The 72089-nt window shown below is 46.1% G+C and overlaps 1 long non-coding RNA gene across 1 annotated transcript; it reads left to right on the top strand.

The window, feature by feature from the left end:
- The first annotated feature begins 16910 nt into the window (after positions 1 to 16910).
- LOC138473822 (uncharacterized) lies at positions 16911 to 64660 on the top strand. Its single transcript, XR_011268938.1, has 3 exons — positions 16911 to 16990; positions 34437 to 34603; positions 64517 to 64660. It is a non-coding gene; the product is annotated as an uncharacterized lncRNA (long non-coding RNA).
- Positions 64661 to 72089: the final 7429 nt, after the last annotated feature.

Here is a 72089-nt window from a genome sequence, read left to right as displayed (position 1 = left end):
CTCACCTCTCACAAATCGCTTATGTAAGAGGTGTTCTCTGGCTATTTTGATATCTACCAAGGTCGTCATTCTGGAACTTGATTTCCTTCCTGACTTACAGAAGTTTGTATTTTATTTTGCAAAACAGACCATTTCCTTAGAGCGTTCATTTGAGGGGTGTTTTTACAGTGTAACATGGCGTGGTGATCCAACAGAATTTATATATCCTGTTAGTTAGCACACTGTATTAATCTGCACAAGTGATAGGTCTAATCCAAAATCCCCGGCTATGAGTCCCCACTCTGTTAATGACTCCAATAAAGCATTCCCACTAAGTCAGTGCCTTGTCTAGGATTGCTCAAGGGAAGCCCTTATTTATATATTTTTATGACAAGTTATAATCTGGATGATGAACCCTTGTATAACGCCCCTCTCTTAGAATCCCCCTGACCCCATTGAGCCAAGAAGTAGGTTTGTTTTGCAAATTAGAAAGGTTTATTTGAAAAATTAAACAATAGATATATATCACACTTTTATAATAAATTAATATTTGATATAACACTTAGACATATGACAGTGATCAACAATGGATGATGTTATACTAGCACACTGGTTTAATTACTTAGGAGTAGTATAGAGGATAAGGTAGCTGAGAATGCTTTATATGGTACAAGGAAATGCAGGGTGGAAAAGAAGCAACACAGGAATAAACTGATATGGGTTCAACAAAAGCTAATATGTTCACTTTTCCCCTTGTGGCAATTCACTCCCCCCCCTTTATGCAATATAAGGAGATGGAAGTAAAGCACACAGTTTTCAGGAATACAATCACAGTACAATACGAATTCAGTTCCCCCCTAGCAAGCTTATAGCACCAGGGATGGTTTTGAAACACAGGCGAGATACTTTAAATGTGGTTTGCAAAGAAGGGAAAAATCTGCTAAAATGATTTTTAATTCCCTATAAGAGATTCAGGGTGGGTGATAGCTACTTTAAATTAGTTCAGGATCACTTTAGCAATGCTCTATGAATGATTGTGAGGTTGCAAACGAATTTCAGCAAAGGAAAGCAAGAAGCTGCTATTTTGACAAATGAAGAAATTTGAGCCAAATCGCAAATCGCAGCACTTTTTCCGAGTGCGTCGAGCGCGATTACGGGAAAAGTATAATGAATAGAAAGTCTGGGTTCGTTGGAAAGCCTAGAATCTTAGCTTTAAAATGAAAGTTAAATCTTGCTTCTAGCACAAACGGTTCAAGAGATACGGACGATTTCGTGAAGGTAGATTTTCAGAAATGAAATAATGATTCAAAATGGCAAAATTACACTTTTACAGGTTTAATTCGGAGAAGGGACACACGATTCCTATGATGCAGTTCTGGACAGGTTCAAATGTTTTGAATCAGATTATTTTAAGCTAAGAGATTGGTTTTGCACAGTTCTGGCTGAGTACTCACACTATGAATTTGAAATAGGCCGTCAGGGTCTGGTCAGGTTGGGACTGGACTCCAGGCGGTTGGTTCTGAAGTCACAGCTATCTGGGTCAGCTCTGCTCTGCTGGTCTGGATCTCTGGTTCTGCTCACAGCGATCTGGTCTGGTCTATCTGGATACAGCACTGCTTTCTGGGTCTGCTAACGGTTCTGGCAAAAGTTCTTGGCAAGAATCCAACAGCTCTCCCGGCTGTAGAATAGTCTGGTTGGATTGCTGGATTCTGAAGTTCTGGATTCTGGAGTTCTCCGTCAGCGTGCTGCGCAGGAATTCAGTTGAAGGTTGGAAAATGAATGTCCCTGTCTGGCTTCCAGTGGCTCTTTTTATGTCTTTTGAAAATGGGTGTGGATGCTAACTTTCTGTGCCCACCCCACTCATGATTTGATAGGTCAAGGATTTCTCTTTGACCTGATTTGAGAAGGGAGCAGTGAGTCATCCTATGTCATCAGGGCTCATGTTTATGGCATGCAGAAAGAACACTCCCCTTGGCTTTTAGCTTAGAAAATCATTTTCATAACTAAACACATTTCCCAGATACACAAGTGGTTGACATTACATATACACATCATATATCACATAAGGTAGTTTCTGTTCCAACTCTGATGTTTCTAAGAGCTTGGATTAAGAAATGACAACATTTTGCACTTTTTGGTTGGTTTTCCAATATTGGATTTTTACCAAAAATTACACAAATGTACACCATCTCTCTACACATATTCCAGTAAATTTTCATTTTTCTAGCGTGAACCCCGTGTCTGCAATCTCCATAATTCATGGGGTTTTGCCTCAGAACATGGTACAGAGTTCTAACGCCTCTTAAAATGTGCACAGAAAAATCACAAGAATAATGATATTAATTATATAATTTTGACAAGTCTGTACTATGAATTATCCATCTTTTTAAAATTATGCTCTGGCCCAGAGGGGTGTGGTTTCCCAAAGCACATGGTGGAATTTTTGGTTTGTCCACTTCCTCCAACTCAAGTTGCTCACAGAGGCACTGCCCCTCCCCGTTTCTCTCAAGAGGAAGCCATTTACGACCCCCCTAATTTAACATTTGCCTGAGCCCAGGAAGGCTCATTGTTCAGTTTCCTGCAGTCCCCAGCTACTCCTCCCCTAATCCAATCAGAGAGGTGTCATCTCCCTTTGGTGAGGGCAGCAGAATGCAGCCAGGCCTGGGAAGAGTGGCTGAGCAAGTTTCAACTCCTGTCGGGGGTAGTTGCCGGGCAGAATTCACTCTCTTCAAGCCAGGCTTTAGCCAAATGTCACTTTTGTTCCCAGTTTTTCTTAATTCAAAACAAACTTACAATTTTTACACATGCAGCTAGAATGCTGATTCTAAGTTCAAAACTATGACATTTAACAGTTGGAAACTATGTGACACTCAACAGTAGGTCACCCCTTTATTTTAAACATTTAGATTTTAGTGTCTTTCAGTCCAATTTAACTTAGGCTGCTGACATCCACAGCTCAGCCAGTTTTGTTATAAACATTGTTTAGGGCTCTTCATCTTTCCAGATTTTGTATGCACACAAGATTACATTCTGCCAAATGTCTGCCGGTGTTCATTGAGATTTTTAAATGTCTTGCAATGTTTAAAATAGGCATTTTTAGCTTGCATTTCAGAGAAACAAAGGTGATTTCAAAGCGCTTTTTGAGCCAACAGGCACTGCTGTTTTTCCTTTTGCACACATTTCACCCATGGCACTGTCACGCACGGCGGTCGCTGGCAGCTGTGGAGACGCTGGCGTTGGAGCGGCCATTGACTGTAACCGTCACGCCGCCTGCGCTTTCCTCAGCAGCGGTCTAGTCCTCCAGCCTTCCGACCAGCAGCGTCCTTTTTACGAGCGCCAACCCGGAAGCCCACGTGTTGCAACCTTTTTGCGTTAGGCTTCCGGGTTGGTACACTTCCGTCCTTTCCTCCGCGGCTGTCGCCGCTCCCTTTCCTTTTCTCCTGTTTGCTTTCTGGCTTTCATTCTGCTCTCGGCCCGCCTCGCTCTGTTGGAGCTTTCTCTCCGCTCCACTTTGGCTCTCTCTCTTTTTTTTCCCCAGTTCCCCTGGTTCTTTCCCTCTCAGCTCATTCAATAGTCACCCCATCTTTGTAGTGTTGTTTTCCCCTGGAACGGTCACCAAACACCACTTTCTGTGGATTTGCTTGTCAGCTGGATCCTTCAAGTTACACAGTCCCGCCTTGTATCCTGCTGCCATCTTCAACAAGGAAGGGTTTTTTTGCGCCTATCGGCTTTTTCCCCTTAACCGGTCTTCCCCGGTACGGGGGTCCCCTTGGCCCCGTGTTAGAGGAGCAGGGTGGCTTCCTCTCGAGGCAGACCTCATCCACACTCCAGAGAGGAGGCATTGAGGATAAAGAGATTCGGACTCAAATCGGACGAGGAGACCACAGGTGAGCAGGAGGGTGTGAGGGGCACTCGGGGAAGTGGGGTGAAATTGACGGAATCCAGGAGTGAGCCTGACAGGCACTCCTGGCCCATCACGCTCGCACTGGTGGGTGGTAGGTCAGGCAACCATTTTGGTGTGTGCAAAAACTGCACGGTTCTCCTGGATTCTGGCGCAAATGTGGGCTTTTCCGCCCTCTTGGATTTCCTAAGCCCACAGCACCAAATGTTGCAGCATAATAGTCCAAACGTGGGTCAGGACACCCAACAGGTGGCCCCAGGCATCTCCAGTCACCAGTGCATTGATGACCCACAACTCTATCTTAAACATGAAGCAAAGATGTCCACCGCCTGAACGGTCGTCTCGCCGACATTCAGATTTGGATGTCATTTGTGCCGCCGAATCTCAGTCCAAGAACACTGATTGTGCTTTTGTTTCTACCCTTGTAAGACTAAAAGGTGTCCTGGGATGCAGAAAGAGAGAAGACAAAAATGAAGGGGAAAATGCAAGTGAAAGGAAGAGTGTGGGGTATATACAAGAAAGGTATGCAGGATTAGAGAGGGACTAAAGCAGCGGTATTCAAAATGTGTGGCGCGACCCCCCTGGGGACATGGCCTCCTGTCCAGGGGGCACGCACCCACAGTCTGAAAAGAAGTCTAGATTCCAGACTAAAGAAACAAATTCCTGTTATCAGGGGTGTAAAATGGGAAAGAATGTTATGGGGCATGGGGTCAACAATACCATGAGGGTTTTGGTTTTACGTGGTATAAGAGAAGGTAAATGTGTGTTTTTCAGTGGACATTTTCATGTCAACATCCTCTTGTGCCCTATGTTTTGGATTTAAACCCCTGAACAGTGACGGCAATGTGTGTGCATGCGTGTGTGAGTGTGTGTGTGGTCATACCATGAATATGAGTAACAACTTTGGCTCAGAATAATAATTGTATATAAATAGGTACTATATATAAATCATTATCATATTTCTTTTTTTATTGTGATTGGTTTACGGAAAACCTTACACAAACAAACTTTAACAGAAAAATATTAAAGAACGATAATGTTTTAAAGAGAAAAAGGGTAAAAGAAATGTACATTACCTAAATCGTTACAATTGTTTTCAAATATCATTTAAAAAGTGACACAATGCAATAATAAAACAAATTACGATTTTAGTTTGGTTCTAAAAGCCAAACTGCACCCAAGGTGGCAAAAGAACCATGATAAACCATTTGCCAAAACCCAAACCTGTACCTGCCGTTCTGCCTCCCTAGCCCCACAATAAAAACCTAACCTTGCATCCTGCCTCTCTGACCCCACAACACAAGGCCCATATATGACATCCTGTCTGTCCATCCTCCAAAACACAAAACTCATTACTGCCATCCTGCCTTCCCACCACAACTCTCAGACCCTCAACGCAAAACTGTAACCCCAACTTTGACAGACACTGCGCATTGAAGTCAAATCATCTTCCCAGAATCACACATTCTAGAAAAACTGTGACGCCTGGATATGAACCCAATCTCCACTTTAGAAACTTGAAAACATAGCTCCTATGCTCTTGCAATACAATTATGTGTTAATGTTTGAATTTAAAGAGATAACATAATACTCTGTTTTCATCGGACTCCTGGTATTCCTACTAAATAGCTGTGGCTATTTAGAAAGTATATTTAATACTGTTCTCTTTGGGTAAAAGGGTCATCATACCCTTCACACTTGTGACATACTGAAACATTCCATTCAGCCTCTTTAAGTTCTGGTAATCTTGGGAATTGTTTCTTAGCAAACTGCGTGTTAGTGGCATTCTCAGTTTTTAGGACATAAATGGACCATAGGGAAATACAGCAGCTGTCACCAATGTCCAGTAAAAAATACCATGCTTTTCCCCCTGTCCCCCCACTTCAAATTCTTTTAAAATGTGTGCTCTAAAATGCTGCATTTTAACCCATTATTTATTTTCTATTCTGCGGGAGAAGCCCCCATACCCAGCTTGATATGTTCTGTTTCCCTCTCTACAATCGGTCGCTGTGGCATATGGGGGGGGGGGGAATATTTATGCCCCTCCACTTAGAAAAGTTCACCAGCCACCACTGGCCCTGGGACTGTGCTAGGAGCCGGGTGGGGGGAGCCCCGGGAGCGTGGTGGGGGCAGGATGGGGTGGGAGGATCCCTCGGAAAGTGGTGGGAGCAGGGTGGGGAGAGCCCAGGGACTTTCATGGGAGCAGGGTGGGGAGAGCCCAGGGTCTGTGGTGGAGAGAGCCCAGGGGATGGCCTAGGGGTGGGATGAGGGAGTTCAGATACTCTGATAGGAGCAGGTGGGGAGCCCAGGGAGCGTGGTGGGGGCAGGATGGGGTGGGGGGATCCCTCGGATAGTGGTGGGAGCAGGGTGGGGAGAGCCCAGGGACTTTCATGGGAGCAGGGTGGGGAGAGCCCAGGGTCTGTGGTGGAGAGAGCCCAGGGGATGGCCTAGGGGTGGGATGAGGGAGTTCAGATACTCTGATAGGAGCAGGTGGGGGAGCCCAGGACCTATAATGGGTGCAGGGTGCGGCGGCAGTGCACTTTAGTTCATACCCTTTGGACTTACTCTCAATTTGGCATTTTTGGGGGAGCCCGGTCTGCCTACATTTTTGCTCAAGGGGGCCCAGGCCAAAAAAGTTTGAAGACCACTGGACTAAACGAAAGAGTGAGAGATAGTGGAGAACGAGGATTGAAGAAAGGAAATATATAACGAGAGTAGGCTGCGCAAATAGTTCCCTGGCCTATGTGTGTATGTGGGCGAATCAGCATCTTCCGGCATAAAGAGGCCATGGACAAGTCTAGCAAACATTTAAATGGGGGAAATCCAACAAAAGGACCCCAGCATATATAAAGTGATATTTTAAAAGTGCTAACTTTCTGATTTCTGTTTTCCCAGGTGAGTCCTTACGCTGCATATCTGCACGATGCCGTTATACTTTACGCCTTGTCTGTAAAACAGCTGTTGGCGGTTGGGAAATATCTTCACGACGGGCGCGGCATTCTTAGCCTGCTGAGGGGCTATAACAAGACCCGATTCTATGGTGAGCAGCTGCCAGCGATAGGACATTGTGAAGATGGTAACAGAAGTGCTGTCATGTGTTTTGTATACGGCCAGACCTGGTGGCAGGTAAGGCATTCATGCAGGCAGAACAATGCAGATCTGCAGAAACTGGGGGATTTTATGAATGTCTATTTACTTTGTTTCAGAGGCCACAAAACAGGAATGAGCTCATCCAAACACTGATCTGTGTAACGCGCCGTGCTCCCACGGCTGCAAGAGACGCACACTGGGTTTTGTGTCTCAATAGCTCAAAAGTGCCTTTCAATACTACTAGTGCAGCATAATACAAAGGTCCTCATTCTGAGTACAGCTATGGGCTAAATAAAAAAGTGGCACTGAGGTAGCAGTAATTCCATTACCACCACATTACCACAAAGCTGTACTACGAGTTTAGGCATTAAGGTGGGAGATTGACCTCCTGCAAAGCACTGGAGGTCCGTCTTCCACCATTCTTCTGAAGTGCAGGAAATTTACTGCACGTATTACTTCTCTCTCCAAATTCGCTAAAAAAAACATGGCGTTCTATGGACTCTAAAGATGGGAACTAACACCACAGAGTCGCCACTCGTTATACCGTGATAAGTGTACAGAACCGAGCGGTGATAATGGTAAACAAATGTGGTGGTGAATCTGCAGATTTACTCCCGATTTACTGTATAACTCCTAATTATTTTTAATGGTTTTAATAGCACCCTGTGCTCCATCAGAAGTGGCTGTGGTTGGATCCCTGGTGGTAATGGCGCTGGATCTCACTGTTGCCATGGCAATCTTCCTCAAAATATCGCTGTGAGCAGAGAATACACACCAAGGCCCTGCCGGGCACTTAAGCTATCCAGCTATTCATACATGGGCCATTCTATCTATCCCCTTCACCTCCGTCTTGATAAAGGGCCCCTGGTCGAAACACGTGTTGGCTTTTTTCATCATGCAAATGTACCAATACTCGCTTCCAAGACTCAGGCAAACAATTGCCCATTAACAACCTATGAAAACCAACAACATGCAAAAACAATTGTTTCCAGCAGTGATTCCGTGCATATACACCTTGGCATCACTACAATATGTGACAACAGTCAGATCCAGCGCCATTACCACCAGGGTCCATCCACAGCCATTTCTCCGACACAAACCGTGGGACTTCAGGAACTCTGTCCCGCCAGGAACCCTGGAACGGCTGCAGGAAGTTGAACAGATACTTGACTCACAACTCAGATCAGTGCAGGGATCCTACTTTTTCCTACAAGCTCCCACCTTCCCTTGACTGTTCCATCAGAAGCTTTCATTTTATCCTGTGCTCTGTTGGGAGTCGGTAGAGTCATTTTAAGATGAGCTTGCTATGTTCAAGATTCCTCATATGAAAGCCGTTTGGGTTTCTGCCTGTGATATGTTTCGGCGTGGTAAACTACCGAGTCTTGCCATAGCACAGATTTCATGATTTGCAAAGCCTCTTCGTCGCTTGGCACTACGGGTCCCACTCGGGCAACAAACTTGGTAACGGATGTGCGTTTTTGTGACATGTCCAAGTAAATGTAATTCGTTAACATTACATGAAAGCAACTAAAAAAACAGACAGCAACAGGGCAAGTTGTGGGTGAGTGTAGGTATAGAACGATGGCTCTTGGAATAAATGCTTGTAGAAAGAGGAGGTCTAGTTGCACACACCCTTTAAACAAGCATTGGCAATGCCAGTAGTTTTGGCAGTGTGTAGGCATGGGACATTTTCCAGGCACTGCTGTAATGGTACCCACTCGCCATTAATGGTAGCAGCTACAAAATGGCACTACTATCTGGGCATATAATAGCAGTGCCTGACAAATGCTTGCACACAAGCCAAAATGGTTGGCTTCGCCAATGTGGCATGAACACCCTGATCCAAGGGCTGGAACGAGGGGTAACGGGCCGCCAGCCCAAGTTAATGGCCCAAGCGAAGCAAGGGTGGTTAACGAGTGCTCTGGGGCTGTTACCACCCCTTCGAGCCCTTGGAATGGGGTGTTAACCAAACGGTAACTCAGGGTGCTAAAAAAAATAGTATTTTCATTCATTAAATGGGACGCCGGGTGTGTCCCATTCAATGAATGAAAATACTGATCCAAAATGGCTGCCGTGATTATAGAATGTGGGGCTCCGTACAGCAAACTTTCGCCCAGTGTCTCTCCTTCTGCACTACTCTAAAGTGCTTGAAAACGTTGTGTTAAACTTTCTTACCAATTTCTTTAGACATTCACAACCTTGGAGACCCCCTACAAGCAGGTTTCGCTCCCGTCACTCCATGGAAATGGCTCTCAGGAATGTGTCCAACTTCATTGCCTCTGCTACGCACTCAACCCTATCCTCTATCCTAATTCTCCTTGACTTGTCTGCTGCCTTTGACAGTGGTGATCACTCTGATCTCCTTAATAATAATAATAATAATAATAATAATAATAAATACTCTCTTTCTTCTTGGAATTCACAATCAAGCTCTTTCCTGGATTGAATCCTTCCTTGCTCCTCACCAATTCTCTATCTCATAGAGCAACAACACCTCTCAACTCACTCCTCTGTTGGTGTTCCACAAGGCTCTGTCTTGGAACCGCTCCTCTTTACACTCCACACTTCTGCTCTTGGGGCACTAGTCTCCTCCTTTGGGTTCTCGTACTGGGAGGATAGCTCAGGGGCAGTGCGCTCGCCTTGTAATCAAGACGACGCGGAACATCACAGGTTCGATCCCCGGGTCCGCGCTTAGAAACCTCTGGGTATTAAACGCGTTATACATAACATATCATATCATATCCCTTCATGGACGACACCCAAATCATCTAACCTTTTCCTGAACTCTCCTCTGATATCTCTATCAACATTTCCAAATGTCTCTCTACCATTAAATATTGAATGGCTGTGCACTCTCTGATGTTAAACTCTACCAAAACAGAGTTACTCTTCTTCCCTGTCCAAAGCTCTCCCTCATCTTTTTCTCTGCCTATCCAGTTCCCACCTGACACTCTCCCTTACTCTTATTTAGCTAGAAACCTCAGCGTCATCTATGACCCTTCTCACACATTCTCTACTTTCATCTTCAAAATTCAGCTCGCCTCAACCTCCTAAATATTAGGCACATCAGGCACTGCCTTCCTTTCAACACCGCCAAGCACCTCTTAACCACTCTTGTCTTCTCTAAACTTCACTGCTGTAACAGCATCCTTTTGGGTCTCCCCAACTATGCTTTTTGCCCTCTCGACAAGATCATTAACTTTGCCACTAGGACTCTTTTTGAACTCCCTCACTTCACACCTACTTCTTCGTACCATCGCCAGGCATATTGGCTGATGATGCAAAACACAGCCTGATTTAAATTTCTTCTCCTGGTTCACAAGTCGATCTACAGCAAGGCACCACTGTATCTATCCTCCTCTATCCAACTCTATAAGCCTTCTCGTAATCTCTGCTCTTCCTGCTCAACTAGCCTTGTGGCTCCTCCCACTCACTGTGCTTCCTCTTGCTCCCGCTCTTTCACTCTTCTTGCTCCACTTCCATGGAATTTTCTTCCCCCGGACATCCGAGAAACAGTTCACACGGATTTGTTAAAAACTAAATTAAAAACCTACCTCCTCACCTCTGAGTTACCCTCTTAACCTGCCTCTCATCTGTCTGCTAGGTAACATTTTCTCCTGGTCTCTAACCTGCCTCTGTCCCTCACTTCCTCTGTATCCACCCTTCATGTAGAACTACACCCTTCATGGCCACATCCCGAGCACAGCTGGCCGTACCACCTACCTGCACTAGAAAATGTCTAATGTTGATTGTCCTCAATCTATGTATTCATTTAGTTGCATTTATAAGGTGCACAAGCAGCCCAGAGGCATTGTGGTGCTGTTACATGGAATTGGTTTAGTTACAGGACATACATTGACGTAATTGGTTTAGTTACGCCAATGTATGTCCACTTGTGCATTGTCCCCGGTGTTCCATGTACTCCCCTCCACAACCTTGTCAGAATGCCCCTCAAACTCACCCCACTGTAAGAAGCTCACTGCTTCCCATCAAATCTGATTTCTGATCTAGTGTATGGTCTTTTGTGATAAAAAAGAGCATTGTTTCTCCTGTATTTAAATAAATAAAATAAATAAAAATAAATGAATAAATATGACCATGGCGGGCGGAATCAGGTAAGTGAGGATGGGGAGGGGATTTGGGTTTTTTTTTAAAAAAGGATTCGGGAGGGTGGGGGTAGGGGGCGTTTGGGAACAGGAAGGGGTGCAAAGATGGTGGCCTGTGGTGGGGGAGACAGCCTGCGGGTTCTCTGGAACGTGGGAAGAGATTACAGGTATCAGCCTGCGATCCACAGAACCAGATTGGTTGCACCTCCCAGCCCGGGTGCTAATACTTGTTTTAAACTGGCTATCAGTGAAGAACGTTCATATCTGTAATAAATCAAGAGGCAGAAGGCAGACCTTGTTAAGATATTTTCATTACACCAGTAGTGCATTTACAGCTGTAATTATGCCATTAACTCTCAGAAGACTGCTTTGAAATAAGACTGGCAGGGCTCTTAGAGCTCGACGTTTGATTTTAAGGCTTGATAAAGCTAGCTGAAAGAAGTCCCAGGAAGAGTGTTTTTGGGCGCTGAGGGCCCGGGAGTCAATGGGAGTGGCCATAGGGATGATCATTGGCTTTGTGCCCCGCCTCTAATACCAACACCCTCCTAGCTGTAGGCTGTAAGCCAATGCAATGGTTTTGACATGCAAGTGGCACAATATCCAAAACTGAGAAAGAAACAAAATGCACATCAGGCATAGTACATTTTGAAATTATCAAATTCGATGAATAGGCAAGGATCCTTAATGAGTACATTAATGAAAGTCGAAGTGATAGTATATGGGCCAAGAGTCAGACCTATTTGTATTTTAATTCAGCAGACAGCATTGGTTTAAAAGGCCCAGCACTTGTGTAAGACGCCACTTTCCCGTCTACTCACGCCATCTTTAAATGGTGTGTTTACGCATGGTTATTAATTGCTGCTGTAATAGACGAGGCTTCGGTACGGTGCTGTGACGTCATAACTGTCCTGGTCAAGGCTCACCCATGATTATACATGCGAAAGAAAGCGACATGCGTTGTGGCCATCCTGTCAGTGGACTGCCTGCTCTCTCTCTTTCCAGGAATCACGGGGCTGGTGAGCATCGACGAGCTCGGCGAGCGCTACATGGATTACTCGGTGTACGACCTGCAGCCCTCCGGCAACACGTCGGAGTTTATTCCTGTCCTGCAATATGACAGCTTCCGAAGGATCCTCAGGTACCACGCGGCGGGGGGTCCCTGGGAACGGCAAGCGCAGCGTGCCTCAGGTGGCTGCCAGGAGCACGACGCTCGGCGCGCTAATGCGTGGCTGCTGCGGCGCGCGGTCGGCGGTCATTGGCCCTGCGTTAACAACCGCTCCTGCGCTGAGTGGCGCGCGGTGTGGGCTATGCAATATGGTGAGAGGTGGACACAAATGGGCTTAAAGTGGGCCGGGGCTAGGCGGGGCGTGGCGGGTTCCAACACTTCCCCTCAAAACAGGGTTCCCAATCTGATTTCCTCGAGCTAAATGATACTGAAAAGAGGGTGATTGATAACACCACACCTGCCCGGTAGATGTCAGACTTTCCCCGTGTTTAGACTAACACCAGTTTCCTCCAGAAGAACTCGAGGATTAGAATCCACATTCGCCTATTGGGATCTGATTTACATTTTAAATTTGAAAAACTTTTTTTTCGTCCATGTTTTGATTACTGATTAATTGTACATAACACACCTTTGAAAACAGAGTCCTCCCCTTTGCTGCCATGTAGGAACTATTCAACCACGCCTGTTAATTGACCACCTCCACCCCCCCACACCCTCGCCCACATTTAGAAATTTGGTCAAGCGGTAAAAACGTGACGGCAATGGGATTACGCCACTTTTACAGCACCGCCAAATGTAGAGTTTCAGATTGGAACTCTTTATTAAACCATCTTTTGATTTTGCGAGGAGGAGTCTTTCTTCACGCAAAACCGTTGCGGAATGCGGGGATTACCACAGGCGGTAATATGCAATCCTCTTGAAGTCTGATGGGACCCCACAATGGTGAATAACTGAAGCCTCCTCGTCGCTCTAAATCACGCAATTCCCTCATCCTGTTAATTAATGCAAGACTACCGCATTCAGTAACAGTACTCTCATTCCAAAGGAAATACCGCCACATTCTAAACGAGGCCATTAATGGCATCACCGAGTGCGGCATAAAATAGTTTTCAAACCTGTTGAACTCACAGTAAGTGTATACAAATGTCCCACGATGAGTGTGCAACGCAAATACATACTTCAATATCTTTATTTGGGGGGGGCACTTAAATCTGCACACTGAGATAAGTCTGCCTGCTGCGTGTTTATATGGCGCCACTAAAATACAATTCTGATGAAAACATTCACTGGGTGATGTTATATGTTCCATCATTGTTCAGTAAAGGTTCTACTAACAACTTATTTTTTTAATTATTGTTTTTGATTGTTCTTTACTGCACAAAATTAGTAATTTCACAAAGGCTGCAATGAAGCAATAGATTTTCAGATTAGTATTAGAACAGTGTGTTCAACCAAGGTCTTCTTCCTGCCTTCTGTTTGGGTTTATGGAGCGCAAATGTATCTTAGAATCAAGGGTGTTGAGGCAGAGATCATTGGAAATACACCAGGCCTGGATGACAGATAGGCCATCAGGGATGATGGAAGAAGTAAGGAAGTTTTAAGAAAAGTTGTTTGTCATCTGCATAACACTGGAAGGTGGGGGACAAGGCAGAGATGAAATGCGCAAGTGGAGAAAGGCAGGTGTTAAAGAGCCAGGGAGAAAGGTTGTAGTCCTGGGGGACGCCGCAGGTGGAGATAGAGGTGGGGGAGGAGAAAGAGCCCAGGATAACCTAGGAAGGACGGTCATTGAGGAAGGAGGTCAGCCAGTCCAAGTGCCCGCTACGAAATACCTACGGTATCGTGGAGTCGTTTTATGAGGATGGAGTGGTTGACCGTATAAAATTCAGAGGAGAGATCAAGTAGAATGAGAATGGTTGGAGAGTAGGAGTCAATAGATTTATTTATTTATATTCATTTATTTATTTTAATTTTTGTAAAGCGACGCTCACCCGTAGGCCACAGTGCGCACATGCGAGCAGTTCCTCACGGGTGTTAAGAAGAGCAGTTTCTGTGTCTCTGGATGCTCGTAATCTAGATTGATAGTTGTGTAGGCAAATGACAAGTTCAGTGTGCTAGGTCTGTTGGGGGAGTGCCAGCTCCTCCAAGAGTTTCCCAAGGAAGGGGGTGATAGATATGGGGCGGTAGTTGGCTGGACAAGACGGGTATGCGGAAGGTTTTTATCGCACAAGGAAGTGCTTGAGGGAGGAGAGAAAGATCCAGTTTCAAAATATTGGTTGCAAAAATCAGCAAGTGCAGGGGAAAGTGAGCCAATATTGTCCTTAATGGTCCTGAAGGAACAGGGGCAAACCTGTTTGGAGGAGACCTTCATGTAGCTGACAACTCTTGTGACCTCATCAGGTGTGATAGGAGAGAAGGAGGAGAGAAAGGCAGAGGGGGGACAGAAGGCCATATGAGGCAGTAGGGTGGAGGAAGGGCAGGGCGAGAGGGGCAAAAGAGTGCTCAGGATGTCCTGAGTTTTAGCAGTGAAGCGTGTGGCCAGTGCGTTGCGGAGGGCCTGGGAGGGAAACGGTGCGGAGGAGACTGCATAAGGGTTGGCTAGTCCCTTGCAGATTTCAAAGAGCTCAGCCATGTTGTTGGATGCACCAGAGACTCGAGCCTGGATGTGGACCCTTTTCTTGGAGTGAATGGAGAGTCGATATTGCCTATGGAGCAGGCGACAGGCCAGTTTGTCAGAGGGTGAGCCTGAGGTCTGCAACTTACATTTAGCAGCTCTGCACTTGCGTTTCAGGGCTGCAATTTCAGAGTCGTACCAGGTGTTACAGTTGGAGGCATGTCTCAATTGGATCCTCATGACTGGGGCACGAATGTCAAGGGTATTAGTGATGGCAAGATGGAGTTTGCAGAGAGGTTGCTGAGAGCAGAGTCAGAGGGAAGAAGGGACCCACTCTGGGAACATCAGAACAACCCCACCACCAGCACGGTTAGGGCGAGGCTTGGAGATGATCATTTACCCATTAGGGAGAAGGGAGTCAAATGCAGTGACTGAGCTGGCATTGCACCACGTTTCGGTAAGAGCAAGGCTATCGAGGTCAGGATCTTCAAGGAGGAGTCAGATGTCGGACAGTGTTTGATGGCAGAACAAGCATTAAGCGTGACTAGGTGCAATAGGTCAACACCTTTGAAGATTTCTGAGGAGGGGTACAGGAGCGTGGTACACCAGTCGGGGGGGCAGAGAGAGAGTGGAAGAAGGAGTAGCAGGTGTGGGGAGGAAGTTGATGAGGGACGGCAGGCACCAGTCAAAGAGCAGGAGGTTGGGTTGAGGACCCTGAACCAAGATAGTGCCAGTGTGATAGACAATAATGATACACCTGGATGATTCAAAGCCCGCCAAGAGTACTACCCATCTAGTGTAATGGGTGAAGATGCGAGAGCAGAGAGAGTAGAGATGAGATGAAGAGTCCATCGATCTGGAGAGGGGACAAAAAAGAGGATATCAGTGAAGATCTGTTTGGAAGTTGCACTGACATAGGTGTCTGCGATAGGTAGGCCAGGGTTACTGTTCAGGTTGTCTGTTTTAAGCTTTTTTCTTCCAGACTTCATGAGAGAAGGAGAATAGGTGACAGTATAGCAATTAGAAAAGTTAGGGGAGATGGTGAGTGCCATAGGGGCGGCTGAAGATAGGAGAAGAAATAGGAGGGGCTGCACAGCACAGCCTGTACACAACTCACCAGGCGGCCTAGCAGCCAAGGGAAGCAAGAAAACAGATACACTGGGAATGTAGTACTGCAGATGGGTGCAGAGATGTTAGAAAACACACCAGGATTCTAAATTTGCACAGGCGACACAAAATGCAATGCAAAAAGGGTGCAGGGATGTTGAAAAAGACACAGGAATACAGCAAGAGGAATATTTAAGTAAGGCTCAGGTAGAATGGAAAAGGCATACCTTGGTTCAACAGTTGGTTTAGGTTAGTGGGGAACAAAAGAAAAGTGTAAAGTGAAAGCAATGTACAGCCATGGCTCACAGGTGTTCTTGAGGGGTGCATAAGGCTCAAAAGGCCCAAGTTTGTGGGGTAACAGGTTGCATGCCTGGTGGCTGATCCATGTGGTGCTGCAAGGAAGCACAGACAGGACAGATGCATACAGGGGGGGCTTTCAGAACGGGGTCCGGTGTTTGCCTGCCGGCTTCTGATTGGCAAGTTGTAGAGAGTTTTGGGCCAATCAGCGTGAAGGCGACATGGTTGCTGTGGAAACCCTTGGAGGCACTCAATGCCGATGAAGAGGAGGGCAGGCATGTTGTTTATGAGGCAGTCACCGCTTTGCGCTGCCAATGTGCGTGTTCGTTTTCAAGGCTACAGAGCCTTGCTGGCAGCCTATAGCCGCGTGGAAGCGGTCAACGTATACAATCAGATAATAGACACGATCAAACGATGCGCAAATGTGTGCCCAGGAAGGATCACATTAATGCTTGGCTCCCCTGCCGAAGCGAGTTGAAATATATAACTGCTAGAGATTCAGTCAATGGCTCATTTGAAAGCTGAGAGGTTCAGGAGTATAGACTTTCAAGAGAGGTCATGGCTGGGGTCACATATTTGACCTCTCCAGCCCATTCCCATAGATGGGTGTGAAAATTGACAAGCAGGCCTAAAGGGTGTCAGCCTTTCCAGGTGTGAAAGTACCAGATCACAATGCCAGGCGCTGCACAAGCGAGTAGTCAGCCGACACTCCAAGTGTAAACACCCTTCTACTTTCCATGTGTTCAGGTATTGAAGGTGCACAGAGCAACCGCTGTTCTTTTTCCACAGCCCCACCAGAGAGTTCTCCTACATCAGATGGCCAGATGGACTCCCTGCAAAGGATAAACCAGACTGTGGATTCCACAACGAGCTGTGCATATCTTCCTCCAGCAGTAAGCATATGTTCCCATACACCTGTGTTAACAAAATATATTCCTCACTTTTCACCAATTCAACTTTGCCGAATTGTTTTGGACTGAATTATTTCTTTTATCATAAACCTACAGATGGAAAGTTGGCGTTTCGTATTTAGAAGGGGAGAGTGGGGCTATAGAGGCGTGGTGCAGGGGTGTGGGGATCCCCCTGTGTTCTTTGTGGTAAAATAAGTGGTAAAATAATCCCAAAAATGTTGGCAAAGTGGTATTCTGCGAGAAAAAAAACGAGGAAAACAAGTAGATCCTGGCAGAAGCCTTCACTACTGCATTGTACCACCTGTCAGAAAACCTGCATTTGCAGAGTGGTTAGCAACCTGTGGCTTTGCAGATGTTTCGGACACTGGCTCCCATGATTCTTCACCATTGACAACGCCTCCTAGGGCTGATAGGAGCTGTAGTCACACACATCTGGAGGGCCAAACGTTGGAAATCCCTGAATGAAGTATCTCTTGTTTCTCCATAGAAAGATTTATCATAACAGTGCATGCCAGATGATGAGGAGACCATGTGATGGGAAACACTGCAGCCTCATGCAACCTGGGAGGCCACACCGCAGCCAGCAAGCCAGGAATCTGCACCCCAAAACACCATACCCACAGAGTGTTGCCAGATAAGAGGTCAATAGGCAGTGAGGGGCTTCATGAAGCAATGGCAGAGGTGGAGAAGGAGCTGTGACACTTGGTCAAGGAGGAGACACGACATGTGTGAGCGGGGAGTAAGTGGCGATTGATCATATGGGCACGGGTTTGACTCGTGGGAGACTGGACACATGGGTATCCTACACGTAAAGAGAGAAGAAGGGGTCCATCAGGCACATGGGCCTGGAGAGAGTTCCTATAAGAACGGGTTGGCTAAATGAAGGATATCGTTGATGGCTAGGTGCAGCTTGTAGGGGAAGAAGGAAATGAGGCATACATATTGGCAGAGTGTTGAGATAAGCAAGGGATGGGGCAAACAAAATATATTGGACATGCCTATGTGCAGCTTGAATGTGCAAGGGGGAAATAAGACTCTTTGAAGGGGAGGGGGGAAATTAGACAGTCTCAAGGGGCATGGGGGACATGCAACACTCTAGCGGGAGAGTGTTCAGATATGCATGGGATGGGGAAAATGAAGGATATCAGTCAGGCCTAGGTGTAGCTTGAATGGGGAAGGGGGGAATAAGACACTTTGAAGGGAAAGGAGGAAATGAGACACATGTAGTTGGAGAGTGTTCAGATAAATAAGGGATGCGGCCAAAAGGAGGGTATTGGACATGCCTATGTCAGCTTGAAGTAGAAGGGGGAAATGAGACACACGCAGTGGGTGAGTGTTCGGATAAGAAAGGGATGACGAAATGAAGGATATCTGACACACCTGGATGAGGAAAAGGTGGAGATCAATCAAGTCAGGGTGTAGGGATTAGGAGATTGGGTAACTGAATGAATTGAGACGATGCACCCTCAAAACGTAGTCTGTCCAATCTCTGCCAATGCCACTCACCCCCTTTTCATGATATCAGCAAAGGAAAGACTCCCTGTTGCAAACCTATGAAATGTAGCAGCCTCATTCTGAGGGTGAGATTCCGTCCACACATTAAGGGCCTGATTCATGAAAAAGTGCGCATATATCCCGAGAATGACACTGCACAAGCCTGCGTGCAGGATAAAAAATGTGCTCTCTGTGTATTCATGGAATTATCTGCGCAAAGTAACTGTATCCGCAAGTCTCACCCGGAAAGCCCCCGACTCGGCCCCATGCAAAGCAAAAATCATCCAGAACAGATACCTCTGCGTGCCCCCCCAGGCGTGAATACACGCACCCTTTAATTAGTGCGTGGGGTCCCGCGGAGACAGGACTGCATCTCGGGGACCTCGTGCAGGGCTCCCCGTAACTGTTACCGGCACCACAACAACATGCACATGATTTATCGTAACTCGGGTAGAACTCAGAAAACCTGCGTATGAACCACTGTAAATGATTCCTGCATCCTGCTACGCTGTGTATGCGCACCCCTGAGTTAAATTGGAATCACGGCTTTGTAACGCACCCTTAAATCCGACACCCGATCGTACTCCTGCACGGTGAATCCTATGCGCAAGTGTCTGTACGCCTGCTATCGGGTGGCAGATAGTATGAGGGCTTTGCACGGCCATTTCCCCGCTGAGAAGTTGCACGCACGAATCCATGAATACCCATCGTTCTACGCAATAGTGGGCATGCGATGGACTGCCTGCGGGCCGTGCCTCGTAATGCCCACTTTTTGCCTTTTTTTCCCTCATTTTCGATGTACTGCCCCCTTCCCGGATTTCGCACACAGTTTGGAATGCTAAGTCCCGAATTTCTATGCACATAATTCCATGAATCAGGCTCTAAGTGTAAATTGAGAAATTGAAAGGCAATATTATTCCATACATGTGCTTTTTAAGGTACACATGAACTCTCAGCCTACCCTATTGCTTTTATATACACTGTTTGGGATAAAGGGATAGATTGGGTGTTAAACGGGAAATTACTTTTCTGGTTGATAAACAACCAAGGGTAGCTATATTTTTGAATGCAGACTAGCGTCTTCACGCCACGCCTTCCTCATCTGCCTCCTTAGGTGGATAGACATGTCTTATTTGGTGAGACATGCCCTTTAATTATCAGAAAAACCTCATGAAGAAAAAGACCATGCTTTGAATTCAATCGGGAACAGAACCTTCTGTAATAAGTGAGTTCAAGGAATCTTCCTAGGACGCCACTGGCAGAGGCACACTAGAGGTCTGTTATTTGGCCCTCCAAGCATCAAATCTGGACACTTTCTAAGGGGGTTAAGGGTGCCAGCATTTCTCTTTGCCTGAGCTGGTATAAATACTTGCATGGGAGCAGCACAGAACCTTTGAATAACACATAACCTGCAGCCTCACCCTCCGCCCTCAGAAACCCTGCACCCCAGCAGGGGCAGGTGAGCCCCCTGCAGACGTCATCATTAATCTCCCCAAGGGTGCCACTCCAATATAACTAAGGCTCACCCGCTGCAACTTGATTCTAGTCCCCGCCCGCCCCGATAACTCACTAGTCAACCTACTTAATCTTGCCACTCATTCCCAAGGTAACTCTCTTGCCCTCATGTTCCTTCTCCCACCATAGTGTCTTCTGCTCTCACAGTTGATTCCTCCCCTCCAATCACTCACTCAATTACTTCACTATCTCTGTTCCCCTTCCTCGCTTGCACTCCCTGCCTAACCTATCAACAAAAGTAAATTCAAGCCCAGGTCCATGGTCCATGACGCGGCCAATAACACTTTAAAGATCTTTCTTCGGTTCTATGTTGTTAGATTGGCAGTTTTCTTTTCATTTAATTTTTCAATTTTTTATTTGAAGGGTTCCCCTAACTCCCCTTTCCCTATTATTTAGTCCCTATTCCCACACCCCCACCACGTATATCCACTTACCCCCCATATTTTATTATTAGTTTTGTTCAGTCGAAAATCATTGCCAAAAAACTCAGCAAAAAAAGCTTGGCGATGTAACAACGGCATATCCTTTCTTGTCCACGTGCTCACTAAATTGAATGTGCACCTCTCAAATTCAACTGTGCACTGCCCATCTCCTTTAGCTATCATTTTCCAGCCTCCTCCTTCATTGCCTCCCATGCGTATCCTTAACCACGGATCTCACCAGCCATCCAATTGCTGAAGTCAACCATGCATTGTTGCTTACTGTGCTAGTGAAAGGATAGATGCACTACTCTGCTCCCAGCTTCAAAGTATTGCAATTGAACCTTCCCACAGCTCTTAATGCAACAAATGCTCCTTCTACACTAATATAAATACCCCCCTCTTTTCACACCTCATACACTATCCTTTGTCTTGAAATCCATATTTCCCCCTAAGAACAACATCAAATCCTCCTCCCTGTTGATGCTTGCCACCCACTTTGCCACTAAAATCACTAAAATATGTAGCACCCTGTCCACAAGCCTATCTCTTCTACTCTGTTCCTCCTTACCCACTTCTCCCATCGTCCAATTTTCCAAAACTCTCCTCTCTATTCAACTTCCCTCCATTCTTTTCACTAAACTTCTACCCATCCTTTGCTCTGTCAGCCCTTCCCGTCCTCCAGTGAACCATTTGCGCAACAAAATATTCAGGGACTTTCACCTGTCACCTCTGCCCACCTCTCTTCCCTATTTTACCTCACTCTCTCGCACCTGGAATCTTCCCTGCCTACTTCAAAACAGCTACAGTCCTACCTATCTAAAGAGCCACAGTGCTTATCCCAATATCCCTTATTTGACAAACGTGTCATACTCCTGCTCTACCACCCTAAAATTCTCATGAGAGTTGTTATCAACCACATAGTAAATGATCCCAAAGCTCACTCATTCTGTGATTCCCCTAAAGCCTGGTTTCAGGTCCAGACACTCCAAAAAAATGATCTCACCCTCATATCCAACTTCCTCACCACTCTCACACCTGCCCTTTACTCATTATTCTTAACTTGTCTTTTGACCTTGTGGATCATTCATCCGTCACTCAAACTCTCCATCCTCTGCTTCAAATTTACCACACTTGATTGGGCGTCCACCTACCTCTCTGACCATTCCTTCTCCATTTCATGAAACTCCTGCACCTCCTCCCCAACTACCATTCCTGTGGGCCTTCCCAAAGACTCCTTCCTGAGCCCACTCCTCTTCACTCTTTTCACCTCGCCCCTCAGAAAACATCTCTCCTTCCTGGGTGTTAACTATCACCTCTTCATTGACAGCGCTCAAATCATCTTCTCCTCCCCCTTCTTCACTCCTGCAATCTCTGAATGCTTAACACATTGTCCAACTGCCATCTGCCACTGGATGGCTATACAATATCTGCCAAGACTTCTATTCAACCCCAGAAAGACTATCTTTCTCTCGGCCTTCTCACACCAACCCATTTTACCTTCTCACCTTCCAACCTCCCAACTCCCTCACTCACGACTCACAATGTTGGGGTTCTAATTGGTAGCAACATAAAACTCTTCCAGTTCATCATGGCCAACACCACCACAGCCAGTCTCAGCCTCCTAAACATTATGGCACATGCCACGAACTCAAGTAGGTGAAAGATGTAAGTATGTTTTTAATCAAAGCTTAAATCTTTCACCTAGTGTAGAAACAAAGTGCCTGGCTCCTGGTAACCAAATATACCAGACACCAGTGATGGCAGGTGATTTCTTTATTTTGAGGGGTGTCAATATTTGCACAAATATGCGGGAGCGGCTGAGCATAGTGATGGAGCCCAAACCTACCAAGGTGTCATGCATCCATTTGAAACTGATGGTGTATGGGGCGTCATCGCATCTTGGGGCACATTTCAAGATGGTGCCGTGGTACGCCATTAACACATGGATGCATTCCTGATATTTTAAGGAAGATGGTGCCCAGGATCGGGGTGCTGGGCAGTCAAATGCCAGCTATATCAGCGGTGAGAAGTTGCCGCCTATTGCGTCACAACTTTCAAAGTGAGACGCTTCCTTGTGTTTCCCCTTACCTTCCTTCCTGGAAAATTACAACTTCCTTCCCTCCTATTGATCATCCGGAAACTCTTCCTCTCTCCCCGCCTGGTTATTCTGCATACTGCTGCTTACCTACAGGGCCACCTTGGGTCTTCTTTTGCTGTCATTGCTTACCTGCTGGCCTGGCCCTATTTTGCTGCTGCAACTTACCTGCAGTCTTGGGTCCTCGCTGTTGCTGCTTACGTCCAGACTTGGCCATTTCTCTCGCTGATGCCCATATCCAGCTCCAGCCTTCTTCAAGCTTTCACTACCCACCGGTAGTCAACATCAGAGAGGCTTTTCTCCCGTCTCAGGGTTTTCATTGGCTTCCACTTTGGGGGCCACTTGCTCTTTAGTACTAAACACTTGTGGTAGGGACATATCCTTTCTTATCCAAGTTTGACGACAACCCATTAAGGTACGTGCAATCATTGACACAGGTGGGTTCGGGGGGGAGGGAGGTTCTTCCCCCGGGAACATTTTTTGGTTAACAAGTTAAAATGGTGCATTGTACAGCACAATTTCTGTGAGAAATTGGTTGAAAAGACAGACCATTTGCAATAGTTTTTGAAGGGTAACTCATAAAAAATAGATGCAAGTCATCAACTGTGCTCCGGACATATACCAACACACATTCATGCAATGATGGCTCATCCATAATGGGTGAGGGGGCGTTGACCCACCCATTTTGGACGAGCCACCACTCCTGGGCTAACTTGAACTGTCAAAGGGAAACAAAGGGCCAGGAGGGTTCTGCTTCCCTATCTTTGCATGGCCCATGGGGATACCGGCTGGGGTAGTGCAGCTCTGAATGTGTGAGGGGGCACATCCCTACACTTTCAGAGTTGTCTGGGTGTCCTCTTGAACACAGGAACCAGGAAGCGCTCTCCAATTCATGGTTCCTGTTCATTCTATGTGGGAGCAGGAGAGTGTGACAGGACCAGGGGGAACGATTTTGGACCAGGGTCGCAGGTAAGAAAAAAGAAAATGTGTGAATGAAAGAGTGAATGTGTGTGAGTGCTTGCATTAATGTGCATTTGTGTGAAAAATGTATCACCCTCACCTGCATACTCACAGGTCTCTGATTTGCATGTGCGGGGTGCACCGAAATCAGAGGCCCGCTCACCAGCGCATTGATAGCCGCTCACCATGCTGGTAAATGGGTCTTTGATTTTGTGATGAATCAGAGAGGGCCGCTCACCAGCATTGTGAGCAGAGCTCCACTCACTGTGCTGTTGAGTGGGCCGTTGATTTGTGAATGAATCAGAGGCCCGCTTCCCTGCACGGTGAATGGTGCTTACTGCGCTCGTGAGCGGGCCTTTGATTTGGGGAATTTATTGATCAGAAGCCCACTCACCAGCACGGAGCTCCCCACGCTGGTGAGCAAGTCTTTGATTTGTAAACGAGTATTCCATGCTGGAGTAAGCAGACTGGCTGCAGCAAAACAGTGCAGACTAGCCGTCTAACATCACTTATCAGTTATGATAAGTGTTATTATGTGTGAAGACTGCATTTTGGTGCAGCCAGTCTAGCCATTTCTTACTATGGTATGACATTTCTTTCTGGGCATCTATGATAAAGCAAGCATGATAAGTGTCAGCTTAAGTATCAGACTGTGGCCCACCCTGGGCCTCCTCCCCATTTCACTCCTTCACCCTACTTGCGCCACTCCACTCAAATGATCTCCTCCCAGCCATCAGAGCCAGCCTATTGGTCAAACTCTTCAATGCAATTATCAAGCTCCATTCGCTAACCGAAGACAGAGCCACACTTACCCACCCCCTGCCTATCCCTGACTGCCCAACCGTCCTTGCCTGCTTCCTGCTCCCAGGACTACTGCCTGTAAACTCTAAACATGTTGCAAATATTAATATTTTGTAGTGCTCTCCATGTCCCTGGTTTATGCACCCACTGCCTGTTTAACTCATTCAACTTGACCTTTACTTTTCTGTAAAGGTATCTGTCCCAAGGAGTATCCTCCGATCTCTGTTATTTCTTTATTTTATATATCACATCTGTTCAGAATGACACCTTTGTTCTTCAATAAATACAGCACAATAAGGAGTAACCGCAGTGAAGCTACTTGCTTTTATGCATCACTACTATGGGTGAGTGATGGAATACTGAGTACAGAGGAGTGATGTGTGTGGTGGATGAGTGTGCAGAGAGTGACGGGTAAAAGAGTTAATTAAGAGTGAGCAGAGAAGTGGACCGGCTGGCAGATGTTTCCTGCCATGTATCTTCTGGTGTCTGTCTTGTGCACCTAGTTGCAGCCAGGAATAGATGGTTATTTGTTCTGATTGTGATATAGTTCATCAAACATTTCACAAACTGTCACCATATATTCCAATTTAAAAAACAAAATTAAAATACCACCACCACAGAACTAAGTGCATCTGCCATTAGCTCACAAAGAGCCGCACACTCACACAGGAGATGACTTACTGACCCCAGTCTCCCCTCACCACATAGACAGCATTCCCTACTGACCCTTGGGACCTGATCCCAGTCTCCCCTTACCACATAGACAGCACTCCCTACTGACCCTTGGGACCTGATCCCAGTCTCCCCTCACCACATCGACAGCATTCCCTACTGACTCTTGGGACCTGATCCCAGTCTCCCCTCACCACATAGACAGCATTCCCTACTGACTCTTGGGACCTGATCCCAGTCTCCCCTCACCACATAGACAGCATTCCCTACTGACTCTTGGGACCTGATCCCAGTCTCCCTACTGACTCTTGGGACCAGATCCCAGTCTCCCCTCACCACATAGACAGCATTCCCTACTGACCCTTGGGACCTGGTCCCAGTCTCCCCTCACCACATAGACAGCATTTCCTACTGACTCTTGGGACCTGATCCCAGTCTCCCCTCACCACATAGACAGCATTCCCTACTGACTCTTGGGACCTGATCCCAGTCTCCCTACTGACTCTTGGGACCAGATCCCAGTCTCCCCTCACCACATAGACAGCATTCCCTACTGACCCTTGGGACCTGATCCCAGTCTCCCCTCACCACATAGACAGCATTCCCTACTGGCTCTTGGGACCTGATCCCAGTCTCCCTACTGACCCTTGGGACCTGATCCCAGTCTCCCCTCACCACATAGACGACATTCCCTACTGACCCTTGGGACCTGATCCCAGTCTCCCCTCACCACATAGACAGCATTCCCTACTGACCCTTGGGACCTGATCCCAGTCTCCCCTCACCACATAGACAGCATTCCCTACTTACTCTTGGGACCTGATACCAGGCCCCCTCAATTTCCAGTGTTCTTACAGTATTACATTTCAACTTTAGGTGACCCCACACCAGCTAATTACCCAAAAATGGTTGATGTGGTGGGGATGCAGATCCCTTCCTGAAAGTAGGCAAGAAACCTGCAGCATGATAGTGACTGTTCTTGACCATAACCAAATAGGATGGCTTCCATAGTTTTCTTAAAGTGCTGAAGACATACACCAAATTTGTTCTTTGGAACTAAAGTTAACCATTTGTTTGCCGTATGACACACTTACTACACGGCAACAGGGTGGCTCTCGACTTATACACCTCAAAAATGTAACTTTGCAGAGAGCGTGAACCAGCTTCCAGAATAAAGTTAAACAATGGAGGTGTATTTTACATGGGATAGTCATAATATTATATTCCAAAAATACCATCTCAATTGTTGTGCGTAAAGGAAGGCGTAGAAGACACTTCAGCAAAGCTCTTTCAAGTTTACACGTCTCTTCAGCGCTTACCAGTGCCCATGATTCAGTGCCATAAAGTATGAGAGATGCCACTTTGGCTTGATATAACTCAACCAGTGATCCAGAAGAGAACCCTCCCCCCTTCTGTGCGAAGGAGCGGACGCCACCCATGATCGCATTGGTCCTGATTCATGGAAACTGCTGTTTAGCTTGCAGTCAAGAAGTGTACCCAAGTACTTATATGAGGGAACTATTTCAAGTTTGGTTCCTTCTATCTCCCAACAGACCCTTTTTTTAGCCCTCTTTCTCATGGGATTAAAAAACATTATTTTGTATTTGGAGATGTTTACAAAAAGGGAATTGTCGTCAACATATTCTTTTAATTTATTCAAAGAGGCTTGTAGACCACCAGGGTGAGTTCCAGGATAGCAAGGTCATCCGCGTAACCTAACCACTGCAACGGCGTGGAGCCTAATTTAGGAGGAATGTCACCAGGATATTTGTTTGGGCTGCCTCCACATGGCGGCTAATATACAGCCTTGTTTAAGTCCTTTTTGAGTTGGTATCCAGGCAGTAGTCCCCCAGGGTCAAAACGCTTCCTGCGTGATGGGAAACATATTTATGAGAAGTAATTTCTGGGGAAATAATGAGCCAGGCTGCTGAAAGTAAAGCACTTTAAGCACTTTGCCCAGAAGGATATTCACAGAAGATGAGGGAACTTCTACTAGCCCCATGCGGTTCTTTACCCCCAGAGCAAGGCCCCCCCTTAGGGCGACCTCCAGGGCCCTGCACCACCTCACGTGTAATGAAACTCCATCCATCGACCGCCAGGGGATCTGTTAGCCAAGTCTCCTGGAACAAGGTAACACTGAGCCCGTGTATGTGATCAAAAAGGCCATCCCAGTCAAATAAATAAGTATGCCCGTGTGTTCCAACTCAACAATAAAAAGGGTAGGTTAGGGTCATGGTTAGGAGTGTGGAACACCCCTCATCTCTACCAAGGACGCCAACCAAGCCCAGTGCGACTCATCCCCCCTACACCCTTGTTCATCCACATTCACAGACCGCCTGCGCGTCATTTCAGCCAACTATAAGGTACTATCAGAGGCTTTAACATGCTGTGACCCACTAGCAGCCTGCCTATACGGCCTTGTCTCACTCAATATGCCGTCAGCAATACCCAAATATTTGTTACCATTAAAATCCACCTGTTCAATAATTGAACATTTGTAGCCCAGATTATAGATTGCCTCTCAAAGTTCCAGAATATAGAGAATATAGTTCAAAGAAAAGTGGCTAGGCTGGCACTCTCACACATGTCCGCAATCTTAATGTCACTGCTATTTATTTATTTATTTATTTATTTGGATTTGTGGAGCCCGCAGCAGCCCGGGGGCATTGTGGCGCTTGATACAGACAATTCTTAGTTACAGGTAGATTAACATTTGCAGTTTACAGTGTGGTTGCTTTTGTTACAGACAGTTTATAGTTACAGTTGGTTACGACAATTGCACTTTACAGTACTGAAAGTGAGGTTTTGAGTTTTCTTCGGAAAGCAAGGAACAAGTTTTCTGCTCTAATGTCTGTGGGTAGTGCGTTCCAGGATTTGGCGCCAATGTAAGGGAAACCTAGCCCACCAGCTTTGGCCCTATTGATTCGTGGGATGTGAAGTTGGTTGGTGTATTCTGTCCTGGTGGGTCGTGTGGAGGAGGATTTGGTAATTGTCTCTGAGAGGTATGATGGTGCAGACAGGGTGAGGCATTTATGTGTGAGGGTGAGGATTTTGAAAGTGATTCGCTCCTTGACCGGGAGCCACTGAGCTGATTTTCTGGCCTGGGAAATATGCTCCCTTTTAGGGATGCTTAAAGCTGCACGAAGTGCATTATTCTGCGTGACTTGTAATCTTTTAGGTTTCTTTCAGATGTACCTGCTAATAGAGCATTACAATACTCTAATTTGGCACCAATAGTTGCTCTAGCTATTGATAGACGATTGGGTTTGGATAAGTATGGTTTTTTGGCATTTATGAGCTTGGTGATGTGTGCGGATGAGGATGTGATAGCGCTGACCTTTCTGGTCATGGATAGTGTGGAGTCTAAGTAGACACCCAGTGTTTTGACCGATGTAGACACAGGAATGATCGTATTATCAATGGTAAAGTTGTAGTACAGTTTGTCAAGTTTGGCTAGAGTAGTTTTTTGACCTAATATAATTATTTCGGTCTTGTCCCCATTGAGGCAAAGGCCATTGACCGCCATCCAAGCCTGGATGGTGGTGTAAATTGTGTGGAGTGCCTCGGCGTCTTTGTGGTATGACCCAGAGAGAGGTAGGAGTACCTGAGTATCGTCAGCGTAATTCGTGTAAGCGATACCAAGCAAGTCGAGCTTGTCGAAGAGAGGCTTGGTGAACAAGTTGTATAGTGTGGGTGCTGTGCAGGAGCCCTGTGGGACTCCGCAGTGAATGGTGGTGGGGGTAGTGTTGGCTATGTTTGAGAATACCTTCATTGCTCTGCCTTCAAGGAAGGAGGTGACCCAGAGAGCTGCTTCTTTGGAGAAGTTAGCTGAGTGTGTGAGGTGAGATGTGAGAGTCTTGTGGTCCACCAGATCGAAAGTAGCCGAGAGGTCTAGGAGTAACAATAGGTCTGGCTTGCCTTTGTCCATGATTTGGGTGATCTGGTTCTTTAAGTCCACCACAGCTGTTTCAGTGCCGTGTCCTTTTCGGAAGCCAGATTTTCTAGTCCCGAGGATAGAGTGAGTTTCCAGGAAGTGTTGGATCTGGCTATGGGCAGCTTTGTCCAATATCTTAAGGAAGAAGGGCACAGTGGTTATGGGTCGGTAGTTATTTGGTTGTAGAGGGTCGAGAATAGGTTTTTTGAGAAGGGGTGGAACCAAGCCTCTTTAAGGCTGTCTGGGATAATGCCTGTTTTGAAAGAAACATTAATGAAGGCCGTTAGGGGCGGTGCAAAGTGGTCTGCGCAATCCTTGATGAGCTTAGGAGGACATACGTCTCCTTTACACATAGAGGGTTTGAGGTTTTTGAGGAGGTTCATTACGTCTAATTCAGTGATATCATTGAAGGTGAAGACAGGTTTGGTGGCGTTAGTTGGAGCGGGAGTTGAGTTGGATTGCATAGGCTCAGGATGAGGAGGTAGTGCTTTGCAGTGATCCTGGATTTTATTTGGAAGGAGATTGATTTTGTTTAGCATGTCAGATTTAATACTTGCACACCAGGCTTCATCTTTGACGATTTCGTCTGGGGTGTTGGGTGGCAAGATGAGCTCATTGAAAATAGTGAAGATTTCCTTTGAGTGTGATTTGGCATTAGAGATACGTGCATTAAATGCATTGGCTTTGGCTTCGGTGATGGCTGCTTTGTACTAGCAGGAGATTAAGTTAAAGCCTTTTCTGGTACTGTCATTAGGGTTAATTTGCCAGTTTGTTTGTGCATCTCTTTTGCAGGAGCGCAGAGACTGTAGTTCCTCATTGAACCAGGAATTGGAGTGTAAGGATTTCTTTTCTTTTTTACATTCAAGAGGTGCTATTGCATTAATGGCTTTGGAGAAAATATCCTTGTAAATATCTGCTAGGGTATTAGGATCATTGGAGAAAGGTGGGGCTAGCTCAGGGATATTAAGGTGTGGGCGAAGGTTGTCCTCATTGAGTTTCTTGGAGCTCCTCACTTGAGCCGAGGGGGCAGGGGTGAGAATTTTGTGGCTTGCGATACTTGGTAGTGTGAATTCAATACAGTTGTGGTCAGTCCATGGCATAGCTGTGTTGGAAGTGATAGTGGTGCGGCAGTTATGGTCTGCGGCCCAGTCTAGGGTGCGGCCTTTGGAGTGCGTGGGGTTCAAAACCTTTTGTGTGAATCCTAAGTCGATGAGTTCCTTTGTGAGGGTCTCAGCTGCTTTATCTTTGGAATCCTTGAAACCTAACTTTAGGTCTCCAAGTAAGAGGGTCTTGGTGGAACTTTTAATGTTACTGCTGATTAGGTGGATCAGGTGTCCCTGAAAGTCTAAGGGGAGACCTGGGGGGCGTTATAGCACATGAATGCTGATGGTGCTGTTGTGGAACAGTGCAAGCATAACAGACAAGATGTCTGCATTGCTAGTAGAGAGGTGACTGATAAGACGGAGGCTCTCTTTGAAAATGAGGGCTACTCCACCTCCCGCGTGGGCTGGTCTGTCTTGTCTGAAGATGGTAAAGCCTGGTGGGAGTGTGAGAGCGACGGATGGGCTGGAGGCTTCATGTAACCAGGTTTCTGTGATGACAAGTAGGTCGATGTTATTGTTAGTCATGAGGTCGTTAATTTCTAGTGCATGCGCTGGGAGGGAGCGAACATTTAAGAGGGTGCATTTGATATGTGATGTGGGTATGTTTTTGGCGTTTGTTCTGGTGGGAGTGGAGGCTGGGTCTGGCGTGGCAGGTGTGGTAGACAGAAGGGGCCTACTGTGATTAATGTGTGAGTGTTTGAGTGTGATAGAATGTTCGCTGAGGGGGGTGTAACTGTAGTGGGAGCGGGAGCCTAATCTAACATTTCTAGAAGCCGTGGGAGTGGGGCGAAGGCTGAATTCAAGAGGTAGTGTGCGAGCCCTGAGCCTGTCAAGTCTGCACGCTGTGCTGAGGTATGGCGGTGGAGAGGATGTGGCGGTGTGAGAGTGATGGAACTGTTGCAATGTATGAGAAGTGTGCATAGTGGTTGGTGGCTGTGGAGCATGTTGCAAAGAAGTTTGTGTGGTGTGAGGGGTGAGGATGGAGTGTGAGTAGGAGAGTAAGCAAAGTGGTAGAGGTAAGAGGGAGGGATGTGAGGACTTTGTTTGTGTATATGGGCATCATAGTGTACGAGGGTCAAGGACCGCAGGCGGTAATAATGATAATGCAGGGTGTCAACTATCAGCAATTATCTTTGCACGGTTGCCAGAATGCCCTTAGTAATTTGCATATGGGCTTGCAGTTGATAGAGACATTCGAAAATTGACTATGATTAGACAAGGTAGCTGCAGTAGGCAGGTTCCAAATTAAACACAGTGGGCAAAAGTGACTGCAGTAACACAGTGGGCAAAAGTGACTGCAGTAGGCCGGTTCCAAATTAAACACTGTGGGGAAAAATGACTGCAGTAGGCAGGTTCCAAATTAAACACAGTGGGCAAAAGTGACTGCAGTAGGCAGGTTCCAAATTAAACGCAGTGGGCAACAATGTCTAGTGGTCAGAGAAGTAGATAGGCGTCTCTGCATTGAAATCTTGTGTAATTCAATTATACATATAGAACGGCAGAGTTACCTTGGGCAGGATGCAGCAATGACAGGCTCTCATGGTTTGAGCTCTGGTGTCTCATGGCCCAGGAATAGTGTGGCCTGCAAGAGTTAGTCAGTTTCTGTGCAAAAACAAAAACGAAAATGTAATTTCAAGCGCAACCATGCGCAAACGGCCTTTTTTCCTCAGCCTTTCCACCGCAGGCCGGCTTCCGCCTGCCAGTGGAATCGATTGGATCAAATGCAGGATAGTTGCTAGGCGACCAAGGCAACAGCCTCAGTTTCATGCCGTGTCGCACCCGCCATTACTGAATCAGGCGCTGGCGCTGCAGCAAGGAAACTTAGCATTGAATAACACAATAAAAGCAGGAATAGCCCTCAGATGGCCTGACCCTCGACGTTGGGTGCACGATCTCCTTGTGTGCAGATTTCACTGTGATAGCACAGCTGCCGACGTGGTTCGCATAATCAAGGTAGCACGTGTTGGCTGCTCCTAGGGGCGGGGAGATGGGCTCCTGCCCTCTCAGCTGCCGTGGCACGAAGCTTCTGGGGCAAGATTGTGGAGGCAAGGCCTTTTTCCTTGGCCTTTCCGCCTGCCGGTAGAATCGATTGTATCAAATGCAGGATAGTTGCTAGGCGACCAAGGCAACAGCCTCAGTTTTGTGCCGCGTCACGCCCGCCATTACTGAATCAGGCGCTGGTGCTGCGGCAAGGAAATTTAGCATTGAATAACACAATAAAAGCAGGAATAGGAGGTATAAAGGGGTGTTTAGCCCTCAGATGGCCCAACCCTCGACGTTGGGTGCATGATGCTCCTTGTGTGCAGATTTCACTGTGATAGCACGGCTGCCGACGCGGTGCCCATAATCAAGGTAGCACGTGTTGGCTGCTCCTAGGCGTGGGGAGCTGGGCTCCTGCCCTCTCTGCTACAGTGGGACAAAGCTTCTGATATTGATATTGATATTGATATTCTGCAAAGGAGCCACGGCATATAAATGATCCAAAAACTGTGAGCCATTTAAGAATAAGCTGCTGTCCTCACAAAATACACTTTTTACCTGCAAAACCTTTACAGTGTTTGCGGGTAAGGGTTGGATGGCAGCTGGGGGAGCAGAAGGGGTGTTAACAACCCTAGATCCCAGATTGACCTGCGTCACGACACTGGTCATACTGGGATTCGATTCTCCTCGCTCAACATTCGTGTTAGAAGAAAAAAGGACTTTAAGAATATGAACAGAATCTTCAGCTGTCACCACGGATCCGCAGGATGCATGATAGTTCTGGTCCATCCCTCAACCTATTTCCTGGACCCTAATTCCCTTATAAGATGTCTTTTGAAAACTTTAATCAAGGGTCACCTGCACTGCGCTTTAGATTACCTATTTGCCGTGCCCTGAGCAGATGCTCCACCGAGAACCTTTCCCTCTGCACTCTCCACCTCTAGAGGAATAGTCGTGCAACAGTTTGACAATTTTAGGGACTTGTGGTGCTCTTGTAGTTTTCTTTAATGTTGTAGAACTGCTCTCAAGAACTGCTCTCAAGAGAGTAGACAGCAGAATTGCCAAGCCCCAAAGGATTTTGACCTTACAGCCTTAATCATTTTCCTTTTTTTCCCTTTTTTTATCTTCAAAAGAAACAATAGGGGTACCTGGCTTGAAGCATTGTGTGTAGGACCAGCACATCTAATCTGGTGAAAGGGGCCAGTCAAATATCCCCGTTTCTGCACTGTGTTGTGCTGTGTCAGGAGAAGACCCAGTGTAGATCTTTGGGAGATGATTACTGGCACTAAGCTTGTAGATGCGATTCAGCACACAATGTGCTGCTGGAACAGAGCCACTGATGCTGTGAACCACTACCTGGTGGCCAAATACACTGAAGTAGGACTTGCGATGGTCACCTGCTGCTGGAATGCTCTCCATGGTGCTGAGAAGGCTGACCTACAGACCTCCACAATCTAGAAAGTCTGTGTGACTGATTCAAAAGCATTTTCCAGAGAGATGGACGCAAGCATCTCAAATTTGCACCGGCTACATTGTGCATGAATCTTGTTTTGTGACGGGCTATGTATAAGAGGAGCATGATGTTTAGAGTGGGTGTTCCTTCCTTGTACTTTATGCTTGTGGTCATGGATCCTGGTGTCTGATTTGTTGTTGCTTCCTGTTGATTTTACTGTTAAGAGGTCTGGTTGGTGTATTGGAATCTAGAATCACGTGTGCGGGAGCTGGATGACTATTCTGAAAGTGACTGTTCATACAGTTGAGGAAAATTTGCAAAGGAGTGGATGCTTTTCCTCTGTATCTTTGGGGGACAGTTAACCTTGTGTACTTACTTGCAGGCAAGAATAAAAATGGCATTTTTTAGTACCCAGCGCTCTAGAGTGCTTTTTCATCTATTGATCCAGGACGCATTAGTAACCTGCTTACGGATTTGCTGATGACAGATACCGGATCTTTGTCCAAGACCGAGCAGGGATAATCAATACCAACTGACAACAGCATCTATGGAAACCCGAATGCCTGCAGAAGCCTTCGCCATAGTAACACACTATAGGGATCTGCTTGACCGCCTGGTCACATGTAAGAATCTCGGCCGGTCCACTCTGCCTTCATCCTTCCGAGGTCGTTAAGTTAAGCACCATTGAGTTAGGTAACAGTAAACATCTGATACCAGCTTCATGATGCCCCTCTCGGTGAACTGGTGCTCTATAAGTACACCCGTTATGTTATGCTATTCATGCTGTTGAGATGACATGCACTATGGACAAATTTGGCAAACCCTCTTTTTTTATGGTCAGATTCTGCTTTTTTTCCAGTTTGACCCTTTTGTTTTTGGTAAAGTTAATGATTTTCTTTGTGATCTGAAATTCAAATCTGTTCTCTTGTTTTCAGGACGTTCAATAAACTCCTTATGCCATGTTGCATTGTATAAGGTTATTGTTGGAATCTATTTCAGGTGTTCCTGTTGTAGCGTTGATTGTGACTCTCCTCGCCACATCGTTGGCAGCGGCCGGTTTTGTAGCCTTTTTGGTTTCTCAGAAGCACAAACTGCAAAGGGAAGTCGACAGTGAGACGTGGTGGAGGATAAACTACAACGACATTGTCATTTTGAAAGATAACAAGGTAATGCAAATTAAATCCAGATTATTGACATTGTCATTTTGAAAGATAACAAGGTAATGCAAATTAAATCCAGATTATTGACATTGCCATTTTGAAAGACAGCAAGTTAATGCAAATTAAATTCAAACCATTGACATACTCATCATGAGTAGTCTGACTTTGCCTGTGGTAGCGCAAAACAGTACAATAGGCCAACCAATACATGGCTTTGAATCCTCTTGCTACTCTCACTGCCAACCCAAAACAGGTAAACATTTCAACATCTTGATGTATAGGCGCATTATAAATACCCAAAAATAATAATAAACAATAATATTCTATTGCAAACTTTCACAGATATGCGATTAATGAAAATATTTACTATTATATACACAACACAAAAATAAAATCAAGGTATTGATGATAACATGTCTAACAACAGGGGTCTGTAGCCTTTGGTTCAAGACATTTTTGACTTCACATCCCATCAGGCACAGCCGGGATGGTCAATGGTGAGGTATCATTGGAGTTGTGGTCCTGTTAAAGATGAACTCTCAGCCATAATTCTCTCTCACCCATAATTCTCTTGCAGCCAGCTATCCTGTCAACACATACATCTTGTGTGAGAAAGGGAGACATCAGTCGGCAATGGTATTGAATTTATTTATTCACTCCTCTTCATAGTCAAAAAACGGATTGTGCAACAATTTATGCTAATGCGTACCTTACATATTTAAGCCATTTAAATTGGCCCTTCTACTCAGAGGTCAAAATACCATTCATTTTCCATTGGACAAAAAACACTTTTTGTTTAGGATGACTTGCTATTTCCTGGATGACAAGTAATTTTAAAAACTAGAAAAGAGCAGTTCTGAAACACATGACTCTTTATGCAAATTAGAAAATCTAGGTAGTTTTCCAAATTTCACTGACCATACGAAATATGTTGCCATTCTGAACAAAAACAAGTTTCTGAGAAGTACGCATTTGTTCCAGATTTCTTAAGCACACGATGTTCAGGACATTGATAAAATGTCGGGTTTCTAGTAGCACATTTTCCCTATCTTATCTTTCCTAACTATAACTCTGTTTTGTTCCTATGAACCACACCACTGAAAAGCACCTATTCTGCTATTAAATACTGAATTGTCTGCATCTGTTTTTCAGCTATTCTTAGTCAACCTTGAATTTCTAAACACAGCACTTTCCCTGTGTTCTCAGTTTTTCTAAACATATTGTGATGCTATCTCTTTTGTCAGGGAACTATATGCTGTATTTACTCAAACACCACATTTCATTATACATCCCTGTGGTATACATCCCTGTAGAGGAGGTCTATACCTGCCCCTCTTATGGTAAACAGATACATATGGCAATTAGGCTCCATACTTAGTATGTATAATATCCTTCATATCTAAACATAGTTTGGCCTATTGTCTGTGTTGTGTATGTTTGTACGAAATGTAAGCATACTTTTTATACCCTATGCTACCCTAAATAAATGTGTGCAGTGTTCCCTATTTTCAATGTACTTTACCTTAAAATAAGGGCAGCTCAACCACCTAAACAGACAATAATCCTGATCTTTACAATGTTGACCAGGAGAGGGAAGTATGGAGCCTAATTACCATATGTATCTGTTTACCATAAGAGGGGCAGGTATAGACCTCCTCTACAGTCCGAAAAATCTCGGAGCCACTGTTTGTTTACTCCTGAACTAATTCCACCAATAGTACTTTTCCCAACATTGCTTGAGTCGGGCCATCCCACTTATTAACCCCACATTGCCCAAAATGGATTTGGAACATGTAGTGAACTGGCGCACGAAGCTCACAAAAACCATGTACAATCTTTATCTTTGAAGAGTCAGAATAGCATTTTTTGGTCAAATAAAGACCCTTATTGTTACTTTGGGAAAGTCACTTCATTTCCCAGAATGCAGTCTCAGGGCACCTTTTCTCCCACTATGTTTTTGGCTGCTTTGCTACTTTCACGTCGTCTACCACAATGCAGGGGCAAGCCTCCCTTTCTCTCTCAATGTCACTGGGACGGTTTTGATTCTTTCACTATATTTCCCTGAATCGTTTTTGCTCAATTCCCTTTGAATGCTATGGTATTTTACTCCATTTCCCAGAATGCAGCATCAGGGCTAACTCTATCTTTCAAAGTCTTTAGGATGCTTTGGCACTTGAACTACATTTCCCACATGTAGTGTCAGGCCAAATCCGCATAATCGTACCTCAATATTCACTCTTCAACTTGGTCTTGTTCTCATGTTCCTTCTCATTCTGTCTCTCCTCAGATTTTCAAAACTGGTTGTTTTTCCGGCTTCTCACAGCACACCACTCTGCTTTTCAGCTGCCAGTCACATATTACCCTCCTTGACAGGAGCTCCCCCAGCATCGTGTACTCCTAGGGCGATGCTCCCTCCTGATTTCTATCCATTTCCTACTGGTGGTTTCAGGTCTTAGTAACCCCTCCAACACCATTGGTTCTCTTTGTATTCATCCACCGGAGTCCAGCCTCAAGAAAGTCAGAGCATGTCTTCCTTATATCTGTGAGAAACCACCCACGCAAACTTGGTGAGACCAGGATTCAGTTGAGCGCGTAGTGTAGCCGTAGAAACCTTCCAGACAATGCAACTCCCAATAGTACAAAAGGACTATTTTGGAAGGGGAATTGCCAAGAAGATTATAATGATTCGGAACACAGCTGCCTAGACAAAGAACACAGTGTCAGGAGTTGGGTTCATGAAATAAACACAAGCAAAAAAAAAGGCTGAGCAAACAAAGTACTCACGTAGTGAATACCTCTGGGCAAGGATAGTATGCCAAGTAGAGCGGAGGACCAGGGATATCCAGGAGATCAGATGTGGTGCTTGTCCGTATAATGTTCTAGCAGTGGAAGGGAAGATGATAGGAAGTCCATCCGACGAGCGTGGTTCCAAAAACAGGGACAATCCAACCTAAACCTATACCCGCCGGCACGCGGATGCCTAAGGAAAAAATGTCCGTGAGTAATCCCAGTTCCTTGTGATGAGTTCCAAAAGAAGTGCGCTCCGTGTACAAAGTCCAAAGAACAGTGTTCCGAGTGACAGGTTTCCGAAGCAAGTGTGTTCCGTGAAAACAACAGTGTTCCGTGTTAAAGGTTTCCCAAGCAAGTGTGTTCCGTGAAAACAACAGTGTTCCGTGTTAAAGGTTTCCCAAGCAAGTGATAGAAAATTGCAGGAGAAAAGATCCGAAACGCCAATGCAGAAAAAATGACAGGCAAATCAATGGTCCTTCATTCCGAGGTCGAGTAGCAGGAGGAATCCAAAACGAGGTCAAGGGTTGTTCAAGATCAGTCCGTGAGGCGAAAGCAGGGTCAAAGATTCAAGGCAAGACAAGAAAACAGATGAGAGCTCCAAAGTCGAAAATTCAGAAGCAGCGTTCCGAATGCCGGGCGGGGATTTAAACACTTCACGTGACCGCCCGGGGTACGCTGCAACGCCGTAATCGTGTACGTACATGCTCAGGCAACCAACGTTTCCACAGCAACCCCCAGCGTTGTCTGAAACTCTGGAAACGCTTCGGCTCCGTGTGTGTTGGAAATGTGGAACGTGTAGTTTTAGCATAACGCTTGACGGCACGGGAAGCAGGAGGTGGTTTCTTGACAGTATCCTCCCCCAAAGATGCCCTCACCCCCCGAGAGGCCAGGAACCGAGCCAAAAGAACCGGAGCATGCAAATTGGATTCAGGCTCCCAAGTACGATCCTCGGGACCATAACCCTTCCAGTCAATAAGGAAATACCGAACACCTCGGGAAACCTTAGAAGCAAGAATAGCCTTCACCTCATACTCCTCCTCACCCTGTCCCTTGACCGGAGGCGGACGAACGGGAAGCCTGGTCCCCTCTGAACAGGGCTTCAAAAGAGACACATGAAAAACCGGATGGATCTTCCACTTATCCGGTAGTTCTAGTCTCACTGCAGACTGATTTATGATATCCTTGATACGATAAGGACCGACATATCTGGGTTTCAAACAACTCCTCATGGGAATACGGAGGTGTTTGGTGGAAAGCCAGACCAACATACCCGGGTGGTAATCGGGCGCGGGAGACCTATGTCGGTCGGCGTACTCCTTAGAACGGTCCTGGGCTTCCTTCAGACGGGAATGCACCTGTTGATGCAGAGAAGCAATATCCCTGAGACTGTCTTGGACTGCGGGATTGTCTGACAAGACTGGAAGATCCAATGGCAAAGAACGTGGATGGTACCCATACTAGGCAAAGAAAGGAGAAGTACCTGTAGAAGTGTGAACCGAATTGTTGTACGCAAACTCGGCTGTCACTAATACCGACAACCAGGACTCTTGATGCTGCATGGTTAGACAATGTAAATACTGCTCAAGTGTGGCGTTCAAACGTTCCGTCTGACCGTCTGTCTCCGGATGATAAGCAGAGGAGTACCTCGCATCAACACCCAGGGACGTAGTAAGATGCTTCCAGAAACGCGAGGTGAACTGCGAGCCTCTATCGGATATTATGATGTCTGGAAGACCAAAACAGCGGAAAACATGGCGAAGAAACAGGTCCGCCAGAACCGGTGCCGTAGGCAAACCTTGGCAAGGAACAAACACGGCCAGTTTGGAAAAAGAATTGATCACCACCCATATGGTATCAAAACCCTGAACGGAAGGGAGTTCTGTGACGAAATCCATAGATATCATGGTCCATGGTTTGCTCGGAACCGGAAGGGGACACAATAAACCCTTGGGTTTCATGGTTGTGGACTTACACTGGGCACAGATGGCGCAGGTAGAGATGTACTTCGAGACGTCTTTCTGCATTGAAGGCCACCAACACCATCTCTTGAGCTGTTCCAGAGTCTAGCGCAAACCAGAATGGGCTGAAACCAAAGAGTCATGACCCCAACGTAACGCTGTTTGTCTGGAGTCGACATCTGGGAGATACAGACGACCTTTGACATAAGGCATGGAGTTAACTACGGTAATATTCAAACTCTCAATCTCCGGAGGATTCCCCGAAACCCATTCTGTAATGGATTCCTTTAACGAAGGCTTCAAGGTACAAGAGCATATTACCTGATTAGGTAACAACATTCCACCAAATTCCTTGGGAGAGGAGTCATCCCCATACCTCCTTGAGAGTGCGTCTGCTTTGGAATGTAGAGCCCCGGGACGATACGTAATCTGGAAATTGAATTGTGAAAAGAATTTGTGCCACCTGGCATGCCTGGCTGTGGTGCATTTCACTGACTGCATGGCAAGAAGGTTGCGATGATCAGTGTAAACTTGTACTGGAACATCAGTACCCAGAAGGTGATGTCGCCATACCTTGAAAGCATCACGCACAGACAATAGTTCATGTTCGGTGACAGTATAGTTAGCCTCATATTTGTCAGCTTCCTGGAATGAAACGCCACAGGATGAAGGAAACCTGTGTCCTTGCAATACTGAGACAATACCGCCCCAACCGCTTGATCCGAAGCATCGGCCTCCACGTAGAATGGTTGCATAGACTTGGGATGCTGGAGGACTGGTGCGGAGGTGAACGCTGTTTTGAGATTGTCAAAAGCTGTTTGTGCTTCCTCCGTCCACTTGAACCCATTCTTAGGGCTGGTAAGGGCAGTCAAAGGGGCAACAATGGCAGAGAAGGAGCGTATAAAGCGTCTATAAAAATTTGCAAACCCTAAAAAGGACTGCAAGGATTTGATAGATGTAGGAGCAGGCCAGTCCAGTACAGCCCTTACTTTGGAATCACTCATACCGACTCCCTGGTTCGTGATATCGTATCCCAGGAATTCCACATGCTTGGCATGAAAGATGCACTTCTCTAGTTTAGCATAGAGATGGTGGTCTCGTAACCTTTGTAGCACTGTGGAGACGTGTTGTACATGAGTATCATAGTCCGGGGAGTAGATCAGAATATCGTCAAGGTATATAATGACGTAGTGGTCGGGTAAATCGCTGAAAACATCATTAATAAAATACTGAAACGTAGCCGGGGCATTGCTCAAACCAAAAGGCATGACTAAATACTCATACAGGCCGTACTTGGTTTTAAACACCGTCTTCCACTCGTCACCCTTCCGCATTCTGACCAGATTATAAGCGCCCCGCAAATCCAACTTAGTGAAGATGGTAGAAGAACCCAATTGGTCTAGAAGAACCGAGATAAGCGGAATTGGGTATTGGTTACGAATGGTGACAGCGTTCAATGCACGGTAGTCGATGCAAGGGCGCAAATCGCCTTCTTTCTTTGGGACAAAGAAAAGGGGTGATGCCGCCGGAGAACGTGATGGCCTGATAAAGCCAGAAGCCAAGGACCTGTCCAGATACTCCTTGAGCACTAAATCCTCCTTGTGGGTCAAGGAATAGACATGACCGGAGGGTACAATAGCATTAGGAACCAAATCAATGGGACAGTCATACTGTCGATGTGGTGGTAGGATCTCAGCGCCTTTCTTGTCAAATACGTCCTTAAAGTCTCGGTACTCCTGAGGCAATACCGGGGTCATGACTGCTCCAATGACCAGAGCGGAATCCAAGAGATGAGTACTGGGTCCCAAAGACGAGGATCCTGATGTCCCACAAGACGTAGCACAGTATTCTGAATGAAAATAAACCGTCCCTTTAGCCCAATCCACTAACGGATTGTGCCTCCTTAGCCAGGGCAACCCAAGGATTAACTTGAACTGGGGTGCTGTAATGACATCAAAGGCTATGGTTTCGGTATGACCAGAGGATGTAGTCATAAAGAGATCTACCGTTTGTTCGGTAACCAGACCAGATAACAGAGTCGTGCCATCAACGGCGTTGACCAATTCAGGAGAAGGCTTGGGAATCAGAGGAATACCATGTGCCCTAACAAACTGGCTGTTAACATAATTCCCAGTGGCCCCTGAATCCAATATTGCATCCACAGAACAAGAAACCATGGAAGGAGCGAAAACGTCAACAGTAATGGGAAACAAAACCATGGTATCAGAGCCCGTATTAGAGGGACTCGACAAAGGGGCTCCCTCTATTGCCGAGCTTTGGAGTTTCCCTGTTTTCGTGGTTTCTTGGGGCACTGTCACAGGAAATGTTCCGAGGAGCGACAGTAATAGCATAAGTTGTTCTTCCTACGATTCTTTCTTTCTTCAGACGAGAGCGGAGCCTTGAGGGTACCTATCTGCATAGGTTCAGATGTAGCATGGCTCTGATCAGCAGCTACTGGCGTAGGATAGGGAACCAGACTCTTTTCCCCTTTGCGTTCTGCCCTCCGTGCATCGACTTGAAGGACTAGATCCACCAACTCCGAAAAACCAGTAGGAATCACTGGGACAGTGGACAAAACATCCTTGAGAGAGTCCGAAAGACCTTTGTAAAATAGAGCCCCTTTCTTTGCCTCAGGCCAATCCGTCTCCGCCACCAGTTGGTTAAATTTGGCTAGGTAGGACAACAAAGGCATATCCTTCTGTTGTAGAGAGAGTAGTTCCAAATCCGAGGCTTGGGACTTGTACCGGGTGTCAAAGACACGGGACATAGCGGAGATGAGAGCATCACAATCGTACAAAAGATGGCTCCCTTGTTCCAATAATGGGTTTGCCCAGACCGCTGCTGTTCCCCCAAGGTAGGATAACACAAAAGCCGCCCTGGTAGTGGCATCAGGGAAAGACATAGGATGGCACAGAAAATGCAGCCTACATTGGTTGATGAAAGTGCGGAACGTCTTTGGATCCCCCATGAAACGTTCCGGAGGGGCCAAGGGAAACTGTGCCGTCATGTAAACAGGGGCGTTCTCTTGTCGAGGAACGCCTGCTCCAAGGGCAGAACCAGAAGGAGGAGCACTAGCACCACCACCTGCCTGCAAACCGACCTGAAGGGCGTCGATCCGACGCTGGGTGGCATCATGAGCCGCAGTCATATCTGCGCGTAAACCAGCAACCAACTGAACCAAAGCTGCCAACGGATCGTCGACAGCTTCCATCATAATATAATATAAGGCTTCTGAATATGTGAGAAACCACCCACGCAAACTTGGTGAGACCAGGATTCAGTTGAACGCGTAGTGTAGCCGTAGAAACCTTCCAGACAATGCAACTCCCAATAGTACAAAAGGACTATTTTGGAAGGGGAATTGCCCAGAAGATTATAATGATTCGGAACACAGCTGCCTAGACAAAGAATAAAGTGTCAGGAGTTGGGTTCATGAAATAAACACAAGCAAAAAAAAAGGCTGAGCAAACAAAGTACTCACGTAGTGAATACCTCTGGGCAAGGATAGTACGCCAAGTAGAGCGGAGGACCAGGGATATCCAGGAGATCAAATTTGGTGCTTGTCCGTATAATGTTCTAGCAATGGAAGGGAAGATGATAGGAAGTCCGTCCGACGAGCATGGTTCCAAAAACAGGGACAATCCAACCTAAACCTAAACCCGCCGGCACGCGGACGCCTAAGGAAAAAATGTCCGTGAGTAATCCCAGTTCCTTTTGATGAGTTCCAAAAGAAGTGCGCTCCGTGTACAAAGTCCAAAGAACAGTGTTCCGAGTGACAGGTTTCCGAAGCAAGTGTGTTCCGTGAAAACAACAGTGTTCCTTGTTAAAGGTTTCCCAAGCAAGTGTGTTCCGTGAAAACAACAGTGTTCCGTGTTAAAAGTTTCCCAAGCAAGTGATAGAAAAATGCAGGAGAAAAGATCCGAAACGCCAATGCAGAAAAAATGACAGGCAAATCAATGGTCGTTCGTTCCGAGGTCGAGTAGCAGGAGGAATCCAAAACGAGGTCAAGGGTTGTTCAAGATCAGTCCGTGAGGCAAAAGCAGGGTCAAAGATTCAAGGCAAGACAAGAAATCAGATGAGAGCTCCAAAGTCGAAAATTCAGAAGCAGCGTTCCGAATGCCGGGCGGGGATTTAAACACTTCACGTGACCGCGCTGGGAACGCTGCAACGCCGTAATCGTGTACGTACGTGCTCAGGCAACCAACGTTTCCACGGCAACCCCCAGCGTTGTCTGAAACTCTGGAAACGCTTCGGCTCCGTGTGTGTTGGAAATGTGGAACGTGTAGTTTTAGCATAACTCTTGACGGCACGGGAAGCAGGAGGTGGTTTCTTGACAATATCACTCTCTGGACCTTCTGAGCAAACCTCCTTATTATCTCTTCTTCCAGGTCCCCACAGCCTCTTCCCCTCTGCTGTATCGCTTCCCTTTTTCTTACAGCCCAACTCTTTCCCCCATTGGTAGACAGTCTCACTGTTCTCTTTGATTTACTGGTCTTTGGTTCCTCCAGAGACATTAGGGCTCATGGTAATTTCTGGCTTCAAGTGTGCCGGTGGGAGCCACGGATCTCATGGTAGGCCTGACCTTCCAGGAGTTCAGGCCCCTACCAGCAAATAAATGCCTGAATTACCATCACTGTTACTAATGGTGCCGGTGATTCAGGAAATCCCATGGAGTCCTATGGTCCACCATGGGAATGGGAACTTACCGGCACCTCACTGTCTGTAATATCACAGTGATAACGGGATATTAGGCATCAGAGACAGTAAGGGCAGGTATCCCGCCAGAATTACCAGTAGAATACTGGGAAACTCTTATATTGGAATGGCATTGATCTCCTTGATATAGGCTGTTGGTAACTAAAGTTTATCTAAAGTTCTCAGCCCTTTACCATTAAGCACGTCCCTGCCTGTGCAGTGAATTATCTTAATTCCCAAAAAGTAGCTGTACCTTTAAGATTAGAATTAAGGATATTCCTGATTCACAAGATTAGTAACAATACGTTTTAGGTCTTGGTCTCAGATATCTAGCTTAAGGCTTTCATGTCCGTGACCTCTCCCTCTCTATGATTATCATATGCAGTTTGTTGTGAAAGGGTACATTAACAAAGTGATTTAATTCACCCATATGCAGAGCTATATATTTGTTCATGTTTAGTTGTCTGTTTTCCCACAATCCACTCTCCTGCTTGTTCAGTCAATAACTAATTCAGCTGTGATAGACTGACCAAATCAATGTGGTTCCAGGATTGAACAACCAATCTTATCAGACATACCCTGTCTGCTGCCTTAAACACAGCACTTGCCACATGCTGGCTGCACTACCACCGTTTATTGCCTTTATTATTTATTTATTTTGTATTTATTATTATTTATCTGTTCACCTCTGCTCTGCACTTTCCACTCCCCCCACCCCCTTCCATGCACTTTTCCCCTTTTCCCTTTCCAATGCACTTGCGCATTCTCAATGTCACTGGGCCTAGTAAGACTGTTGTTTTGTTCTCCCCTTTTCCCCTCCCTTGCCTTGTCACGCTCTGAAACACTTGTATACAAGCATGATATAAATAAATTATCATATCATAACCTGGTTGATGGGTTGCAAACAATATTGATTTCTATAACCTAGAAAGTTTCATAGCTCAGGGGTCCACTTGACACATCCCAAGTCCATCACTCATGGATAGACACCCCACTTGTTCTGTAATGACATGCTTTGACATACCAAAACAAAACCCTTGATGGATCTCACTAATGCTCATTGTACTTCCTCACCAAGTCGTCTCACTCGTCCCTCCGACTGTGATCCCACACAGTCAAGAACAAGCATTTGCCTTTCTTCCTGTGCCGGTGAGATAGCTCAGTGGGTTGAGCGCTCGCTGCTGCGATCTGAGCGTGATCTGCAGGTCGCAGGTTCAAATCCTGGCAAGGCCAACTCAGCCTTTCATCATTCCGAGGTCGATGAATGAGTACCAACTTTGGTTGGGTGATATTGTATGTAAACATGTGCTCTGTAAAGCGCTTTGGATTAAGGCGCTATATAAATAACATATAATTCCTGTGCTATCTAATAATCCTGCCTCCTGCTCCACCTATTGCCCCTCCACTCTCTGTCTCTTCTTTCCTTTTCACTTCCACAGACTCAGGTGTGTTTTTCCCAGGGCTGGGATCCATTTTGACATGGAACAATCCCCAACATTGGCAGACCAGCACGGTTGTTGCTCACACTCTATATTATTTACATTGCAATAGACATTAAATCTGGCAGCAAGATCTTGGACTGCTTCTCCTATTTTCTTTATGCCACCCAGAGTTTGTGTGGATGGAATCCTCCAGTTCCTTCTCCTTTCCTCTGCAATGTGGTGTCCTGTGAGGATTTATCTGTCGGTTACTGTATCCAACCTTTTACATGGACCCATGCAGTGAGCCTCAAAATAACATCCACCCATCAGAATACTGACAACACCCAACTCTATTTCAAGCTCTACTCATCAGAGGACATCATAAAGCTAAAGAACTCTCTAAGTGCCATGAGACACGTTTAGCTGTTTGCTTTTTCCCCCTGAACCCCAATAAAACAGATATTATCCCTTTTATCCGCCTCTTTCTAACCTCTTACCTATTTTTTCTAGCCGAGAGTATCCAGGCATAAATATATTAGCAGTTACCTCGCCTTTATTCCCATTGCAAAATGTTTTCAATTTACCCTCAGCTCCTTTCTCACTCTAAGGGCCTCATCATGAGTAGGGTGGTATTCCAGCTGTAATACTGGCCAACTCTAATAGCGTTAGTGCCCACCGGTCCGGTGTCATTGCCGACGGATCACGGCAGGGACGTCATTTCACCAAAATGCCAGGGGTAGCGGAAGTGACATCACCCGACCCTTGACCCCCTGATGACATCACAGGAAGTCATGTCATTAGACCCCGCCCCAAAGTTATATAGCGGGTAGCGATGGAACACGACATTTCACCCGTTGACAAAACAGGAAGTGGCATCACATAGCATTGTACACTATGAAAAATATAGTTATGATATCACTATATGATGTACATTCATACAAGAATGGATCGCCATATGTATCATTAAGTTCAGTGTGTATTGGCCCATATTACCAAATTACTGTGTATGTAAGCAGACGTCCATGACCTAATGATAAGCGTAAGTGCTATATAATAACACATCATAGAGCGCTTTATATAGAAAAAATATACACCCAATATCACCCAACCTGTGTTGGTACTCATTTATCGACCTCAGAAGGATGAACGGCTTAGGCTTAGTGAGGCGTTTAAGAACAGACTAAATCAGTGACTCACCCCCTGAAGTGTGCCTGAAATAAACATTTAATGAGGCCAGCAATTACTGTATAGAATTCCAGAAAGACACATTATTTGGTATTCCTATTCTTTCTTATTTAGGGTCAGTGCTGAAAGTGTTAGAAGAAAAATAAGAACAGGAGTGCCTCAAGTCTTTTTTTTTAAGGGGCCTGAACAAGAAAGCCAGCCACCCCAGAAGTAAAGAGCCACAGCCCAGGAGCTTGCATAACTTAAAAAAAAAAAAAAATGTTTTTTTTTTTAGTAGAGGTCGCAAGGGACACCACAGAGGTCGCAAGGGACACCACAGAGGTCGCAGTTGCGACCCCCAAATGACGTCCCTGGATCACGGGTTGGGCATTAACTGCAAATCCCCATTCCCCAGTGGGTCAATTGGACACAATGGGGAGTCTTCGGCGCTAATACCATGCACTAATACAGCCAGCACCCAACTCGTGATAGGTCCAGCCCTTAAATGCAGTGGTAATACCGTTACCATCGAATTTAAGGGCTCCAGCCCAACTCGTGATGATGCCCTAAGAGTAGACATCAATGCAATGGCTAAATCCTTAAGTCCTGCTTCTCCAACTCCAAATTTATAGGATCATTCAATGGGCCTCATTACGACCCAGGCGTTAAACCATGGCGCTATTAGCGCCATGGTTGACACCGGATTCTGCCATGGTGAAATGCGGAATTACCGCCCCATTCCAAGGTTGGCGGGGCGGTCATTCCCCATTCACCATTGGCCCTTCCCCATTTCCATTTTTGCCCCATTGGGCTCAATGGGAATGGGGAAGGCAGTAATTACGGTACCGCAAATTGTGTTACTGTAATTACCTCCAAGGTCCATTTGCGGGTCCCTTCCTTAACGGCTGGTAAAACCAGCCGTTATGGTAGGGACCCGCAAAGGGACATCATAATTGGGCGGTAAGGGATTACCAGCACCAGTGCCCTTACTGGTACCGGTAATCCCTTACCGCCCGGGTCGTAATGAGGCCCAGTCTCTTATTGTGTTTCTTTGTCAGATTATTTGTCCTTTATGCTCTTACCTTAGCCATTCTTGTCTAGATGCTCTTCATGCAACGCCTCCTTGTTCACTCAATCAACCCTTTTCTGTTCCGTCCCATCTTTGTCAGAATCAATGCATCATCCTGTCCCACAGTTTCTCTTGGTATTTAGGCGGAAGTGGCCCTTTCGAATGTCACGATGCCACCTTTAGGCGAAACACAGCCATATAAGACACCCCAAGGGCAAAACTCCTGACTGCAGCAAAGCACAATAGGCTGCAAAAGCCTCAAGACTGTCGAAGGTGAAAAGCAAGAGGAATGCCACTAACCTCTCTCCCTGGTTGTAAGAAAAAACACCAACAACAAGTTGATGAATGACAAGGCACATTCGAGCAAAACATTTTTTAAATTATAGTGTTTTGTAATCTTTGCAGCTTGAATTTACCTAGAAGGTGACCAAGAGTGAAAAATAGAATCATGTACAAATTTAGCACTTAAACAATAATTCAAAGTTCGCCCATAAGGAACTGCTCCCGTGTCAGTATGACGAAAAGAAGATGGGTGTACCTGATGAATATCTGTGCCGTTATAACAATGTAGCAGACTGAAACATGTAGGGCCATACAGATAGGAAGGTTTGCTATCAGAATAAAAGTGTTACACAATTGCATAATGGTAAACATTTTCAGGACTGGAGAAATATGAGAGATATATCTGATAGTTAAAACATAATATAGGTTATATTTAAAGGATCATTGAGAGATTTTAAGGTGGTTTAACACTATGGCCCTCATTACGACCCTGGCGGATTTTTTCCGCCATCGGCGGACTTTTCCGCCATGGCGCAAAGTCCCTTTACGCCATGGCGGATGGCGGACTTACCGCCCCATTCCGAGGTCGGCGGGGCGGTAAGTCCCCATTGACCCATTTACCCTTCCCCATTCCCATTTCGGCCCCATAGGGCTCAATGGGAGTGGGGAAGGTGTTAATTACGCCACCGTACACTACGGTGGCGTAATTAACACCGAGGTCCCATAGCGCCATGGATTTTTACGCCCGCAAAAAGCGGGCGGAAAAATGACCATGGCGCTATGGGAACTCGTAGTTGGCGGTAAGGGGTCGGCGCAGCTAACGCTGGCGCAAACCCCTTAGCGCCAGGGTCCTAATGAGGGCCTATGAGTGTAATGAATTGATTGTTTTCAGTTGAGTTTTTATGTATAGCACAGTTGTAGTTTACTTAATGATTATTCACTTTGTCTTTTGGAATTGATCCTAAAGTTTGTTTAGGAGATGATTGTTTATGTAGTCAGGGGGGCATTTGAATGCTGAATTATTTGTGTGTATATTGAAAGAATTTTATATGGATGAAATGTTGATGCAAATTAGGAATACAACTACACAAAGCCTTTAGAGGTGCAATAATACTGTATTTTAGAACACGAAGGAATTGATGATGAGCAGTAGATTCTGATGAAAGAAAAGTTACACACTGTAATATTGCTAGCCACAGCATGTGTTGTATGCACATGTGAGGCTGCAGTAATGCCAACAGGCTCCCTCCCTATCTGTTAGAAAAGGCACCAGTAACAAGTTAGTACAATGATAAACACTAGCCCTGTTCAACCGGCAGCAAAACGGTCCCATTCAATCTTGGAAACCCACCGTAGAGAGAGTGGCCGTCATTACGACTTTGGCGGTAGCCATGCCGCTATTGGCGGCATGGCTGTCGCCAAAATCGGGTCCGGGTCTGGGTTCCCAGAATGGGGAATTACCTGGACATTCTGAGTTCAGAGGGCCCGGTAATTCCTCCCTTCAGGAACCTGGTCCCGGACCGTCCCCATTCCCATTTCAGCCCCCATAAGGCTGAATGGGAGAGGGAGCAAACAACGGGCCAATTACGTGCGGCCCGTTGTTTGCTCCCTCTTCCACTCGCGGGACCCGCTCTGCACGTCTGGTAAAACCAGACGTGCAGAGCGGGTCCCGCGAGGGGACCTCGTAATCAGGCGGCACAGGGTTGACGGCGCCGGCACCTTTACCGGCGCCGTTAACACCTTACCGCCTGACTTATAATGAGGCCCAGTGTCTCAGTGCGGATGGACCAAGTCCAGAACAGTTCGTCCAGTACTGAACCATACTCCAAAAGTGCACAGCTAGAGGCATAAGACACTTGTGAAGTCTAACCCAAAACTGAAAAAAGCCAGGCCTTTTAGCTCAGAAGAGGACACCTTCAAATCTCCAGGGAAGTACACATGTTGCAGCTCATCAGGATGGTATAATACAAAATGAGTCATATTGGGAGGCTGTGGAGATAGGGAAAGTACCTACTGGATCATCAAGAGGACTCCTTTATGCTCTAAAGTCTCAGGTACAATAATCTACTAATATAATAGCATAGCACCCACCTGGTGCCAACGCCATTCCAACCAAGGGATAAACCTGAGCGACATTCCGAATGCCGAGAAACCCAAATAATCCAAATTATTTAAGTCAACAAGTGTAATTCGAAAATCAGCAGTACAATAATATGGAAACAGAGACCTTGAATCCAGAGAATCAAACATGGAAGATAAGCAGTGTGTCGTGGTGACAGAAATCTGTTGTGGTGAGAAGCGCTGCACACGTGCTTCTGGACATCTTGTTTCTGTGTTTATAAAAAGCCGGAAGCAATGCCAGCCACGTGTTCATGTCAGGATATTCTGCGTTGCCAAGCAACATGGGATGTGTCGTTTTTCAGTAATCTCTGCTGTCCCAACCTCCATGGCAGCTGCCAGAAAGTATGGAATGATTGCTGCTGTGAGAATAGCTTCCTAACAGTAGCCCCCCTTAATGATCACGAAGCAGGCAGGTGCTCGTGATATAGAGCATGAAATCAACAAAGTAGCTGAAGGACATATACATGAGATTCTGTTTCTCAGGTCCCTAGCCTTTCCAATCAATGAAGTAAAAAATCTGACCTAGATGTAGTTTTGCATCTGGTATGTTGCTCAGGGTGCACTCATCAACACTGCATACTCTTGCTGGATATGGATGGCTGAGTACACGGGTTGAAAGAAGGTAACTCTTCAGCAATGAAGTATGAAAAACTGGCGACACTTGTCACCTTGCTGGCAAGGGGAGACATGGCACCCCTCGGTTCACTACTGTCTCAACAAGGTATGGTCCGATGAAGCGAGGCAAAAACGTTCGATTACACAGAGCCCGTAGGTGCTTTGAGGACAGCCAGGCTGTATCCCCCACCTTATAGTAGGGACCAACTTGCCTATTGGTATCATCCTGTATTTCTATCTTGTCTTGTGCCACAGAGAGATGCTGAGTTCTTAATGCCTTGAACCATTGGATATGCCGTACACAATTGTTAGAAGCCAGGACCAGAATTAGAAGCTTGGTCATCTTGGGGAGTACCTGTAGATGATGGCCAAAAAGGGCAGACCCCAATGGGGGAGAGAACCGAGGTGTAGTATGCAAACTAACCAGAAGCCAACTGAGATACAGAGGAATCATGCCACTGTAAAGAGAGGCATCCTAAAGATTGTTCTACTGTTTGGTTTGCCCTCTCCGTCTGCATTTCAGTTTGTGGGTGATAGGCTGATGAAAGTCTGGCGTCCATACCCAGTAGCTCTGTTAAGGCTCAGCAAAAGTGGAATGTAAATTGTGCCCCCCTGTCCAAAACAATGATTCCAGAAGAGGCCAAACTGCCACAAATGTGTTGACAGAACAGGTCAGCTAATGGGTGGGACAAGGATATGCCTCGACATGTGGTTGGTTTCATCATTTTAGAGGGGGTGCTTACAACCACTTCAATATTATTGATTTTGTGAGTTTCGGGTAACTCACAAAATGAAGTCCATTGAGACCTTAAACTAATGTTTGTGCAGTATAGGCATTCTTTTCAAAAGGTCCACCGACTTCCCTCTCTTTTTTTTACCCTAAGCACTGATGAACAGGTTAAAACATAAAAAGTTACTTATTTCTCCATTTAAGTGTACCACCGACCATCACTCGAAACACTCCAAGGTATTTTGTGGCACCGGATGTCCGATAATCTACGAGTCATGACACCACTGCAATGCCCATCACTGTCCTGTTTCTGTGGTCACAAAAATCTGCTCTTGAAAATACAGGAAGTCATTGATCATGTTAGCGTTTACGGCTTCTAACTCATCTGTATGGGGCAGGGGCGTTGCTAGGGGGGGCTAAGGGGGCTATAGCCCCTGATCTTTTGGTTGTAGCCCCGGATCGAATCTCAGGAGCTACAGCCAAAAGAGTAGCTAGCCCCCAGTCCCAACATTTCTGACATCAGCTTAGCCCCGGGTCTTTTCCAGACCTAGCAACTCCCCTGGTATGGGGTCTGGCCCAACAGCGCATTTCCTTTATTAGAGTAAGAGATGGGGCCTCATTACACGGAAGGCGGTGAACCATGGCGCTATTAGCACCACGGTTCTTGCCGGTAAAATACCGGCACCGCCTTGGTGGAAAGGGGAATTACCGCCCCATTCCAAGGTTGGCGGTGCGGTAATTCCCCCTTCCACCATTGCCCTTCCCCATTCCCATTTTTGCCCCATAGGGCTCTATGGGAATGGGGAAGGCGCTAATTACGGTACCGCAAATTGCGGTACCGTAATTAGCTCCACTGGTCCCTTTGCGGGTTGTTTTTTAACGCCTGCAAAAAGGGACCTCGTAGTAAGGCGGTAAGGATTTACCGGTACTGGTAAAATACCGGTACCGGTAAACCCTTACCGCCTACCGTGTAATGAGGCCCATGGAGTACAGATGCAAAAAAGATGCTGGGAAGGAATTATCTGTTATGTTTATTCGCAAACAGGGTCTTGTGCCGATAAGCGGGACAAGGCGTTGGCTTTACCTTGATGTTGTAATGTTTGTCTGTAAGTGATTACACAATTAAGCATTGCAAAATAATAGGTGCCCCACGCCTGTCTAGCACTAGTGCACCGAACAGAAGCTAAGGCTTGGAGGTTTCTCTGATCTGTATAGACTGCCGCTTGGTGTTGCTCTCCCAATAAAGGATGCTGCCGTTCTATAGGACCAGCAAAAACTGATGGGATCATTTCTCTCTGTAGGTTTTTTTTTCTCCTGGAATTGAAAGCCACAGGATGGAGACATTCAGTGGAGGGGCAGTTTTGGGATAACAGTGCTCCTACTGTGGCAGCAGATGCGTTGGCTTCCACTAGAAACGGTTCTTGGAGAGTTGTGGTGTTGGAGCACTGGAGCTGAGATGTAGGCCTTTATTAATTTGTCTAAGGCTGCTTGGTCCATTCATTTACTGTCATTCATAAAATATTGAGACATTGCCGGGGCGTTATAGAACCAAAAGGCATCACCAAATATTTGTATAGACAATACCTCATCCGGAACTCCGTCTTCAACTCGTCCCGCACTCCGATTCGGACCAGGTTATAAGCACAGCAGAGGTCTAACTTAATGTAGATTAACATGGACTGCAGTTGATCTATGAGGACAGAAATGAGGGGAATCAGGTTCTTGATAATTATTTTTTATTTTATTTTATTTATTTGCATTTATAAAGCGAACAAAGCTGCCCTGAGGCATCGTGGCGCTGTTACAGCGAACTTAAACTGGACACTTGACACAGGTAGGATACAAATAGACAGTTGTAGCGGTATGGCAGATTGCATACTAAAATTGCAGAACTGAAGGATAGGTGGCCGGTCAAATTTTATGCTTTGCTGTGGTTATAGTGCAATAGCATAGTTTGTAAGCTGTTAGAAGAGCATTAGCGGATTAGGAAGGTTTTTAGGTTTTTGCGAAAGGTGGTGTATGAATTTTCATTTCTGAGTGACGTAGGCAGGGCATTCCAATTTTTGGGTGCGAGGTGTTGGAAGCTAGACCCTCCGGCTTTGGTTCTTTTGAATGTTGGGACATAGATCTGTTTGGTGTGGTGAGCTCTTGTGGGTCGGTTGGAGGAGTTGAGGGTGATTCTTTCTGAGAGGTAGGGCGGGGCATCAGATGAGAGACATCTGTGTGTGATAGCCATGGTTTTAAAGAGTATACGTTCTTTAACCGGCAGCCAGTGTGCCTCTTTCCTAGCTTGTGAGATGTGTTCCCTTTTGGGGACAGAAAGAGCTGCGTGGAGCCCGTTGTTTTGCGTGATTTGGAGTTTTTTTAGGTTGTTGACCGATGTGCCTAGGAGTAGGGCATTGCAATAGTCAAGTTTAGTACCTATGGTGGCTTTGGCAATGGATAGGAATTTTTTGGTGGAGAGAAAGGGCTTTACTGCGTTGATCATCTTGGTGGTGAGCGCGGAGGAGGAGGCTATGGCGTTGACATGTCGGGACATGGATAATGATGCATCTAGGTGGACACCTAGGGTTTTGACCGTCTAAGAAATTGTGATGATGGAATTGTCGATGTTGAATGTTTTATATTGCGGGGGGAGTTTGTTGAGGGTTTCGGTAGTACCTACTATAAGGATTTCTGTTTTGTCCCCGTTTAGGCAGAGGCCATTGGCAGCCATCCAGGTTTGGATGGCTGTGTAAATTTTGGTTAGGGCTGTTGCGTCTTCTTCACAGGTCCCAGTTAATGGGTGTAGCACCTGCGTGTCGTCCGCGTAGTTAGTATACGCTATGTTGCGACAGTCAAGGTCATTGAAGAGTGGTAGGGTAAATATGTTGTAGAGAGTAGGGGCGGTGCAGGAGCCCTGAGGGATGCCACAGTGGATGATAGTAGGGGCTGCAGAGGCTGTGTCTGAGAAGACCTTCATGAGTCTTCCGTTTAGAAATGAGGCCACCCAGGCGATGGCTTCTGGGGAAAAGTGGGCTTCATTTTTTAGGTGCATGCCTAAGATATCGTGGTTGACAAGGTCAAAGGCGGCGGACAGATTTAGTAGGAGAAGGAGTGCCGGTTTGCCTTTGTCCATGATGTCACCAAGTTGTATTTTTAAGTCAAGTAGGGCTGACTCTGTCCCGTGACCTGGACGGAAGCCTGACTGTCTTTTTCCTAAGATGTGGTTGGATTCTAGGTAATCCTGGGTTTGTGTATAGGCAACTTTGTATAAGATCTTAAGTAGGAAAGGCACTGTAGTTATAGGCCTATAGTTAGTGGCAATTTCTGGGTCGAGGGTGTTTTTTTTTAGGAGGGGGCATACCCAGGCTTCTTTTAGACTGTCTGGAACTGTGTTGGCATTGAAGGAGGCGTTGATGAAGGATTTGAGAAAGGGGGCCAGTGTTTCAGTGCAGTCTTTGATGAGACTGGCTGGGCAGGGATCTCCTTTGCAGTTGGATGGTTTAATCCTGTTCATAATCTCTATGACTTCCTGTTCTGTTACTTCCCTGAATGTGAAAGGGGTTATGGGGGCTTTGGTGGATGGGTGCATTGTGCTAGGGGAGAGCAGGTGGTCGGTGCTGGTGGTTGTTTTAATGTGCTGAGATAGGTTTTTGTGGTGTTCCTTAATTTTTTCTTGTAGGAGCTCAATTTTGTTCAATAGGGCAGATTGTATAGAGTTGCACCAGGTTTGGTCTTTCGTAATATCTTGGGATTTAGTAGCTGGTATGGTGAGTTCTTTGAAGGTGGCAAAGAGCTCTTTAGATTCAGATTTGGCACTAGTGATCCTTTCATTGTAGGAGGCTGACTTGGCTGTGATTATAGCTTTCTTGTATTGCGAGGTGATATTTTTGTAAGAGGAAAGGGTGGCTGCGGAGGGTGTTTTTTGCCAGGTGTTCGAGGCTTTCCTTTTCTGAGAGCATAGCTCTTTTAGTTCTGCTGAAAACCAGGTGTTTGAGTGTTTCATTGTTTTAGCTTTTTTGTTCTGTAGGGGGGCAATAGTGTCTATAGCGGTGCTTATGGTGTTCTTATACATTTCTGCTAGTACTGATGGGTCGGAGGTCTTAAGGTCTGTTGTGAGGGAGCTGAGGTGTGGTATGATGTTTTCTTTGGTGAGATTTTTGGCGCACCTTGCCAAGTCTGGGGAGATGGGGTTAGGGTTTTTGGTCTTGGACTCGGCGGGAATGAGGAAGTGTATGAGGTGGTGGTCTGACCAGGGGATGGGTGTGATGGAACTAATGTCAATCTGACAGTTGTGGTCGGCTATCCAATCAAGGATGCTGCCTTTGTCATGGGTAGGCATGTTTATTTTTTGGTGGAAGCCTAGTTCCTTTAGTGCTAGTGAGAGGGTTTTGGCTGGCTTGTCCTTTTTGTCATTGAACCCAAGGTTAATATCACCTAGAAAGATGGTTTTGGAAGTGGTTTTTAGGTTTTCAGTAAGACGATGTAGGAGGTTCTCATGGAATTCCAATAGAGGGCCTGGTGGACGGTAAATGATGTTGATGGTGATGGTGGAATTGGGGGAGAGGGTGTTTTTTATAGCAAGGGAGTCTGTTTTATCACCTAGGATATCACCTAGGTTAGATGTGATTTGCCTTCTAAGTGGTCTTTCAGGATGAGTGCTACCCCACCTCCTACTGAGGAGAGGCGGTCTTGCCTGATGAGGTGTATCCCTGTGGTATGGCAAGGTTGAGGGCTGGCCCTGCAGCGCTGTGGAGCCAGGTTTCAGTGATGGCTAGGATGTGGAGGTTGAGTAGGAGTTCATGGATTTCAGTGGCATATGCAGGGATGGATCTAGTATTGATAAGGGCACATTGTAAGTTGTGTGGCGGCTGGGAGGTGGACGGGGTGGTATAGTGTGGAATAGGTGAGGCAGGGTGGTTAGGGTGCGTTGGGACTGAGGTGGGTGCAGTAGGTGTGGCTGTGTGGGTAGGCGTTTCTATGGTCTTAGATGGGGCTTGCGGGGCAGTGTAGGGGTGTCTAGAATGGAGTCCCAGGAGTTGGTTCCTGATGTTAGTGGGTCTGGTGCGTGATGTTGTGGTGGGTGTAGGAAGGTTTGTAATGATGTGTCTATTGGTGAAGAATGAAGGTAGAAAGTAGGTGGGGGGATGTTGGAAGGGAAGGTGTTGAGAGCAGCTGGTGTGTTGGTTGGTTGAGGGTGTAGCATGGTGAGAGTGTGTATAGAGTGTCGGGATAGGATGGTGAGGCAGCTAGGTGCTAGATGCAACTAACTAAGTAGGCGCATAGAGCAATAGACAAGTGGCAAGCAGCTAGGTGCTAGATGCAACTATCAAATGGCAGTACAATTTGATGCATGGAGCAATAGACAAGTGGCAAGCAGCTAGGTGCTAGATGCAACTATCAAATGGCAGTACAATTAGGTGCATGGAGCAATAGACACATGGCAAGCAGCAAGGTGCTAGATGCAACTATCAAATGGCAGTACAATTTGGTGCATGGAGCAATAGACAAGTGGCAAGCAGCTAGGTGCTAGATGTAACTATCAAATGGCAGTACAATTTGGTGCATGGAGCAATAGACAAGTGGCAAGCAGCTAGGTGCTAGATGCAACTATCAAATGGCAGTACAATTAGGTGCATGGAGCAATAGGCACGTGGCAAGCAGCTAGGTGCTAAATGCGACTATCAAATGGCAGTACAATTTGGTGCATGGAGCAATAGACAAGTGGCAAGCAGCTAGGTGCTAGATGCGACTATCAAATGGCAGTACAATTTGGTGCATGGAGCAATAGACAAGTGGCAAGCAGCTAGGTGCTAGATGCGACTATCAAATGGCAGTACAATTAGGTGCATGGAGCAATAGACAAGTGGCAAGCAGCTAGGTGCTAGATGCGACTATCAAATGGCAGTACAATTGTGTGCATGGAGCAATAGACACATGGCAAGCAGCTAGGTGCTAGATGCAACTATCAATATGGCAGTACAATTAGGTGCGTGGAGCAATAGAGAAGTGGCAAGCAGCTAGGTGCGACTATCAAATGGCAGTACAATTGTGTGCATGGAGCAATAGACGAGTGGCAAGCAGCTAGGTGCTAAATGCGACTATCAAATGGCAGTACAATTTGGTGCATGGAGCAATAGACAAGTGGCAAGCAGCTAGGTGCTAGATGCGACTATCAAATGGCAGTACAATTTGGTGCATGGAGCAATAGACAAGTGGCAAGCAGCTAGGTGCTAGATGCGACTATCAAATGGCAGTACAATTAGGTGCATGGAGCAATAGACAAGTGGCAAGCAGCTAGGTGCTAGATGCGACTATCAAATGGCAGTACAATTGTGTGCATGGAGCAATAGACACATGGCAAGCAGCTAGGTGCTAGATGCAACTATCAATATGGCAGTACAATTAGGTGCGTGGAGCAATAGAGAAGTGGCAAGCAGCTAGGTGCGACTATCAAATGGCAGTACAATTGTGTGCATGGAGCAATAGACGAGTGGCAAGCAGCTAGGTGCTAGATGCAACTATCAAAATGGCAGTACAGCTGTGTGCAAGGAACAGCAGTCAATTAATGCAGTAGCTGGTGCAGGGGGCAGCAATAAGAAGCAGTAGATATGAACAAAGTGTGCAGAGGTTAGTGCAAAGTGAATGAGGCACATACAGGTAGGTATTATGCGCTGTAATTAGATAGCACTACAGGTGTGGCATAGGATGCTGAGTGTTACATATGTGTTACAGGTTTGTCACAGGTGTTACAGTAGGTTTGGTCAATCTAGCTACTGTGTGAAGAATTCTTCCCTAGCATTTTAAGGGCACAGCCATTCATGGGTGACTGGCGCAGCGTACAGGAATGCACAGTTAGTAGCAGACTGGCAGTATTGGTTAGGTGCTTGTGACTTGTAGCAGGTAGCAGGCACGGCAGTGTCATTAGTGCGCAGTCTGGAAGAGGTGAGGTTGAGGTGGTTGGGCGTGTGATGCGTGTCACTTTTGGATCCCAACGGGATATGCAGCGGGACCTGGCACTAAGGCGTGTGCATATAGGGGGGGGGGGGTTGGGTTCACGGCTGTAGCAGATGATCAAATGCGAGTCCGGCGTCCAGCGGCAGGAGGGTAGAGAGAGAGGGTCAAGGGATCTGGGTCACGGTTCAAGGTGGGCAGGCAGGCCTTCCACGTGGTACGACACAGGATGGGGAGCAGCAATACAGCGTGTGATACGTGCAGTAGTAGAGTGCTTACCCTTTGATGGCTGGAAATGGATAGGGCTCATCGGAAGAGTAACGGGCAAAGGCTCCTCCGGCTCCAGACAGGCTCACGACAGGGGTCGTAGCCTTAGAGGTGTGCCTTTGCTGGTGGGCCGGCGCTCACCTGCCGGCGATGTCATAGGCTCAAAAATACTGGTGGAGGGCAAATCACGCGCGCTCCAAAGGAAGATGAGGAAGTTAGGCTTGCAGGGAACAGGGAAGATCACGGCAGCCATTTTGGAGTGGCTAAGCCTCGTGGTAGGTAATGGTGAATTGCCCAATTACCTGATTTAAAGCTCTGTTGTCAATGCAGGGCATCAAATCACCCTTTTTACAGAGAAGAACAGCATGGCTGCTCGTGATCGGGAATGCCTAATAAACCTGTTCATAAGTGCAGTTATCAGGTACTCTCCTAGAACTTGATCAATTTTCTGGGTCAACAGACACCAAAATGGTACTAATGCGCCCTCGACCAGATTATTTGGGCAATCATTTGCTGGATGAGGATGAAGGTGTTCAGCCAGACTTTTACTGACTTCCCCTTGATATGCAATCATCCGAAATTCATTGCAGCCTGAAAGGAGAGTCTGACAAACTGATGGCAATGGCAATGTTCAGATGTGAAATCCAACGTTGTATGTGCTCAATCAATAGTCAACTTGTGTAGTGCCAACCATGGTGTTCCGAGTATCATGCCATAATGTGTAGCTGAAATAATTTCAAAAGCTATCTCTTCTTGATGGCCATTCATTGCAGATACGGTACGTCTGATTGTTGGTTCTGTAAGTTGACCAAACCTCAAGGTGCCCTATCATAGCCCTTATAGGAACCCTTATGGTCTTAAAGAGACTCTTATCTTCCTAGCAAAAGTTGCATCCATTTAATCCCCAGCTATCCCAGAACCCAAAATAACAATGACTGGTCCTGTGTTGAACTGAGGTCCCCAAAGCCAAACTTCCAAGCATACCGGAGTGGACCAAACCATATTCCTTGGCTCAGTGAACCCTTTATTGACAGAACCGTCCCCAGATCTAGGGACAGGCTTTGGTGTTTCTCGCCTTCTTTTGCAAGATGTGCTGGGCAAGTCAGAAGATCGTGTCCTGCTTGTCCACAATACAGGCACCAACACACCCCTCTTCTGTGTTTTCTCTCTTCTCTAGACCGTGGCTCACAGATGGAGCCGATTTGTATAGGTTCTGGGACATCCTTAACCCTCCAAGAGACCCCCCTCCCCCCTCTGACGTCCGTGTAGAATACAGTTTGGGGGTGCCTCTTTTTACCTTTTTGCTCTTCCTGTCAGCGATCTACCTACAAGACTAGGTCAAGGAGTGTTAAATAAGTGTTTGGCGAGGTCAGAACTTCAGAGAGAACATCCTCCAACTCTTCAAATAAGCCATTATGCATTTCCAGGTCAGGCTGTCTCAGCTGACACTCAGACAATTCTAGTTACATAATTTAAGCAACACTGTTTGCCCAAATGGTGACCAAACCTCCTACATAGATGAGGATAAACACTGCCTTAATTACAGCATCCGTAAAAGCCCAAAAAATGCATTGAACACATGTTAAATAAGTCTTTGGATCCTGATGAAAATTCTCCAGTTGGGTGTAAAAGGAGCGAGAACCACTAGCATAATCCAGACTGGGGTGGCAGGGAGCAGTTCTGGAGGGGTAGATGGAACAGGCTGTGGTGGAGCAGCCTGGGGCTCAACCTGGGGCTCCCCGAAGTAAATCTCCACAGGCATTGTGAGAAGGTTGCCTTGGAGTGCATCTAACCTTCTGATTTATGGCTGCCGGTGCTGCCGTCATGCCCGCATGTTACATACGGCTTCTGCGAGCGCTTGACACAGGGCTGCCTCTGGGTCTGGAGCAGCTTCCATTCTTCTGCCCTGGTGGAAGGCAACATCGGCTTCTCAATCTGTCGAGTAGCAGACCTACACCACCAATGAACCCTTCAGGAGGGCAGCAAGGGGTGCAATGAGTCAACACCTCTACCCAGTAATCCGGTGAAAGGGGGGGGGGGAATGACACCAAGCTCTCTCTCTCTGTAAGGATAAACACTAGCAACAAGCAAGCGCAATGCTACATACCACCATTCATGGCTGGTGAATTGTTAAACTGGAGGGGCTTAAATGTTTGTGTCTAATATGCAGGAGTGACTGAGTGCAGCAAGGGAGCCCGAAACAAACAAGTATGCATATATTTTCTTATTCTGACATGGCATTTTTATACTTTGAATCAAGGGTAAAAGCAAACGTAAGTGTGATTACTTGGTACACTGGCCTATCTTGGTATAGCCAGTCTGGATATACTTTATTTCTGTGGCATGGCATTTTTTAATGGCTGGGAGTCTTTATATGGGAATACTGGCATAAATTGGTGCAGCATGCGTGGAGGAGATCAATGGTCAAACTCAGCATGAATATGTCCTGTGCACTGTTGATGACTTTGTCTATTGTTTTTATTTTGCATGTTTTACGATATAAAATGTATTGCAAACTGTGTGGCTTTTTATCCAGAAGGTGCTGTAAAATGCTTAATTTTTACCCATTATTTTAAAAAGGTTCTCGGGGTGCGCACTCCCCCAAACCACCCTTGTTTGGCTCGGGCTCCCTGGCGGCACTGGGTTTCTCCTGCATGTTAGACACATTTAAACTCCTTCCAGTTCAGAAATTCACCTGCCGCCACTACTTCCAGTGACTATTACTTATAAACAGGAATCTGAAAGTGGGGGGACTGCAATCTGAGACATGTTTTGCCAGCATTATTCCAACAAGCAAAGACTGTTCCCTTTACTCCATGATTGCACCTTTCAGGCAGACTGGCACGGTAGGGCAGCACTGGGCATCTGAACTAGTATCTGCCTACGATCACACTTTTCAGCTGGGTTTTGTCAAGGACAGAGTGATGACTCTCTCTTGCCTTTTCACGCCTGACCACGCTTCAACAACTGAGTAGTACAATGCAGGCACCCACTATCTCACACCACATCTCAGCACTCAAAGTCATGCCACCAACACTTTAGTGCTGAATGCTCCAGCTCCATAGTGGACATGCTAATGAGTAGGGAGCAGGACAGACTTTCAGCTACAGAACAGTGGGGCACATCTATTTCAGAGATGCTGGGCCAGGTTTGTGTGTAAACCTGTTTCAGAGATCTTAACACATTTTCCGCCCCAGAAGCGGCTAATACAGGGGCTTTTGTTATAATCACGGGTTCCAGCACTTAGCATAGAGTCCACCTGGCTTGTTTATGCACTGCTGCCTATGCAGACGGTTTCCAACTGCCCGGGTGGAACAGTCGGGTACGTCGTTTCATCGACAGTCATTTTTACGACTCCCTGTTTTACGAGTACATAATTACGAAAAAGGTCATCGAAGTTTTGTGGGGCTGGGAAAAGGCAGATAACGGTTTGAGGGGGTCGGGAAGAGTTAAAAATAGATGGGGGCAGGGGGGGTTTGTTGGGAGGGAATCCTCCCCAAAAAATAATTTCGATGATCTTTTTTTCGTATTTGTACTCGTAAAAAAAGGCCGTGGTAAAAATTACTGTCGATGAAAGAACATAGTACCGAACAGTCCCACCAGCAAATACATCACCGCCCACTGATTCAGCAGAGGGGTACCTGCTTGCGTGATAAATGCTCGGGAGGATAGCTCAGCGGCAACGTGCTCACCTTGGAAGCAAGACGACACAGAGCAACACAGGTTCGATTCCCGGGTCTAGGCTTAGAAACCTCTGGGTATTAAGCGTGTTATAAATAACCTACCGTATCATATCAATCCCGTCCAGATGCACAATGTGCTTACTGCTCAGAACACCAGGAGTGCTAGATCCCCCGGCATACACAATAAAAATCATGACAACAAAAAAGTCAAAAGCACATGCAAAATAAGGAAATTGTAAAAATACATGACACAATCAGTTGCAGGCAGAGAATGTAGAAAAATATAACAGGGTTGTATTTAATATAAAAAGTGGTCTGGAAAGAAATTCCATAGAACAGGTTATTTGAACCATGTTCGTTCTCAGTAGAAGGGCTCCCACACCCATGCTTAATGTGCATTTAATATATATGTAAAATGTATTTACAAAATACCAAAACAAAGATTTTTGGTATAGGTATAGATAGATGTGTTTAGCACACACCTGACTGGCAAGCCGCAGCGTGCTGTACAACGGAAGTGGTAAGGATATCTTGTAAGACTGGCGTTGGGGTGCGATGCAACTGTCCATTTGGCCGGCATGGGGGGGTGCAGATACATTGGGGGTCATTACGAACCTGGAGGTAGCCATTCTGCTATTTGCGGCATGGCTACCCCCATTCTGGGGACCGGGTCTGGGTTCCTGGAATGGGGAAATACTGGGCCATTCCGACCTTGGAGGGCCTGGTATTTCCCCATTCCAGGAACCCATCCCCATTACCATTCGAGCCCCCATAGGGCTCGAATGGGCCCGTTGTTAGCATGCTGGACCGCTCGCGGGACCCGCTAAGGACGCCTGGTTTTACCAGGTTTTTGGCTAAGGACGCCTGGTTTTACCAGGAGTCCTTAGCGAGTCCCACAAGTGGACCTCATAATGAGGCGGTAGGGGATTAATGGGGCCGGCAGCTCTACCTGCCCGTTAACCCCCTACCACCAGGGTTGTAATGACCCCCATTGTGTTAAGAGTGTGGAGGAGGAAGATTGGCGGGGTAATGGAGGGTAGTCGGGGGTTACCGTTTGACTAGGTCTGGAGTCTGCAACCTTTGGCTCTCCAGATATTTTAGACTACAAATCCCATCAACTCTACCCAGCATAATCAATGGTGATGGATCATGGGAGTCATAGTTCAAAATATCTGATGATCCAGAAGTGGCAGACCACGGGATTAGGAGTTTTTTCAATAACAGGGATTTCCGCTCCTTCGTGAAGTGCAGGCAAGAGATGTTTCTTTGACTGTATATTGTAGGGTAACACATAAATGTAATGTAAATGCAATGGCATGTATAGAGCTGGGGGAGCCAGGAATTTCAAGGGTAGGAACGACCAAGGGCCGAGCTTGGGGGTCAAGCCTGACTCTAGGAGCCCACTACGGGCTGAGCCCATGAAATCCCTGGCTCCCCCAGGAAAAGGAAAAAAAAACAAAGGCGGCCCTGGCGAGCCACCATCAGGGCCACATTTTTTGCCCGCATTGTGTATTTCTTTCCATATTGGCTGCGCCGTGGTCTAAATGGAAATAAAAGGAAAAAGGAAAAAAAATTAACGGAGCCCTGGTGCCCTCTCGGCACCCAAGCCGCCATCAGTGCTGCATTTATTTTTTGCCAATTTTGTGCATTTCTTTCCATATTGCCCGCCTGGTGCCCTCTTAGCATCTGAGCCGCCATCAGTGCCAGATTAATATTTTCTTCATGCTTGGGACTTTCTTTCCATTTTGCCCACGCAGAGCGTCAGAATGGAAAGAAATGCCCATAAAAATAACGATATGGCGGGCAGTGGGTCGCAGCTGCTGCAGGGTGTCTCCCTGTTCTGATGCCAGCCAATCGTGTTCTCTGGTGGTGGGACAGGAAGTCATGACTCGGAGAGTGGTGTGTGGGTGGGCTTGCAAGCTGCTTCTTTCTTTCCTGGGCAGCCAGGGTGTGGCCTTTGGCATCCAGAGGTACCGGCCCGAAACGAGGTTCGGGCTGGAGCCCTCGTTTGACCCTGGGCCATCTGAGGCCTCAGCAGGTTCGCCCACCTCCAGTCATGTAGTGTTGCTCTGTTATCAAAATAATACTGAATGGAAAATTGAAATGAAGAAACGCTCTTTTATAGTGCAGGGGTATCCGTTTTTCTCACATTAATATGCCTGTTATTTCTTATATTTTTGTATGCAAGAATAATTTCGATTACTCGCCGTCAAAGACTCCAACTTCGAAAGAGCACGGGAGCAGTGGATCGAGCGCCGTTCTCTCGAGCAACCAGAGCTATGGGTTCAGAGACAGGCAAGGCAAGGAGGTGTTCTACACGACAATCGGCCTATACCAGGTACAGTGCACTTTCCATAATCCTGAACCATGCTTCCTGGACTCCGTGGCAGCCGATACGGCAAGTCTCACTTATCGCGAGTAAGATGTACACACATTTTGAAGTCTAGTTGAGCACTTATTACCACCTGGCAAAGTGGCAAACCTAATAACCTAATAAAGAGAGCTCAAACCCGGCATTCAGATGCAGCTCTGTTCAGGGGTGGCCTAGCCCATAGTGAACTCGGAAGATTTCCTGCTAGCCCTCTGCACCCTGGTCAGGGGTGGGCTGGCATATAGGGAACTCTGGAGTTTTCCCGGTAGGCCTCTACACACTGGTCAGGGGTGGGCTGGCATATAGGGAACTCTGGAGTTTTCCCGGTAGGCCTCTACACACTGGGCAGGGGTGGGCTGGTTTATAGGGAACTCTGGAGTTTTCCCGGTAGGCCTCTACACACTGAGCAGGGGTGGGCTGGCTTATAGGGAACTATGGAGTTTTCCTGGTAGGTCTCTACACACAGGTCAGGGGTGGGCTGGCCCATAGGGAACTCTGGAGATTACCCAGTATGCCCCTACTCAATGGGCCTCTTTTGTGTGGTAAACTATTTTATTTCCAAATGTTCTCATAGGAAAAGGGTTGGGCTTGCTGAAAATGTGTAATATAGGGCCACTTTAAACTTCCAGGGCCTCATTTGGTTCCCAGTCCATCCCTGGCTCTGTTTAGAGTTTCACTGGGTTCATTGGAGTTCCTGATACTCAAAGAGACTTCAAAGGCCTTCCATTACAGAAGGATCCCCCGGCAGCCGCCCGGTGACCTTCAACTGATGGGAGGATCCATCGTCAATGTGTAATATACTGCTTTTGGGTAATTAGTACTCACTCCAAACAGTAATGAAAACTTTGAAAGGTCAGCAGTAGTATATTACTTTAAACTCAGTGGTGGCTGAGGGATGCAGCCATGAAGCAGGAAGCAAGGCAAAGTGCTCGTCAACACCTTTGCCTGAGGCCTGCCTTTTGCCCATGTGCTGGCCCAATGAATTTGGGGACACCTCAATAACGGGAATGCACCGGAGTTCCCCAACAACAATATACCTTACCGTGCCGCAGCCAGCATGCCCAATGGGCCAGGCTAGGGAAGCAAAACCCTCCCGACCTTCCATGAACTGAGAGCAGGCTGGGCTGCAGCCGGCGGAGTGTACAGGTTTCACTGTGTCTGCCCCCCACCTCCTCCATTGTGGGTGGCAGGGCACTGACTTGTTGCCCGTTATGGATGAGACACCACTGTTTCAACACATTAAGGCCTCCAGCACAACCCAACAGTGGCCAAGAGGTGGTTGTGATCTAGAAATGCTGTTGGTGACTTAAAGTAGGTGACAAAAAGTAAACAAATCCAGGTTTCACTACTTCACAAAATTTTACTATTCTGGTTAAATGATGTATTTCTCTTTGCCTCAGATTTTTGATATGACACATTAAGAAAATCTTAGAAACACATGGCCAACCCCAGTACTAAACACAATTTTAAAACTGCGTAGGTGTTTTGTCCAAAAGATTACAACGAATGCCTTCCTTTGTTTTGTCTAATATATGTGTCAATTTAAGGTTTTCGGCAGTTTGGTTTCAGTTATGCTTGGTGCTCTATTCTATGCTAGGCTAAACTAGAATGCTTTGATTGGTAAATGCTAAGGTCACTTTCTTTCTAGGCATCTGAATCTATTTCTATATCAATCCTCTTGGCAAGTGAGTTTGGTCACGAGCTGGAATCTTCTGCACCAATTTATCTCAGAGATGAGAATATCCTCAGGTATAGATGTTAAAGAAGGTTTTACAAACTCTAGCAGGTTCCCTTTTTAGTTTTGGCTATTAGGTGGCGCTGAAAGTGCTGCCTTTAAGCCAAATGTATTGTCATTAAAATAAGAGATTTAACGTAAGAGCTTCAAATAGGGGCTTTGAATGGGGGTCTCTAATTCTTTTCAATGCAATTGACAGATGAGGATGGATTTGTGTTGTTTGGCTGTGTGTCCCAGCCATTTAACGCCCATCTATAAGTGAAATATATAAGATTTTCCTCCAATTCCCACCCATTTCACCTCAAATCACACCTCTGTTTGCACTCTTTGCCTGGGTTTGTATTGTGTGCCTAATGTACCATCCATTTTTACTTCCAAAATGGCGGCCACCATATGTTAATGTTAGGAAAAACTTATTTGACTTTATAGGTGCTTTTAAAAATATTGACTACAGCTCTGAAGTTATAATACACATTTTAATGTATTTTGTATTTAAAATAAACAAGTTAATTTAATAGTTATGTTTTGTTCTAGAATGTCTCTCAAAATGCCCATGGACTTGATTGTGGGTGTGGGTGTCTAGTGGTTTCTGCTGTGAGTAGTACCTGACTGGATACGTAGTTTGATTGGATTGGTTGTGGAGTGTGTGCTTGTGGAGATTGGAAGGAAGAGGTAAGGCTGATAGTTGACTGTGTTGAACTTTATAACGTGTTGTTTTGTGTATGCACAAGTAAGGTGGATGCATTTAAATAGAAAAACAAGTGTTCTTGAACTGTTATTAGTTTATGGTAATAAAAAAATTCTAAATGGGGTTTCCTGCCAGATAACACCATACCAAGCAGCACATTTCTGGATCGAGATGGCTGCCAGTGCCAGTCCAGCCACCACACTTCCAGCAGATCATATTACATTGCAATGCTGTGCCAGTTTCCAGTCCCAGCATGGCTGCTGTACTTGCACAACGCCAGGTCTTCCCTCTCTTACATGCGCCTAGTTCCTCCCACTTTCTTTTAATATAAAGCACAACCCCTCCCACTTTGTTAATACGAAGCCCGAGTCAACCCCTTCTGGTGCTGTGTTCTTGGAGCAGCAGGATTGTACAGAAGAAAGAGCCAGGATATGTGGTGTTCCTCTTAAAGTACTGTGAAATAATGAAACGTTATTCAGTATTCGGGGTGGTTTGGGAGGTCTGATAGCTGTAATAAATTGGAAAGACACATAAAGTGCTCTATGTGTAGTTTAATGGATAAGAGCCCCCGGAGCGTACACTACCGGCAAGCCTCCTTTCGTGCAACCACGTTCCAGAACCAGTCTGGAATACACATATGTACAACAGTTCTATAGCAAACATTCTACAGTATAAGTAATTGACTACTATAACATCTCCCTCCCTTATATGAAAGAAAAGGAAGGAAGAAACACAAGACTCACATCAGTTTTTGAAACACAGCAGCGGCTGAAGCGAGGCCAAAAGGCATTCTCTTAAACATAAATGCTCGTAAAGGAGTGAGACTTTTTGACCTTTCCTCTGGGGCAATCTGATGGTAAGCTGACGAAATGTCTAAAGTACTAAAAACTTGGCTGGTTTCATTGTTGTCAATAATTCACTGATGTAAGGGAGAGGATGCCTATCTATCCAAATGTTTTTGTTAAGATCTCTCAAATCCACACACATCCTTATGCTGCCATCAGGTTTTTTCACCAATACTATCGGGGCAAGCCATTCCGAGCTTTCTATGGGCTCTATTATGTTTTGCTCACTTAGACGTGTCAATTAATTTCGCAATGCTTCCTTCGTGCCAATTGGAACACCCTGAACTTTGTGTGCTATGGGTACGGCTCCTCTCTTTAGGACTATCCTATGTTGGAATCCCTCCTATAGTCCAATATTGTCATTGAACACTCTGGGAAATTGTTTTGCCAAAGCAGCTCTCATATCACCATCGTCCTTGAGTACACTCAGGATGGGAATCTCTTCTCCAGGGTGGATTCTGACTCGCAGGACAGCTTGTTCCTCCCAACCTACCACTGACAAACCATTCTTTGCTATGTACTGTCTACAATATGTTTCTCTGTCCTTGAACTTCAACTTGATCCATGTGCACCCAATAATGTCTATGAGGGTCTTCACATACCCCGTTGCTCTCACTCCAGTGCACTGTATTTCTTGCATCTTGCCAGACAATACCTCAATGAAAGTCTTGACATCCACCATGGTGTACGGGGAACCTGTGTCCACCATGATTGGTAAGGATATATCATTTATCGGCATGTTCACCCATGGTCCTCTACCCTGTTGAGTTGAAGAGACGGTGAGTATTTGTACTTGTGTAACTCCTTGAGTGACAGTCAGCATGTCATCTTGTCCTTGATTCTCCTCAATGGCTCTTACGTTGCCTCCTAGCATCCTGTTGGAGGGATATCTGATGATCCTCCCCATCCTGCCATGACCATTTCTGCAAACTTTAGCAAAATGTCCTAGATGACCACATTTGTAGCACTCAACAGCTGCCACAGGACATTCCTTATCACTATCATTGTGTCTGTACCAGCCGTATTTTTGCCAGCAGTTTTGGTATTGGTTAGCATATCCTGCCCCTCTCCCTCTCCTGGCATTGGCTCTTGAATTGTGGGTGTTCATCCTTCTTACCATTGCCACCAAGGATACTTCCACTTCTTCTTTAGGCTTGTCCTGAATCATCTTAACTGCTTTGTCTTCGGTTCTATCAAACCTTTTGCTCATGCAGCGATCGCCAAGTTCCATACTCCTCGCCACTTCCATCGCTTGTTCCAAAGATGGGTTGTTGGTTTGCCACAATCTTTGTTGCATGTGTGGGTCAGCTACGTTCAACACCAGTTGATCTCTTAAATACTCATCACCGACACCAGTGAAATGGCATGTTGACTTGAGTCCCCTGAGAGACGCTATGTAAGCATCAATCGACTCACCCTTCAGTTGCTTTCTAGAAAAAAATGTATATCTCTCCAATACTATATTAGTCTTGTTGTCAAAGTGCTTTGCAAGTTTCCCCAGTGCACTTTCAAACTTGCGGTTGGTATCACCGGAGCCACCCTCTGTATCATCTAGATCAGGGAGCGGTCTGAAAATTCTCAAAGCCTCTACCCCCACACAGTTTAACAGTGTTGCCTCCTTGAGGTCATCATTGTATTTATTTCCACCAATACCCCTTAAGTACACCTGAAAACCGTCAATCCATTGTTCCCAGGAACATGTCGGATTTCCAGGGCATGGGAGAAATTGCATTGGCGCTGTGACATGTTGCATGTTGGCTGACTGTTCCTGTAATAATATTGCTTTGTTGATATCACCTAGGTCTTGGACTAAGGTAGTCTCAGTGTGGAAATATTGTAGGTCAGCTTTAAATGTGCTCCACTGTCCTGATTGCACATGTGTTTCTCCCTTTTATTTCTTTTCTTTTTTTTATACAGATATCCACTCAAAATATGTGGCCAAAGTTGAGCAGACTTTGTGCTGAAAGGATGCACTTCACTCTTGGCATTCAACACCAACCTCTCGAAAGTCATCCATTCACCTGTGCAGCGTGGTTGAGACAGAGGGTGTTTACTGTGACTATAATAGCAGTCCAAAGTCGTGAACTCACCACATACGTTTCAACAATGTATAACGCTTTGGCGGCGTGCGTGCGTATAAACAAGTGCTTTGCCAGTAACACATAAAGCTTTGCGCTCCGCTGTTCATGCGTGTATTGATACGCATTGTGATCTCGCTGCCATAGCTACGCAGCAATAGTAATTATCCATAAGATGGCCGCCACGCATTTGCATGTTTGAAGGTCCTTTACTCTAAGCAACAGAGACGTCCGTTGCCATTTCGAAGGACGCTGTGCGCTCGCGCCTTGCCGCAGGTCCGTAAATTATTGACAGTTCTCCCTTTTTTTATATTAAACTTGCTAGCACCTCTCGCTCACATGGCAGACCTTCTGTAGATGTTGTGAAGGTGAGGAATTCCTTTGTTCATTCCCGTGATACTGGTGATTGCTACTGTAACTCTTCTCTCTTAGATGGTGAGGCGTACGCTTGTCCGGGGGCTCAGTTCAGTTAGTCAAACTCCTCGTCGCCAATTGTAATAAAGTGGACAGACACATAAGCTCTATGTGTAGTTTAATGGATAAGAGCCCCCGGAGCGTACACTACCGGCAAGCCTCCTTCGTGCAACCACGTTCCAGCACCATGTCTGGAATACACATACGTATAACAGTTCTATAGCAAACATTCTACAGTATAAGTAATTGACTGTTATAACAAAGCCTAACACAATGATGCTTTACTAATCACAATGATGTTGCCATTGTTTGGTAAAGCACGAATGTCCCATGGTAACAGAACGGGATTAGGCAGACCTCCTTTGTTGATTCCGGAAGAGAGATCACAATGGTCGCCCACGAATGTGATGCATGTCTGCTGAGCATTCAAAACGCTGCTATATTTCTCTAGGTGAAACGCTATTGCATCGTCAGCATTCCTGAGCATGCAGCAGGCATAAGCACACCTGAGAAATGCAGCCTGAAACAAAAGCATTGGAACGGTCACCCCCTCACTGTTTCTCGATCAAGCGTCGCTACACCTACTCCTCAGCCTGGCAAGTATCGTAGTAGGCTGAAATTACTACTGAATTAGCGGCGTTGTTGTACATTGCAGTCCTGTCAGATTGGCCATGCGAGTGTCTGGCAGCGGCACAACTCAGGGTATGGTAGCAGACCAACCAACACAAGAAAGGGATGGGGAAGTGAGACTGCAGGAAGGAGAAATCTAGCACTGAAAGATGCCGCAATATGACATCCAGAGCCAGGGTAAGATAATGCAACACAGGGACGGTCACTCTATAGGGATTCAAAGAGTTCAATAACGCAGTGTGTTGTCTGCTAAATTGTTGCCCGTTATTATTCCTCGTTTGTTGTGATTTTACCTGTGTTCACAACATATACTAGTACAGCAAGGTGTATAGAATTTGGATGTTTCATACAAGAATATCCCAATTCTGTGCATTAGGCCGGCATGCGTGTGTGTTATGTGTGGTAGGCGTGTCTGTGTACACAATGCTGTTGCCTTTACTGTAACAGATTTACATTACACTTGTTGCTTTAGTTTGACGTTGTGTCGCTCTGTTCTCATATGACTTGTAAAATGGTTGGCACAGTAAAAACCTTAAAATCGAAAAAATTGTTCTGTATTTTGGCCTGACTGGTAGTCCAGGGGCATTACATTTGTTAATCAATCTGGTGTTGATGATACATTTCATACATTGACAGAATTCTCTGTTATATGTCACTTTCCTTTAGACCAGAAAATCTGTCCAAGTCCAATAACACATGTGATAACCCATGCTGGTCTTGCAGCAAAGAAGAATGTAATTTATATGTTTGTTGATTGCCTTTTGTGCACACACCCCAGATACAGATATGGTCAGTCATACAAAATATCTTAAAATTCCCTTTAACCGTTGCAGATATTTTACTTGACGAAAACATGTGGGTGTTGATTGAGAGTGAGAAACTGCTTGGGGAAATAGTATGGAGTCTGGGAATGTTAATTTAGTTGGCACGTAAGTGGAGGTGCACATGTGAGTCTTCTGATGCAGGGTGGTATGTGTCTGCAAGGGGTCCTGGTCTCACA

Source organism: Ambystoma mexicanum, chromosome 8 (genome assembly GCF_040938575.1).
Source record: "Ambystoma mexicanum isolate Mex_15411 chromosome 8, UKY_AmexF1_1, whole genome shotgun sequence".
In the NCBI taxonomy this organism is placed as follows: Eukaryota; Metazoa; Chordata; class Amphibia; order Caudata; family Ambystomatidae; genus Ambystoma; species Ambystoma mexicanum.
The sequence above is the reverse complement of the archived record's forward strand: the minus strand, read 5'-3'. Positions and strand labels throughout refer to the sequence as shown.